This window comes from Procambarus clarkii, chromosome 81 (genome assembly GCF_040958095.1).
Source record: "Procambarus clarkii isolate CNS0578487 chromosome 81, FALCON_Pclarkii_2.0, whole genome shotgun sequence".
NCBI lineage: Eukaryota > Metazoa > Arthropoda > Malacostraca > Decapoda > Cambaridae > Procambarus > Procambarus clarkii.
The window spans coordinates 14,365,111-14,437,199 of NC_091230.1; the positions used below are offsets into that span (position 1 = coordinate 14,365,111).

The 72,089-nt window shown below is 46.2% G+C and overlaps 3 protein-coding genes across 3 annotated transcripts; 2 read left to right on the top strand and 1 right to left on the bottom strand.

Moving 5' to 3' along the window:
* Positions 1-15,452: 15,452 nt before the first annotated feature.
* LOC138358064 (putative proline-rich protein 21) lies at positions 15,453-16,706 on the bottom strand. The gene has a single exon (XM_069315533.1). It carries the CDS (start codon positions 16,704-16,706, stop codon positions 15,453-15,455), a length of 1,254 nt encoding a protein of 417 aa, XP_069171634.1.
* A 13,041-nt stretch (positions 16,707-29,747) lies between these two features.
* Positions 29,748-54,490, top strand: LOC123773117 (ATPase ASNA1 homolog). Its single transcript, XM_045766612.2, has 7 exons — positions 29,748-29,961; positions 34,101-34,248; positions 37,538-37,689; positions 42,956-43,106; positions 43,663-43,770; positions 51,806-52,006; positions 54,125-54,490. The coding sequence occupies exons 1-7, from the start codon at positions 29,825-29,827 to the stop codon at positions 54,242-54,244; spliced, it is 1,017 nt and encodes a 338-aa protein (XP_045622568.1). The 5' UTR covers positions 29,748-29,824; the 3' UTR covers positions 54,245-54,490.
* Positions 54,491-57,986: 3,496 nt separating this feature from the next.
* LOC138358066 (uncharacterized) lies at positions 57,987-58,580 on the top strand. The gene has a single exon (XM_069315534.1). The coding sequence runs from the start codon at positions 57,987-57,989 to the stop codon at positions 58,578-58,580; it is 594 nt and encodes a 197-aa protein (XP_069171635.1).
* Positions 58,581-72,089: the final 13,509 nt, after the last annotated feature.

The window sequence follows — 72,089 nt, forward strand, 5'->3', positions numbered from 1 at the left end:
ACCACCACCCTCCATCACTACACCACCACCACTCTCGATCACTACACCACCACCACCCTCCATCACTACACCACCACCACTCTCCATCACCACACCACCACCACCCTCCATCACTACACCACCACCACTCTCCATCACTACACCATCACCACCCTCCATCACTACACCACCACCACTCTCCATCACTACACCACCACCACTCTCCATCACTACACCACCACCACTCTCCATCACTACACCACCACTCTCCATCACTACACCACCACTCTCCATCACTACACCACCACTCTCCATCACTACACCACCACTCTCCATCACTACACCACCACTCTCCATCACTACACCACCACTCTCCATCACTACACTACCATCCTACAGGTAATTTCACAGAAATCATAAAAATGACACAAACGTATTCGCAACATTCCCATAAAGAGACAGAAGCTATATCAGATTTCGGACCAGTTTAATGCCAAGAATTCCATAAAATGTTCGAGAAAGTAATCAGGTTCGGAATTTTGGAGCACCTGGAGAGGTAAGTAACATAACACGAGAAATTACTAAGCGATTGCGACTACTTACGCACTTGGAAGGGATATGGGGATAAGGATTCAGGATAGGACGCAGGAAAGGAATGGTGTCTTATCACTTGGACGGTCGGGGAGTGAACGTGGACCTGTAAGAAACGAGACCGTCGCTCTACCATCCAGTTTCTGAGGGACAAAACCTTTGTAACGGAAAGACAGCCTTGATTTAGAAGAGGAAAGTCATGCCCGACAAACGTCGGGCATGGAGATATATATATATATATATATATATATATATATATATATATATTATATATATTATATATATATATATATATATATATATATATATATTATTAAATATGACCGAAAAAGTAAGATTAATAATTCTAACACGAATTTTCTCGATCTTTCTTACGTTTCTTTTCACTGTTGATGGTAATTCAAAAATCAATTCTCCAAAATTCATTTTTATTTCTAGTCTGACGCGACACGAGCGCGTTTCGTAAAACTTATTACATTTTCAAAGACTTTAGTTTACACACACACACACAACTTTAACTGAATAGAGCTTAAACATCTTCGAGTTCTTATACCTACATTTGGGTGAGGTGACATGTTACAATAGTTTTGGATGAGGTGAAAATAAACTTTTAACACAAGACTGGACACGAAACAATGGGTATTAAAGGCAGGTAACTGCAGAAGGCCTATTTTTATTGGCCCATATTTCTTGATGCTTCTATATTGGAGCGGAGTCTTGAAGTGGGTAGAATATAGTTGTGCATTAATTGGCTGTTGATTGCTGGTGTTGACTTCTTGATGTGTAGTGCCTCGCAGACGTCAAGCCGCCTGCTATCGCTGTATCTATCGATGATTTCTGTGTTGTTTGCTAAGATTTCTCTGGTGATGGTTTGGTTGTGGGAAGAGACTATATGTTCCTTAATGGAGCCCTGTTGCTTATGCATCGTTAAACGCCTGGAAAGAGATGTTGTTGTCTTGCCTATATACTGAGTTTTTTGAGGCTTACAGTCCCCAAGAGGGCATTTGAAGGCATAGACGACGTTGGTCTCTTTTAAAGCGTTCTGTTTTGTGTCTGGAGAGTTTCTTATGAGTAGGCTGGCCGTTTTTTTGGTTTTATAGTAAATTGTCAGTTGTATCTTCTGATTTTTGTCTGTAGGGATAACGTTTCTACTAACAATATCTTTCAGGACCCTTTCCTCCGTTTTATGGGCTGTGGAAAAGAAGTTCCTGTAAAATAGTCTAATAGGGGGTATAGGTGTTGTGTTAGTTGTCTCTTCAGAGGTTGCATGGCGTTTCACTTTCCTTCTTATGATGTCTTCCACGAAACCATTGGAGAAGCCGTTGTTGACTAGGACCTGCCTTACCCTACAGAGTTCTTCGTCGACTTGCTTCCATTCTGAGCTGTGGCTGAGAGCACGGTCGACATAAGCGTTAACAACACTCCTCTTGTACCTGTCTGGGCAGTCACTGTTGGCATTCAGGCACATTCCTATGTTTGTTTCCTTAGTGTAGACTGCAGTGTGGAAAACTCCGCTCCTTTCCATGACTGTTTCATCTAGAAAGGGCAGCTTCCCATCCTTCTCCATCTCGTAAGTGAAACGCAACACAGAATTCTGCTCAAATGCCTCCTTCAGCTCCTGCAGATGTCTGACATCAGGTACCTGTGTAAAAATGTCGTCAACATACCTGCAGTATATGGCCGGTTTCAAGTTCATGTCGACTAAGACTTTTTGCTCGATGGTACCCATGTAGAAGTTTGCAAACAGGACACCTAGGGAAGAACCCATGGCGACCCCATCTACTTGCTTATACATGTGCCCATCCGGGCTAAAAAAGGGTGCCTCTTTAGTACAAGCTTGGAGTAGTTTCCTTAGAATGTTTTCTGGTATGTCAAGAGGAGTACAGGCCGGATCACGATACACTCTGTCGGCTATCATCCCGATTGTATCATCCACAGGTACGTTGGTAAACAGTGATTCTACGTCCAACGACCAAACCATCACCAGAGAAATCTTAGCAAACAACACAGAAATCATCGATAGATACAGCGATAGCAGGCGGCTTGACGTCTGCGAGGCACTACACATCAAGAAGTCAACACCAGCAATCAACAGCCAATTAATGCACAACTATATTCTACCCACTTCAAGACTCCGCTCCAATATAGAAGCATCAAGAAATATGGGCCAATAAAAATAGGCCTTCTGCAGTTACCTACCTTTAATACCCATTGTTTCGTGTCCAGTCTTGTGTTAAAAGTTTATTTTCACCTCATCCAAAACTATTGTAACATGTCACCTCACCCAAATGTAGGTACAAGAACTCGAACATGTTTAAGCTCTATTCAGTTAAAGTTGTGTGTGTGTGTGTAAACTAAAGTCTTTGAAAATGTAATAAGTTTTACGAAACGCGCTCAAGTGTCGCGTCAGACTAGAAATAAAAATGAATTTTGGAGAATTGATTTTTGAATTACCATCAACAGTGAAAAGAAACGAAAGAAAGATCGAGAAAATTCGTGTTAGAATTATTAATCTTACTTTTTCGGTCATATTTAATAATATATATATATATATATATATATATATATATATATATATATATATATATATATATATATATATATATATATATATATATATATATTTTAATGTGACACACTAGTTATGGCGACTCCCCCGCGTGTGGACATAAGGTGTACAGAATTAACAGCGGCTCACCTTGAGTCTGCAGTCTTTCGAGGTAGAGGTAGAAGCGAGTCTGGGCTTAGGAGGCGAGGAATGAGAAGAGGAAGGCAAACCCTCCATTTACTGCCAACAAGTAGATACACGCCCAGATATTTAGCGGCGAAGTGCAGGTGGTGACGTCAGCACGATGTTGTGGGCTCTGTGGGAGGCGTCGTGGTGCTGCTGGTGGTAGTGGTGGTGGTGGTGGTAGTGGTGGTGCTGGTGGTAGTGGTGGTGCTGGTGGTGGTGGTGGTGGTGGTGCTGGTGGTGGTGCTGCTCACGCCGGTGGCCAATTTAAACGTCGTCCCTATAAAGTAAGGGGTATGTTAGAGATAGCAACCCTTGACTATTTTTACAATAGACAGCTGGATATATGTGAACTTGGTAAACTATAGCTGGCTGGTATTTATTAAAATAAAGTAATTATGTTCATTTATACGAAGTAATTACTTAACGTTATTTAATTATAACAAAGTACAATATAATTTTGAAGAAACTGGGGTAGTTTTCTGTGTTTAATTTTTATATCCTATTAACAAGTAACATTTGCATTTTTTTCACTTTTCTTTCTATTTCTCGGTTCAATTCTGCCCTTTATAAATCACATAATCACAGGTAATTTAAGGAAATAGTTCCTGCCCTGGTAACAGTCTTCAAGTCTAAGAACTGCTCCTCGGTCGTGGTTCCTTCTTCGACGTGGAACAAGACCTTCAACACCACTCCCACTCCCCACACCCCAAGGGGAGAGCAAGTGGGTCTATATCTTCCAGTAGCAGACCTACTGCTGCTTCCTCTTTCTTCTTGTGCTCTCGTTCCTGAATTGAATCCCTGGTGACCCGACGTGTATCCTAAAGGGTCCAAGACCAAGGACATCTCATCATCTACCTTCGCATGAGAACTTAATCACTTACTGTGGTCCTTCCGATAGTAATTACATCTCCCACAGGGCAGCTCTTGTAACCGAACTCCTCCCTCAAAATGAGAGAGTAGAAGGAAAATACACCCTCACATCTCTGTTCTAAAATCTTATTTTCCCCTGAAGGTTGGTTATTTTCCATATACAACCATAGACTCAAAATGCCCAGCAGTAATCCATCTCTCTGGGACATTAGTTCCATAACCATTCAAATACCCAGTTATGAGTCTCCCTGATGACAAGTTGTGTTATCCTGTCCTGTAGGTCCGCTATCCCCCATTGTAAATATCACTCAGTCTATGTATGTACCTTAAGTTGTATTGTCTAATACTTAAATATATATTTCTAAAAAATGTAGGAGTGGCCAGTGATAAGTGAGTACATGAAAAAAAAAAATGTTAATTAAGTTTACTGAATGAGGGATTACTGTAAGACAAAATGATATCCTTCGTTTGTGAATTATTTCCTGGAGTGTGTGTGTGTGTGTGTGTGTGTGTGTGTGTGTGTGTGTGTGTGTGTGTGTGTGTGTGTGTGTGTGTGTGTGTGTGTGTGGACATTAGCAGAGGAGGGAGAGTGCAATGAGTGCGAGACTGGACACTCAAGATACATCTAGAACATGTCCTCCATTCACTATTAAGCTTGCCAAGGTCATCGTTTTGTAGGTCCCATAGTTCACGTCCACAGAACCTTAGACATCAACTGATAAATAAAATAAATACGTAGTCATAAAAAAGTAACTACTTCCGACCAGGTATCAAGATAACCAAAATTTGCTAATGATGACCTACTCACCACTTTCCTACTCTACCCAACTACCCTCAATCTTTTACTTATATTGCCATATTGGCTTAGTGTTTTCTCCCCTTAAAAACCTTAACGTTCATCCCACCTTTCCTACTTATTCCGGCCAGGAAACAAGGCATTAGGGAGCCTGAAAGTGAGAAGCACATTAAGAAGTGAGGATTAGAGTCATGTTCACCATTATACGCACGGCAAAGTGTTCCCTCACACTCCCTCACATTCCTCCTCCCCTCGTACTTCCCCTCCTCCTTCCCATTCTTCCCCCCACCAAAAAAAAATCCGTTCGTCTCTCTACTTGTGATTTACGTCGAGTCCCGCCTTTGTTTAACCTCCTCGTATATCACTTTTTTTTAACCCGAAAGGAAAGTGGTTGATACAGATGAACCCATTGAATCCCTTCCCTTGATCATCACCCTTCTTGCCACTGACAGACATGCCCCGGGGATGACGTGGTGCGCGGGATACTATTTTATTATTATTATTTTCTACCACAGACGTGGCCACACATTTACAGTGCTAATCAGAATATATACATTTTCTTCTGTCCTCCATGGACAGAGTTAGAGATCTGTTAAACATATAGTTCAGGGATTCATTGATCAACCACAGGAGATTGTAGTGCTTTTAAAATGTTAATCTAACCTACATAACACGGAAATCACAATAGCCTGATGCATCAAACCGGATGTTCGAACCGGACGTAGGTTCGAACCCTCGTTCCGGCCCTTGTGAAGTAAATGAACAACAAACCACTATTAAGTTTATATTCTTAGTTCATGGATTGTTAGGAGTGAATATTAATCTGAAACAGTACTTTAAGTATGACATATCTGATAGGGTGAACGTGGAGATGTGCTATTGCAGAAATTAAGGAAATAGATTACTGGTATTTTGTGTGGTTTGTTAATGGGTTTTAACGCTTGCATCATCTAACCAAACTCCCACATTCACCACACACCTGGCACTCCCACACCCGCCCCACACACCTGACATTCCAACACCCCTCCTCCCCACACACACACACACACACACACACACACACACACACACACACACACCCACACACACATGCCTCATAGACCCACCTTAACCCTTCGCCACAGATATATAAAAGAGGATCTTCAGATGCCAGAAATGGTGTCAACATCACAAGAGTTATTTCCCCACACAAAAACGTTGGTGGATCCGGACTACGAGAACCAAATGGCGTAGAGGGAAGACTGGGAGGGAGAGGGGGGAGTTGGGTGGGGGAGAAGGAGGTTTCAGAGATGGAGGGTTAGAAGATTGAAGAGAGGGGGGGGGTACCAGGGTTGGAAAGGGAGAGAGGGTGGAAGGGAGAGTAAGTGTGAGGTTAAGAGAGAGAGAGAGAGAGGGGGGGGAACAGGAAAGATGGAAGGCGGGAGGAAGGTCGTGAGATTAATGTCTTCAGTGGACCCTGCGACGCCTGTTGAAGACTGAGTGCAGTAATAAGTCGTCGAGGAAGATACCTCGTGTAGAGGCCTCCAGTGTGGCAAGTGTTCCTTGTGTAGAGGCCTCCACTGTTGCAAGTGCACCTTGTGTAAAGCCCCCCAGATGCAACAAAAGGTGGCTGGTATAGAGACCTTCAGTGATGAAAGTATACCACTGTAGCCTTGGTTCACTAGAGTTGTTGGTCGTGTGTCGTGTACAACATTGTGTGGTCTGGTGTACGATAATGTACATCATGATGTTAAGGTTCCCTGATATATGACAGTTATTATTTATTGATGACACACACGCCCACTAACGAGTCGGACATAAGGGAACTCAAAACAGAACCCCTCCCTCCATAAGAATAAGTAACCACAGTGATCGATTGTAAAGAGATGTTGTTGTCTTGCCTATATACTGAGTTCTTTGGGGCTTACTGTCCCCAAGTGGGCATTTGAAGACATACACGACGTTGGTCTCCTTTAAGGCGTTCGCTTTATGTCTAAAGAGTTTTTCCATGAGTAGGTTGGCCGTTTTTTTGGTTTTATAGTAAATCGTCAATTGTATCTTCTGATTTTTGTCTGTAGGGATAACTTAGGGACAACCTACTCATGAAAAACTCTCCAGACATATATATATATATATATATATATATATATATATATATATATATATATATATATATATATATATATATTACATATATTATATATATTATATATATTATATATATATATATACTTAATATTTATATACTTAAAAGAACTGTTCGTCAAATATCATTATAATATGATGAATGCTATTTTGTGGTATTTGTTTTAAAACGCACTGGACATATTACATGCATACCATAATAAAATAAAAATAAAGAATTGGATGAAATGAATATTAATTTTTATTTTTGTTGGAACAGCATATGCTAACTAAATTAATTTACTTCACAAATTAAAAGAAGTAGCCTCTTTACCATTTATAATTCGTTTTAGACAGGTTTAAAAAGAAGGGCAAAATAACGTCCTTTAAGAGGTGCCACAGGACAGAGGCAATTATGAGGCAAAAGCGCCAAGCCATTATGACTATATAGCACTTTGAAGAGATCAGAATTTGGGATGGGACGGGGGGAAGAAATGGTGTCCAACGCTTAATTGAATTGGGATTGAACGCCGCCCTGCATGAAACGAGACCGTCGCTCTACCGTCCAGCCCAAGTGGTTGGGACAGCGATCTTCAGCAGGACGTCACTTTTGGGAACTTAAGAGATATGGCTGCGCTTTGGCAGTGAAGCCAAAGGTAGTGAAGACCCGGCCAGCGTGGCGAGGAAGGAGGTGGGGAAGAGCGCATCAGTCAGCGCGAGCGAGGTGGTCCTCCCGCCCCGGTGGGTGGCGACACGCGGGCACCGGCGCCACCATGGATGCCTCCGCCTCTTTCACCTTGTGGGCGTCGACTCAGCTCAGTTGTCAGGGCCAGTTGTAAGGCAGCGCGGAGGAAGATGCTGTATGATGAGAGAGATAACTCCTCACACTTGAAGGATTCGAACCCAGACAGCCAAGGCTCCATGAACCTCAGCGTATCCAGTACTAGACCAAGCCGACTACAAAAAAGGTTAGAAGTCGTGAGACTCTTAATCCAACCTCCCGACAGCACTCGATTGTCAATTTTAGTTGGTATAGTACTGGATACGCTGAGGTTCATGGACGCCTGCCTGTCTGGGTTCGAATCCTTAAAGTGTGAGAAGTTTTCGGTTGCATATTGGCTTGGTACCCATTCAAGCTTCTTCGTACTGACCGGCCGGCCAGACCACCGTCAACATACTGACCGGCCGGCCAGTACAACATACTGACCGGCCGGCCAATACACCGTCAACATACTGACCGGCCGGCCAGTACAACATACTGACCGGCCGGCCAATACACCGTCAACATACTGACCGGCCGGCCAGTACAACATACTGACCGGCCGGCCAGTACAACATACTGACCGGCCGGCCAATACACCGTCAACATACTGACCGACCGGCACTCAAGAGTATTGGCCCAGGGAAAATATAGCCTCACCCCAGTAACAACAGAGTCATAAATATTCCTAAGGAGCACATACATAACAGCCTGACAGGTACACACAAATTACGCCAAGGTACGCTGCAGGTATGTTACATGTATGCTTCAGGTACGCTGCAGGTATGTTACATGTATGCTTCAGGTACTCTGGATACGCTACAAGTATGCTCCCGTTATGATCCAGGTCTACTGCGTGTACCCTACATGAATGCTCCAGCTACGGTTCAGGTACGCTACATGTCAACACAGGTACACTTCATGTTTAATGCAGGTACGCTACAGGTACGATCCATTTGCACATTTAGGCTGTACAGACGGAGAGATAATTAAGGGAGGCACTTCTTCATCCCCGGCGCCCAAGCTCATAAAATATTACCAGAGCGGTTTATCGACTTGAGAATGGTCCAGGACGGACCGAAACGTCGTCGTCCCTTCACTTTCTAGTGTGTGGTCTGGTCACCATATTTCAGCCACGTTATTGTGACTCCTCGCTTGCAACAGAGGTTTACTTTGAAGTGCAAAGAGTGCATCCTGAGTGCTGACAATGTATAACATAAATATTGCCTACTTTATATTACATAAGCAAATATTATCTTTTATATTAAGCAATTGTGGATAAATTAAAGAGAATGAAGGAGCCGGAGTTAAACATTATACAAACATTAATGAAGAAAAGATGGATTACATTATTTAGAAGCACCGCCAAGACGGACTACTGGGACGCACCACTGGGTGCAGTTACTGGGACGCACCACTGGGTGCAGTTACTGGGACGCACCACTGGGTGCAGTTACTGGGACGCACCACTGGGTGCAGTTACTGGGACGCACCACTGGGTGCAGTTACTGGGACGCACCACTGGGTGCAGTTACTGGGACGCACCACTGGGTGCAGTTACTGGGACGCACCACTGGGTGCAGTTACTGGGACGCACCACTGGGTGCAGTTACTGGGACGCACCACTGGGTGCAGTTACTGGGACGCACCACTGGGTGCAGTTACTGGGACGCACCACTGGGTGCAGTTACTGGGACGCACCACTGGGTGCAGTTACTGCGACACACCACTGACGCACCGCTGAAACACACTATTGGGACGCATCTTTGGAACACACCACTGAGGCACACGTCTAGTACTCACCACTGGGTAACACCACTGGGACGCTCCACAGACACACCAGTGGGAGACGTCGCTACGTCACACCAGTAGGATATACCACTGGGAGTTACCACAGAGACGCACCACTGGGACACCCCCTAAATTATGTGTCAACAGAGAGAGGGAGCTGGCAAGGAGTCAACGGTCTCTTACGCCACTATCGGCTCACCCATGTTAACAGTCAAGAGTCTTTCACATCTCTTCCTTGCTCCCTCCCCCTCGTTTGCTTTCTCTCTCTCTCTCTCTCTCTAGAGAGAGAAAGAGAGAGAGAGAGAGAGAGAGAGAGAGAGAGAGAGAGAGAGAGAGAGAGAGAGAGAGAGAGAGAGAAACATGATAACATTTACAGTTCCAATTGTAACTTCAAAAATACACAAAGAAGCATCATTCAAGGCTAGGAACAGCAGCATGAGAAGCCGTCGATGGAAATTAAACACAAATAACAAACGGAGACATTACAAACAAAAGGTTCAGTGTTATATACCTGTATTGAGTTAACTGATAATAAGCAAACTCAACACACGAGTTCAAGAGTAAACATAAAAAGAATGAGGAAAATGAGTCACTGCCTAAGCCGGAAGGCAGAGCCGGGAGCCGGGAGCTTGACCCTGCGGGCACATGTACTGGAGAACATACACGGACTCTCGAAAATTAGTCAACCACATAATGAACTCGTTAAGGCGAAACAATTTTTATAGTAAGGGTGTGGTAGGGCGGAGGAGGGCGGAGTGTCTGGAGGGACAGTGGGGGAGGAATCAATGTAATTACTGTACATGCCGTAAATTGCTCAGGCTAATTCGCTCATTCATCTTGTGGTGCGTAACGAGGGAAGCTTAACTAGCGCCGAGGGGAGAGGTAAGGTGTCGTCGGAAATTAGTGTTAAAGAGAGGGGAGACTGGAGAGGAATTGGTCAGGAATTCGAGAGAGGGGAGCAGCGAGACGTACGGTCAGTGGTTAGATTGCTCGATTGTAGAGGGAGTTGTTGGTGATTAAAAGGAGAGGAGATGGCAGGTGTTTAGAGCGAAAGGTTGAGTTAGGAGCTAGGACGAGGGGGGGAAGGTAGGTGGGATGAAAACGAGGGCAAGCTGGGGAATAGTTCCCGGGTTACATCAACCTTAGCTAATGGGGGCAGGTTTTAAGATCAGGAGACGGTGGTTAGCCTGAGGGGAGATGGTCGTTTGGGTTTAGTAAAGGATAGAGGGGTTGTTGTTGTTATAGATTCAGTTACTCGGAACAAGTTCCAAGTAGCACGGGCTATGGTGAGCCCGTAGTGGACTTACCTAGCACAGGAGCGGTGCTGTGGATAGAGGGGTGAGGAGAGCTGGTTAAGAGGGACAATGATATGGGGGTTAAATACGCATAAAAAGGTGGGAGAGGGAATGTGGATGTTTGAAAAGAGGGAAGCAGAGAAGGGGAAACAGAGGGAAAGAAGACAGGAGAAGTGGGAGAGGGGGAAAGAAGTGAATGGGTAGACTGGAGCCGAGAGGTGTGAGAGGGGGAGATGGGGGATGTTTAGGGAGCTTGGTGGGGGAAGGTTGGAGGGGGATGGATGAGAAGAGTACCCTGGCCCAGCCGGGTACCCGCTAATATGTAATAAATGTCATATTTTAACACCTCTAACATTCAATGTTAACAAACAACATGAAACACGTCTGCATGAATACTCCAATACTCAATGTAACTATTATACATAGCCAGAGCACCGTATACATAGCCAGAGCACCGTATACATAGCCAGAGCACCCTCCACAGGATGTACAACAGACTATCCTACAGTGTTGCCACCGCTGGAAGCAACAAAGAAGGGCTCTCTAGGGATTAAAGAAAGCTGGGGGTGGAAGGCTCTGGTGATAAAGGTAAGAAACATATTGAAGGTAAATAATGGGGTAATGCTGAGGGGGAGGAAATGGGAAGATAAATGGGTAATGAAAGATAATGGATGCCGGACAATGCTGCTCTTTATTTTTCATTAGCTCGTGTTCTAAATTGTTCGGGACTGTTTAATGAATAAAAGAAATGGCAGATCAGCCCTGCAACACGTGGTGCAATGTGGTATTGGCACTGAGCCCTGCAACACGTGGTGCAATGTGGTATTGGCACTGAGCCCTGCAACACGTGGTGCAATGTGGTATTGGCACTGAGCCGTGCAACACGTGGTGCAATGTGGTATTGGCACTGAGCCGTGCAACACGTGGTGCAATGTGGTATTGGCACTGAGCCCTGCAACACGTGGTGCAATGTAGTATTGGCACTGAGCCCTGCAACACGTGGTGCAATGTGGTATTGGCACTGAGCCCTGCAACACGTGGTGCAATGTGGTATTGGCACTGAGCCCTGCAACACGTGGTGCAATGTGGTATTGGCACTGAGCCCTGCAACACGTGGTGCAATGTGGTATTGGCACTGCAATAACCCGCAGGAGGACACGAACTAACAACGTTAGGATTGGTGGGAGAAGTGGACACGGGAGTTCAGCACTAAAAAATGCAATGTGATGAGAACTGCAGAAACGAAAGAAATGAGGCGGATGGTGTCACAACAATATCGGGAAACAGCTCACAGCCTAGTAAAAATGGAACAATGAACTAGTGGTAAGTTTCAGGAGAGAGAGAGAGAGAGAGAGAGAGAGAGAGAGAGAGAGAGAGAGAGAGAGAGAGAGAGAGAGAGAGAGAGAGAGAGAGAGAGAGAGAGAGAGGGAGAAATAAGAGAAAGAGAAATAGGAGACAGAAAAAGAGAGAAAGATAGAGAAACTTAACCTCCTACATTGATACATGGAAGATCAGGTCAACTGATCACATGAAGGCTCCGGCACACAGCTCCAGGCTCCTCATGTTTCTTATATGACTGTTAATGTTATTAATAAAGTTTATTCCTCTTGATGCATATAACAGACTCGTGAAACAAATGTCTCTAGAAGTAGATTTCAACGGAGCTGAGGTAGAATTACAACTCTTGCTTGCAATTTCACCAGTTTCCTTATGATAGTTCCTTTATATTTATTTCAGAAGAATTTACTTCTGAACGTCAACACATTTCAACATTAGACAACCAATAGTGACAATGGCGGGACCCCGGAGCTAAGACGTGATCCTGCAGGCACACATCAATGAAAACAAACAGGGTGAACGCACACAAGCAGTAAGGAGCACAATAACAGTTCGTAAAGTCAGACCCTAAACAATTTACTTCCGTACCGTACCTGAAGACTTCGTGCGTGGTGGGGCGACGTACCTGGAGGCCCCGTGCGTGGTGGGGCGGCGTACCTGGAGGCTTCGTGCGTGGTGGGGCGGCGTACCTGGAGGCCCCGTGCGTGGTGGGGCGGCGTACCTGGAGGCCCCGTGCGTGGTGGGGCGGCGTACCTGGAGGCCCCGTGCGTGGTGGGGCGACGTACCTGGAGGCCCCGTGCGTGGTGGGGCGGCGTACCTGGAGGCTTCGTGCGTGGTGGGGCGGCGTACCTGGAGGCCCCGTGCGTGGTGGGGCGGCGTACCTGGAGGCCCCGTGCGTGGTGGGGCGGCGTACCTGAAGGCTCCGTGCGTGGTGGGGCGGCGTACCTGGAGGCCCCGTGCGTGGTGGGGCGGCGTACCTGGAGGCTCCGTGCGTGCAGGAGCGCCGTACCTGGAGGGCCCCGTGCGTGCCAGGGCCGTACCTGGGGGCCCCATGCGTGCAGGAACGCCGTACCTGGAGGCCCCGTGCGTAGCGGAGCGCCGTACCTGGAGGCCCCGTGCGTGCAGGAACGCCGTACCTGGAGGCCCCGTGCGTGGTGGAGCGCCGTACCTGGAGTCCCCGTGCGTGCCAGGGCCGTACCTGGAGGCCCCGTGCGTGCCAGGGCCGTACCTGGAGGCCCCGTGCGTGCAGGAACGCCGTACCTGGAGGCCCCGTGCGTGCCAGGGCCGTACCTGGAGGCCCCGTACGTGCAGGAACGCCGTACCTGGAGGCCCCGTGCGTGCCAGGGCCGTACCTGGAGGCCCCGTGCGTGCCAGGGCCGTACCTGGAGGCCCCGTGCGTGCAGGAACGCCGTACCTGGAGGCCCCGTGCGTGCAGGAGCGCCGTACCTGGAGGCCCCGAGCGTGCAGGAACGCCGTACCTGGAGGCCCCGTGCGTGCAGGAGCACCGGACCTGGAGGCCCCGTGCGTGCAGGAGCGCCGTACCTGGAGGCCCCGTGCGTGCAGGAGAGCCGTACCTGGAGGCCCCGTGCGTGCAGGAACGCCGTACCTGGAGGCCCCGTGCGTGCAGGAACGCCGTACCTGGAGGCCCCGTGGGGGCAGGAACGCCGTACCTGGTGGCCCCGTGCGTGCAGGAACGCCGTACCTGGAGGCCCCGTGCGTGCAGGAACGCCGTACCTGGAGGCCCCGTGCGTGCAGGAACGCCGTACCTGGAGGCCCCGTGCGTGCAGGAACGCCGTACCTGGAGGCCCCGTGCGTGCAGGAACGCCGTATCTGGAGGCCCCGTGCGTGCAGGAACGCCGTACCTGGTGGCCCCGTGCGTGCAGGAACGCCGTACCTGGAGGCCCTGTGCGTGCAGGAACGCCGTACCTGGAGGCCCCGTGCGTGCAGGAACGCCGTACCTGGAGGCCCCGTGCGTGCAGGGGCGGCGTACCTGGAGGCCCCGTGCGTGCAGGAGCGCCGTACATGGAGGCCCCGTGCGTGCAGGAACGCCGTACCTGGAGGCCCCGTGCGTGCAGGAACGCCGTACCTGGAGGCCCCGTGCGTGCAGGAGCGCCGTACCTGGAGGCCCCGAGCGTGCAGGAACGCCGTACCTGGAGGCCCCGTGCGTGCAGGAGCACCGGACCTGGAGGCCACGTGCGTGCAGGAGCGCCGTACCTGGAGGCCCCGTGCGTGCAGGAGAGCCGTACCTGGAGGCCCCGTGCGTGCAGGAACGCCGTACCTGGAGGCCCCGTGCGTGCAGGAACGCCGTACCTGGAGGCCCCGTGGGGGCAGGAACGCCGTACCTGGTGGCCCCGTGCGTGCAGGAACGCCGTACCTGGAGGCCCCGTGCGTGCAGGAACGCCGTACCTGGAGGCCCCGTGCGTGCAGGAACGCCGTACCTGGAGGCCCCGTGCGTGCAGGAACGCCGTACCTGGAGGCCCCGTGCGTGCAGGAACGCCGTATCTGGAGGCCCCGTGCGTGCAGGAACGCCGTACCTGGTGGCCCCGTGCGTGCAGGAACGCCGTACCTGGAGGCCCTGTGCGTGCAGGAACGCCGTACCTGGAGGCCCCGTGCGTGCAGGAACGCCGTACCTGGAGGCCCCGTGCGTGCAGGGGCGGCGTACCTGGAGGCCCCGTGCGTGCAGGAGCGCCGTACATGGAGGCCCCGTGCGTGCAGGAACGCCGTACCTGGAGGCCCCGTGCGTGCAGGAACGCCGTACCTGGAGGCCCCGTGCGTGCAGGGGCGGCGTACCTGGTGGCCCCGTGCGTGCAGGAACGCCGTACCTGGTGGCCCCGTGCGTGGTGAGGCGGCGTACCTGGTGGCCCCGTGCGTGCAGGAACGCCGTACCTGGTGGCCCCGTGCGTGCAGGAACGCCGTACCTGGTGGCCCCGTGCGTGGTGGGGCGGCGTACCTGGTGGTCCCGTGCGTGCAGGAACGCCGTACCTGGAGGCCCCGTGCGTGCAGGAACGCCGTACCTGGAGGCCCCGTGCGTGCAGGGGCGGCGTACCTGGTGGCCCCGTGCGTGCAGGAACGCCGTACCTGGTGGCCCCGTGCGTGGTGGGGCGGCGTACCTGGTGGCCCCGTGCGTGCAGGAACGCCGTACCTGGAGGCCCCGTGCGTGCCGGCGCGCCGTAAAAGCACTCACCATACAAATTCCTAATGACGTAATTTCCACTCATAAAGAGACAAGTGTACACAAGGGAGTACTTCGCACCCACGTGATTGGCCCTCGTCCTGGCCCTGTGTTGCTGCTCCATGGCTTGTAGTGTTGCTGCTCCATGGCTGAGGGTGTAGTGTTGCTGCTCCATGGCTGTGTTGTGTTGCTGCTCCATGGCTGAGGGTGTTGTGTTGCTGCTCCATGGCTTGTAGTGTTGCTGCTCCATGGCTGAGGGTGTTGTGTTGCTGCTCCATGGCTTGTAGTGTTGCTGCTCCATGGCTGAGGGTGTAGTGTTGCTGCTCCATAGCTGTGTTGTGTTGCTGCTCCATGGCTGAGGGTGTTGTGTTGCTGCTCCATGGCTGTGTTGTGTTGCTGCTCCATGGCTGAGGGTGCAGTGTTGCTGCTCCATGGCTGTTTTGTGTTGCTGCTCCATGGCTGTTTTGTGTTGCTGCTCCATGGCTGAGGGTGTAGTGTTGCTGCTCCATGGCTGTGTTGTGTTGCTGCTCCATGGCTGAGGGTGCAGTGTTGCTGCTCCATGGCTGTGTTGTGTTGCTGCTCCATGGCTGAGGGTGTTGTGTTGCTGCTCCATGGCTGAGGGTGTTGTGTTGCTGCTCCATGGCTGAGGGTGTTGTGTTGCTGCTCCATGGCTGTGTTGTGTTGCTGCTCCATGGCTGAGGGTGCAGTGTTGCTGCTCCATGGCTGAGGGTGCAGTGTTGCTGCTCCATGGCTGTGTTGTGTTGCTGCTCCATGGCTGAGGGTGTTGTGTTGCTGCTCCATGGCTGAGGGTGCAGTGTTGCTGCTCCATGGCTGTTTTGTGTTGCTGCTCCATGGCTGAGGGTGTAGTGTTGCTGCTCCATGGCTGTGTTGTGTTGCTGCTCCATGGCTGAGGGTGTAGTGTTGCTGCTCCATGGCTGTGTTGTGTTGCTGCTCCATGGCTGAGGGTGTTGTGTTGCTGCTCCATGGCTGTGTTGTGTTGCTGCTCCATGGCTGAGGGTGTAGTGTTGCTGCTCCATGGCTGTGTAGTGTTGCTGCTCCATGGCTGTGTAGTGTTGCTGCTCCATGGCTGTGTATTGTTGCTGCTCCATGGCTGAGGGTGCAGTGTTGCTTCTCCATGGCTGAGGGTGCAGTGTTGCTGCTCCATGGCTGAGGGTGTAGTGTTGCTGCTCCATGGCTGAGGGTGCAGTGTTGCTGCTCCATGGCTGAGGGTGCAGTGTTGCTGCTCCATGGCTGAGGGTGTAGTGTTGCTGCTCCATGGCTGAGGGTGCAGTGTTGCTGCTCCCTGGCTGAGGGCGTAGTGTTGCTGCTCCACGGAGGTGTGGTAATTGGTGTGGTGGAAGTGGTGGTAGTGGTGATTTTCATGTAGTATATATCCATAGTAGTGATTTTATGTAGTACTACATATAATTATCCATATAGCATCTTTAAATTTGATAAACATTTTTGGTAGATTTATTAATAAAGATATATTTTTAATATTAAACAATACAGTATAACGATACGAGGTATGAGAATTCTGGCGAGACAGTGTAGGCTTGGTCAGGTCTACACCTTCACGTGGAGCAAGTCATACACAGTATAAAAGGCCAAGAGGTGCATTGGTACCCCTAAGCCTGTGGACGTGAACACTTGGTACCCCCCGTGAACACTTGGTACCCCCGTGAACAATTGGTACCCCCGTGAACACTTGGTACCCCCCCCCGTGAACACTTGGTACCCCCCGTGAACACTTGGTACCCCCCGTGAACACTTGGTACCCCCGTGAACACTTGGTACCCCCCCCCGTGAACACTTGGTACCCCCCGTGAACACTTGGTACCCCCCGTGAACACTTGGTACCCCCCGTGAACACTTGGTACCCCCCGTGAACACTTGGTACCCCCGTGAACACTTGGTACCCCCCCCCCCGTGAACACTTGGTACCCCCCCGTGAACACTTGGTACCCCCCGTGAACACTTGGTACCCCCCGTGAACACTTGGTACCCCCCGTGAACACTTGGTACCCCCCGTGAACACTTGGTACCCCCGTGAACACTTGGTACCCCCGTGAACACTTGGTACCCCCGTGAACACTTGGTACCCCCCGTGAACACTTGGTACCCCCCGTGAACATTTGGTACCCCCCGTGAACACTTGGTACCCCCGTGAACACTTGGTACCCCCCCCCCGTGAACACTTGGTACCCCCCGTGAACACTTGGTACCCCCCGTGAACACTTGGTACCCCCCCGTGAACACTTGGTACCCCGTGAACACTTGGTACCCCCGTGAACGCTTGGTACCCCCCGTGAACACTTGGTACCCCCCCCGTGAACACTTGGTACCCCCCGTGAACACTTGGTACCCCCCGTGAACACTTGGTACCCCCCGTGAACACTTGGTACCCCCCGTGAACACTTGGTACCCCCGTGAACACTTGGTACCCCCGTGAACGCTTGGTACCCCCGTGAACACTTGGTACCCCCGTGAACACTTGGTACCCCCGTGAACACTTGGTACCCCCCCGTGAACACTTGGTACCCCCGTGAACACTTGGTACCCCCGTGAACACTTGGTACCCCCCGTGAACACTTGGTACCCCCCCCCGTGAACACTTGGTACCCCCGTGAACACTTGGTACCCCCCGTGAACACTTGGTACCCCCCGTGAACACTTGGTACCCCCCGTGAACACTTGGTACCCCCGTGAACACTTGGTACCCCCGTGAACGCTTGGTACCCCCGTGAACACTTGGTACCCCCCGTGAACACTTGGTACCCCCGTGAACACTTGGTACCCCCCTGTGAACACTTGGTACCCCGTGAACACTTGGTACCCCCGTGAACACTTGGTACCCCCGTGAACACTTGGTACCCCCCGTGAACACTTGGTACCCCCCGTGAACACTTGGTACCCCCCGTGAACACTTGGTACCCCCGTGAACACTTGGTACCCCCGTGAACACTTGGTACCCCCCCGTGAACACTTGGTACCCCCCGTGAACACTTGGTACCCCCCGTGAACACTTGGTACCCCCGTGAACACTTGGTACCCCCGTGAACACTTGGTACCCCCCGTGAACACTTGGTACCCCCCGTGAACACTTGGTACCCCCCGTGAACACTTGGTACCCCCCGTGAACACTTGGTACCCCCCGTGAACACTTGGTACCCCCCGTGAACACTTGGTACCCCCCCGTGAACACTTGGTACCCCCCGTGAACACTTGGTACCCCCCGTGAACACTTGGTACCCCCCGTGAACACTTGGTACCCCCCGTGAACACTTGGTACCCCCCGTGAACACTTGGTACCCCCCCGTGAACACTTGGTACCCCCCGTGAACACTTGGTACCCCCGTGAACACTTGGTACCCCCCGTGAACACTTGGTACCCCCCGTGAACACTTGGTACCCCCCCGTGAACACTTGGTACCCCCCGTGAACACTTGGTACCCCCCGTGAACACTTGGTACCCCCCGTGAACACTTGGTACCCCCCGTGAACACTTGGTACCCCCGTGAACACTTGGTACCCCCCGTGAACACTTGGTACCCCCCGTGAACACTTGGTACCCCCCGTGAACACTTGGTACCCCCCCCGTGAACACTTGGTACCCCCCGTGAACACTTGGTACCCCCCGTGAACACTTGGTACCCCCGTGAACACTTGGTACCCCCCGTGAACACTTGGTACCCCCCGTGAACACTTGGTACCCCCGTGAACACTTGGTACCCCCCGTGAACACTTGGTACCCCCCGTGAACACTTGGTACCCCCCGTGAACACTTGGTACCCCCCGTGAACACTTGGTACCCCCCGTGAACACTTGGTACCCCCCGTGAACACTTGGTACCCCCCGTGAACACTTGGTACCCCCCGTGAACACTTGGTACCCCCCGTGAACACTTGGTACCCCCCGTGAACACTTGGTACCCCCCGTGAACACTTGGTACCCCCCGTGAACACTTGGTACCCCCCGTGAACACTTGGTACCCCCCGTGAACACTTGGTACCCCCCGTGAACACTTGGTACCCCCCGTGAACACTTGGTACCCCCCGTGAACACTTGGTACCCCCCGTGAACACTTGGTACCCCCGTGAACACTTGGTACCCCCCGTGAACACTTGGTACCCCCCGTGAACACTTGGTACCCCCCGTGAACACTTGGTACCCCCCGTGAACACTTGGTACCCCCCGTGAACACTTGGTACCCCCCGTGAACACTTGGTACCCCCCGTGAACACTTGGTACCCCCCGTGAACACTTGGTACCCCCCGTGAACACTTGGTACCCCCCGTGAACACTTGGTACCCCCCGTGAACACTTGGTACCCCCCGTGAACACTTGGTACCCCCCGTGAACACTTGGTACCCCCCGTGAACACTTGGTACCCCCCGTGAACACTTGGTACCCCCGTGAACACTTGGTACCCCCCGTGAACACTTGGTACCCCCCGTGAACACTTGGTACCCCCCGTGAACACTTGGTACCCCCCGTGAACACTTGGTACCCCCCGTGAACACTTGGTACCCCCCGTGAACACTTGGTACCCCCCGTGAACACTTGGTACCCCCCGTGAACACTTGGTACCCCCCGTGAACACTTGGTACCCCCCGTGAACACTTGGTACCCCCCGTGAACACTTGGTACCCCCCGTGAACACTTGGTACCCCCCGTGAACACTTGGTACCCCCCGTGAACACTTGGTACCCCCCGTGAACACTTGGTACCCCCCGTGAACACTTGGTACCCCCCGTGAACACTTGGTACCCCCCGTGAACACTTGGTACCCCCCGTGAACACTTGGTACCCCCCGTGAACACTTGGTACCCCCCGTGAACACTTGGTACCCCCCGTGAACACTTGGTACCCCCGTGAACACTTGGTACCCCCCGTGAACACTTGGTACCCCCCGTGAACACTTGGTACCCCCCGTGAACACTTGGTACCCCCCGTGAACACTTGGTACCCCCCGTGAACACTTGGTACCCCCGTGAACACTTGGTACCCCCCGTGAACACTTGGTACCCCCCGTGAACACTTGGTACCCCCCGTGAACACTTGGTACCCCCCGTGAACACTTGGTACCCCCCGTGAACACTTGGTACCCCCCGTGAACACTTGGTACCCCCCGTGAACACTTGGTACCCCCCGTGAACACTTGGTACCCCCCGTGAACACTTGGTACCCCCCGTGAACACTTGGTACCCCCCGTGAACACTTGGTACCCCCCCGTGAACACTTGGTACCCCCCGTGAACACTTGGTACCCCCCGTGAACACTTGGTACCCCCCGTGAACACTTGGTACCCCCCGTGAACACTTGGTACCCCCCGTGAACACTTGGTACCCCCCGTGAACACTTGGTACCCCCCGTGAACACTTGGTACCCCCCGTGAACACTTGGTACCCCCCGTGAACACTTGGTACCCCCCGTGAACACTTGGTACCCCCCGTGAACACTTGGTACCCCCCGTGAACACTTGGTACCCCCCGTGAACACTTGGTACCCCCCGTGAACACTTGGTACCCCCCGTGAACACTTGGTACCCCCCGTGAACACTTGGTACCCCCCGTGAACACTTGGTACCCCCCGTGAACACTTGGTACCCCCCGTGAACACTTGGTACCCCCCGTGAACACTTGGTACCCCCCGTGAACACTTGGTACCCCCCGTGAACACTTGGTACCCCCCGTGAACACTTGGTACCCCCCGTGAACACTTGGTACCCCCCGTGAACACTTGGTACCCCCCGTGAACACTTGGTACCCCCCGTGAACACTTGGTACCCCCCGTGAACACTTGGTACCCCCCGTGAACACTTGGTACCCCCCGTGAACACTTGGTACCCCCGTGAACACTTGGTACCCCCCGTGAACACTTGGTACCCCCCGTGAACACTTGGTACCCCCCGTGAACACTTGGTACCCCCCGTGAACACTTGGTACCCCCCCGTGAACACTTGGTACCCCCCCGTGAACACTTGGTACCCCCCGTGAACACTTGGTACCCCCCGTGAACACTTGGTACCCCCCGTGAACACTTGGTACCCCCCGTGAACACTTGGTACCCCCCCCGTGAACACTTGGTACCCCCCCCGTGAACACTTGGTACCCCCCGTGAACACTTGGTACCCCCCGTGAACACTTGGTACCCCCCGTGAACACTTGGTACCCCCCGTGAACACTTGGTACCCCCCGTGAACACTTGGTACCCCCCGTGAACACTTGGTACCCCCCGTGAACACTTGGTACCCCCCGTGAACACTTGGTACCCCCCGTGAACACTTGGTACCCCCCGTGAACACTTGGTACCCCCCCGTGAACACTTGGTACCCCCCGTGAACACTTGGTACCCCCCGTGAACACTTGGTACCCCCCGTGAACACTTGGTACCCCCCGTGAACACTTGGTACCCCCGTGAACACTTTGTACCCCCCCCGTGAACACTTGGTACCCCCCGTGAACACTTGGTACCCCCCGTGAACACTTGGTACCCCCGTGAACACTTGGTACCCCCGTGAACATTGGTACCCCCCGTGAACACTTGGTACCCCCCCCCCGTGAACACTTGGTACCCCCCCCCCCCGTGAACACTTGGTACCCCCCGTGAACACTTGGTACCCCCGTGAACATTGGTACCCCCGTGAACACTTGGTACCCCCCGTGAACACTTGGTACCCCCCGTGAACACTTGGTACCCCCCGTGAACACTTGGTACCCCCCGTGAACACTTGGTACCCCCCGTGAACACTTGGTACCCCCGTGAACATTGGTACCCCCGTGAACACTTGGTACCCCCCGTGAACACTTGGTACCCCCCGTGAACACTTGGTACCCCCCGTGAACACTTGGTACCCCCCGTGAACACTTGGTACCCCCGTGAACACTTGGTACGCAGCAACATATTTTCAAGAATGTGTCGAGGAAGCTTTGGTATGATCATGAAGGAATATAAAACATTAAACTCCGTATGTTTGGAAACAGTGTACAGAACGTCCTCCCTAATGCACTACCATGAAACTGTTCATAAATGGCTTTGTCATAAAAGTGAACAACAACAAAAGGAACACATTCCTTAAGAAATCTGCAATAACAAAAAATAGTTAAATGTTTTATGAGATTTGCTTCTTCAGGTAGTTCTAACCTAGTTACTGTTGGGTTTGATTCAGGTAGTTCAACAGTTGTGTGGGGGATTTGCCTCGACTGGGTATAAGATCTTGCTCCAATGAGCATACATATACATATAAATATCCCAATAGTAATGTTACCTCAGAAAACCTCAACTACACAATATATCATATAATATCAAATATTTATATCCGCAACTGGCACATTTATATACGACAATCAACAAAATTATCATGGTAAATGTTCATCCCTAAAATCTTGGATGCCTTGCCACTTTACTCAGCGGTCTCAATATGTTTACTCTAGTGCCTCTGGCCACCCCGGTGCCTCTTGGGGATAATTAGTGCATGGAGCTAATGGAAATCACATGAGAAAACAACATAAGAACTCGCCTTCCAGTGCGTCACTCCGGAGCCTCGTCTGGATTCTGACCACCAACGTCGTTCAAATACGCCGTGATACTTCTTTTTTCAGCTCGTCGTCCGAAAATGATGCCTCCCAAACAGGCACACACGATCCTGCAATCACCAACAAAGAAATAATATCCTCCCATACCAAAGAAAAAGTAAATATGTATATATTACTGCACGCGTGAGGCCCCACAAAAATATTCTGGTTACAAGTATACTGATCTGCCCGAAATGCTGCGCGTACTAGTGGCTTTACAAGATTGTAAATACTATGCTATGTATTCTCTCTAATCCAATGTACCTTCTTGTATATAAATAAATAAATAAATAACAAGTAACATCCATAGAGTCCCCGCTGGCGACATACGGCAGCTCTGGCCGTGCCTATATATACCGCCAGCACCGTCCGCCGCCCCGCACTCTCACACACCTGTCGACGGGTGCACGCTGCTCTCCTCCTCTGGTCATGACAGCCTCGTGACCATCATATACGCGGTATATTCCTGCCTAATCTGACAATCCCTGTACAGGTCATCTCCACGAGACTAATAATCATCACTAAACATTGTCACTTATGAATAATGGGTCAAATTTGGTCAACTCTTACCTATACAGATGCGAGGCTTGGCGGGCTGAAGAAATATTTCTCTCAACCAGTGGTAATGATCTACTCTTATGGTCGTCTTCATTACAATGAGCCGTGACTCCTGGTGGTGGGCGTGATATACACGGCCGCACTGCCACAGGGACACATTAAGCTGTCTGCTTCAACAAGAAACTCTTCACACTGGGTCCAACATGGCTACTCCCAGTGGCGCTCCACGACGTCCATCGTAAACTTCTAGACCTACTTGCACGTCGCCTCGGAGTGCCCGACGGTACAGCGGCCGTCCCTCCTCTGCCGGCCTTCCTTGTCAATCTTTCACTGCTTAGCCAGCCGACTAGCACTCGTTTTCAGTCCAATTAAGCACATTAAAGTTCCAGACACTTGAAAGTGAGCCGGCCAGACCCGTTGGCGCCATCCGTGTGACTCTTAGACCAATCACAGAGCCTCATCTCTGCCTACGTCACAGCCCAGCCTCTCCTGATTGGCTACTTGTGACGTCACCTCCCCCCCCCACCCTGTCTTCCTCAGCAGTCCCTCTCATCGCCATTTTCTTTAATTGAATATAAATGAGGTATTACAGTGCATTAAACATGCATTTTCTCCAAAATAAAACTTCTATGGTTAAGAAACTTCTGAAACTACTGGGTTTGTTGCTGGTGGTTCCCACTTAGTTGTTGTTGGTGGTTCCCACTTCGTTGTTGTTGGGTTTGTTGCTGGTGGTTCCCACTTAGTTGTTGCTGGTGGTTCCCACTTAGTTGTTGTTGGGTTTGTTGCTGGTGGTTCCCACTTAGTTGTTGCTGGTGGTTCCCACTTAGTTGTTGTTGGTGGTTCCCACTTAGTTGTTGTTGGGTTTGTTGCTGGTGGTTCCCACTTAGTTGTTGCTGGTGGTTCCCACTTAGTTGTTGCTGGTGGTTCCCACTTAGTTGTTGTTGGTGGTTCCCACTTAGTTGTTGTTGGGTTTGTTGCTGGTGGTTCCCACTTAGTTGTTGCTGGTGGTTCCCACTTAGTTGTTGCTGGTGGTTCCCACTTAGTTGTTGTTGGTAGTTCCCACTTAGTTGTTGTTGGTGGTTCCCACTTAGTTGTTGTTAGTAGTTCCCACTTAGTTGTTGTTGGTAGTTCCCACATAGTTGTTGTTGGTGGTTCCCACTTAGTTGTTGCTGGTGGTTCCCACTTAGTTGTTGTTGGTGGTTCCCACTTAGTTGTTGTTGGGTTTGTTGCTGGTGGTTCCCACTTAGTTGTTGCTGGTGGTTCCCACTTAGTTGTTGCTGGTGGTTCCCACTTAGTTGTTGTTGGTAGTTCCCACTTAGTTGTTGTTGGTGGTTCCCACTTAGTTGTTGTTAGTAGTTCCCACTTAGTTGTTGTTGGTAGTTCCCACTTAGTTGTTGCTGGTGGTTCCCACTTAGTTGTTGCTGGTGGTTCCCACTTAGTTGTTGCTGGTGGTTCCCACTTAGTTGTTGTTGGTAGTTCCCACATAGTTGTTGTTGGTGGTTCCCACATAGTTGTTGTTGGTGGTTCCCACTTAGTTGCTGTTGGTAGTTCCCACTTAGTTGTTGTTGGTGGTTCCCACTTAGTTGTTGTTGGTGGTTCCCACTTAGTTGTTGTTGGTGATTCCCACTTAGTTGTTGTTGGTGGTTCCCACTTAGTTGTTGCTGGTGGTTCCCACTTAGTTGTTGCTGGTGGTTCCCACTTAGTTGTTGTTGGTAGTTCCCACATAGTTGTTGTTGGTGGTTCCCACATAGTTGTTGTTGGTGGTTCCCACTTAGTTGTTGTTGGTGGTTCCCACTTAGTTGTTGCTGGTGGTTCCCACTTAGTTGTTGTTGGTAGTTCCCACATAGTTGTTGTTGGTGGTTCCCACTTAGTTGTTGCTGGTGGTTCCCACTTAGTTGTTGTTGGTGGTTCCCACTTAGTTGTTGTTGGTGGTTCCCACTTAGTTGTTGCTGGTGGTTCCCACTTAGTTGTTGCTGGTGGTTCCCACTTAGTTGTTGTTGGTAGTTCCCACTTAGTTGTTGTTGGTGGTTCCCACTTAGTTGTTACTGGTGGTTCCCACTCAGTTGTTGCTGGTGGTTCCCACTTAGTTGTTGCAGGTGGTTCCCACTTAGTTGTTGCTGGTGGTTCCCACTTAGTTGTTGCAGGTGGTTCCCACTTAGTTGTTGCTGGTGGTTCCCACTTAGTTGTTGTTGGGTTTGTTGCAGGTACTTTCTACCTAGTTGCTGCAAAATAATTGCTCAACATGGAAACCCACTCAGTGTTGGAGAATACATTAAAGAATCAGGGCAAGAATGCTGCTCTCCTTTTCATTTTGAGGAGTTTTTTTCAGAAAAGGAAAATATTCAGTGCACAAAGAATTTGCCAATGAGTGGAAACACAGTAAAAGATAGAATATTAAAGTTGGTGACAAAGAAGCCACAACACCTAACAGAAGATGCTGATACATGTAAATCACTTTCCATTTGTCGTGATGAGAGCACTGATGGTACATCATCAGCTAGGCTATCTATTGCTCGGTTTGGTAGGGGAGATGAAGTAAGAAAAGCACTAGTTGGTAACGTTGCCCAAAAATACCATAGGGGCTGAAATATGCATGAAAGTAATAAACGAATTGTCTAAACAATAGTTATTGTGACAACTGAAGGTGCGCCCAGCATGATTGGTTAAGGTGGTTTTGTTAATGTGTTTGAAAAATATGTTCGAGATTCACTGTTAGGCTTTAATTTTATTGTTCACGAGAGGGTTTTCAGAGCAAAAAAAAATAGCTTTAAGGAACGTAAAGAAGTGATGAAAATTGTAACCAAGATAATTCGCTATGCATGATTTGGAAAAATGAAAATCTTAGAGCTTACTGAACGAGGTGAATTCGGTGTACACAGGACTTCTTATGTACAAAACAATTCGTTGGCTCAGCTCAGGTTCACTCCTGAAACAATTTGTTGAGCGTGTCTCTCTCTGTCATGTCATAGACTTTTATACAGTACTTTATATTTTATCACTTTTGTTGTGTCACTGTGATCTTTGGAGTTTCATACAACAATTTTTTAGATTTATAATCAAGTTATCTATTAACCGGAAGCTAGATGCTGCTTTGTGTATTTAAGATGATGCAGCAAAGCATGTCATTTACATGCTTTTGCCTTCAAAATTTCCAGTTCTGTTTTCTATCTAAAATTCTGGGACGACATTAATGTACTGCATACCAGGAAAGTTAGTCGTGAACCAATACCTGGTTGATAAGGTTCTGGGAGTTCTACTCCCCAAGCCCGGCTTTGACTTGTGAGAGTTTGGTGCACTAGGCTATTGCTTGGAGCGGCCCGCAGGCCCACATACCAACCACAGCCCGGTTGGTCCGGCACTCCTTGGAGGAAACAATCTAGTTTCCTCTTGAAGATGTCCACCTCTTCCAATACGTCCTCTATTCTGCCTTTCCCCTATGTACTGCCTCGAACACTGTAGACAAAGGTGAATCATTAGCGTAGGAGACTGCCTTCACTCTCTGGGCTCACTGATCCCCAGTTAGCAGGAGGGATCGGGGCGGCTCGTTCAGAGAAACTCCGCCAATCCCGCCACACAATGGGAACACAGGAGCTGTCGTGCTGCCCCGGGCTTTGTTCGCCCCGGAGACCTTCCTGTAGTACAGGAACCGTGTGGTGAACCAGCACTCCCGGGAGATGAACCGTGTAGTGAGCCAGCACTCACGGGGGATGAACCGTGTAGTGAACCAGCACTCCCGGGGGATGAACCGTGTGGTGAACCAGCACTCACGGGGGATGAACCGTGTAGTGAACCAGCACTCACGGGGGATGAACCGTGTAGTGAACCAGCACTCCCGGGGGGGGGATGAACCGTGAGTGCTGGCATTTTGGTCTTTCCAAAAGACATATTTGTGACATTATCGTATGACTGATCACGGCAGTTTGATAGTGGAATTAATAATTTATTGTGTTGAGGGACAGGCAGCCAGTATATATATATATATATATATATATATATATATATATATATATATATATATATATATATATATATATATATATATATATACAATACATGTTAGGCTTATATCGAGCCCCTTTCCCCCACGATTTAAGCGATTCCATTTTGTTCTTAATGAGAACAAAATGGAATTTTGTTCTCATTAAGAAAAATCCAGGACAGTGTCTGTTAGATCCTTTGGTCCATGAGAGAAGGTGGGATGAACGTCAAGAAACGTTCCACAGGGTCACAGTCGTTCATATATCGGACAGTAAATGTCAGTTGATCTGTGTGTGAGATCTCCGCAGTGGCATCTACACTTATTGAATAATACTTTGACTCTCACTTCTTCAAGAATAGTACAAAGAACCTGTTGTCCCATTAATTCAATATATTACAAACAATATTTGCAGATAAATATGACGCATTCCCTTCACTAGGATTTCTATACATTTTAATTGTTCTTCCAAGAACGGGCCAAATTCGCCTCTCAGACAACACTCAGCCCCCCTGTTTAAATCTCTATACATGCTAAACATAACCTCACTACACACATTCTATTGTGTCAATTACATTTACAAAACCCAGTTCTGAAATTCTTCTTGGACAGATGTAATAGAACACAATCACCACACCAGAAATAAATATATCTTTGATATCCCCAGAGTCAAACTTAATCTGTGTAAACATTTTACGCAAATAAAGGGATCTGGTCTATGGAACTCACTCCCTAACGAATTGAAAAGCTGACAAACTTTTGCCTTATTCAAAAATAAAACCAAAACGTACCTAATTTCATCCTCATAGTTTCCTACCTGGTGCTTTAAACTCACACTGTATCTAGTGCTACCCACTCCCCCAATATATGAGCATATGCCATACAACTTTACCATTGTAATCACTGCTATCATCTTATATCATGGTTGTTATATTGAACGCATATGTTACTCTATTATTCCTTGAAATAATGCTCAAATTATGCAACAATGTACCTGTTGTTAACCCTCAAATTTTACTTTAATGTACGTACTAATCATTGTCAAATTTTCTTACAAAGTACCTGTTAACATTTTTTCAATTTTGCTAGAAATTACCTACTTAAAATTATCTATTAGATTAAGGACCTGCCCGAAACGCTTTGCGTGTTAGTGGCTTTACAAGAATGTAAAATCATCAATGCTATGTACTCTCATAAACCCAATGTACCTTCTTGTATATATATATATATATATATATATATATATATATATATATATATATATATATATATATATATATATATATATATATATATATATATATATATATATATATATATATATATGTATATAAAATATCCTCCATTCCTGGGCGGGCGAAGAGTTAGTCCTAAGAGGTACAGCAGTGCCACCCCGGTGCCAACTACACCAACGGCCCCTTTGTTTATCCACAGGTTTTGTAATTAAAGTTTCTAACCGCCCTCAATCGTCAGAGCACTACTATACATCAACTAATGCAAAGGGAAGTAGAAATAGCCTAAGCTACTCTATCCCTTTGAGATGTATTTTTTTCTTGTCTTAATGAACATACTTGAACTTGAACTAATGTACAAGTGGGTGAGTTAACGCATGACTCAATGTATCTATACTGAACTGAGGCTGCACTGTGTTATGGTCATATTAGGGAAGAGGTATGAGTTTTATCATTAGTGGATTAAGTAGACTTAACAAACTCATATCATTAAGCTAATGAGAGTTTGGAGCAAGTATATTATTGACATAATATAATCGCTACAAACCTAACGTGTATGAATGCACTCTGGCTCCCTGTCCCCCGACACAATGAATTATTAAAATTATAAAGCCATGGAACTGCTTACCCGCCTAAGCCGTAAATGCCAAAATACAGCTGAATTTCAAAATCCAGTTCGATAAAATCATCAGGACAAATGAGTGAATCTTTGACAAGCTGTCAGCTTCCTGCCATGGTCGAGACCACTATAGAGATAGTGGCCCTCAGGTAAATTCAGGTAAAATTTGACAACTGAGAATAAACACGTCCGTATCCCTTGATGATAGTGCAATTTGTTTTCATTATTCGATTTCACTAAATGTTAATAATATTTTATTAGGTTTTATATTATTATCACTTTGTATTGCTATTATGTGTCTGGTGTTCTGGTCAGTAAATTCTAACTTATTGAAAATGTAAATATGGTTAGGTTCGTTGTGTTGCTATTGTGGTGGTGGAGCTGGCGGTGGGTGTCGTGTTGCCTCCTTGTCTCGCACCTGCTAGTCTCAGTTATGGCGGAAGAGGCAGCTGATGTGGACATTTCTGACCTGGAGCCATTAGAGCCTTCCCTCAAAAACATAGTCGAACAGAATACGTTGAAATGGGTATTCGTTGGAGGCAAAGGTGGAGTGGGGAAAACCACAACGAGGTGAGACTGGCGGCCATTCATGTGCTAATAATATTTATTGTTTATAAACAATGTTAGGTTCACACCCTATATTCTATATGAGGGATTACAGAGCATAGATCAAGAGCTAGACAAAATTTATCCAATGTCCCCATCTTACAAGATGGTTAGTCATACATGGAATTAAGGGAAGAACACGAGATGGGAGCCTAGTCTACTAGCCTGCACTGGTAAACTTTGGGTAGAACATGAGTATGTCTTCCAATATCCATGAAATTAATAAAATAATTACAAAGCTCATAGTATCAAATCATTGTGAATCGATGCTGAAGGGTGTGTCCTGGCATTTGTTCATATAGTTTACAAATGGAGTAATCACTGTTGAAGGATTCATTACCTGCAGCCACCTTCCACATGTATCGATATTTCAGCCTAATTCTAGCAACTACAAATGCCGCACTTCTATATTGTATGTTTTGTTATGTCTGCATATATAGGTCTCTGTTCTAAATTTAATCTAGTTCCTTAAACTATTGCTTTCTGTCTTTTTAGTGTCGGCAATATCTTTCCTGTTAGCCATAGTTTCTCAAAATAGTGTCGGTCTCTTTCAATTTCAGGTTTATTAAAACAGTAAGCATGTTATTTTATTTATAAGATGTTCAAAGCATCACATTACAGGGTTGTTTGTAAAAACAAAAACAAAGTGTACTTATGGAGTTTCCAAAGTGAATGAAATAGTTGCCATGTGTATCAAACTTTTGTTTCAAATAAACTTATAAAATTTGAATTGCAATGAGCATAGGAGATGATGGTATCACATAATACCCAATGGGCTTGCAGACAACTAATCTTTGAGTATCAAATGATTGAAGATCATTTGACGCTCAAGGATGAGTTGTATCCTTAAAGAGCTAAGGATACAACTTTGTACGAATTGTATCCTTAACACTTTCGCACATTGGTGACAACATATTCGTCACCAATATTCTTACTGACTACGCTGGCGTGCCGCGCTCGGGAGTCACGAGAAAAAATATTTGTAAAAAATCCATTTATTATCCGATCAACTTGGGAATAGTTTACAAATGTTTGCCATGAAATTTTCGTTTTCTCTAATAGCCGAACAGCTTATTAAAGAGAACGGTGTGGCAGTGAATCATCGTGGTAAAACAATTGTATTATTGACATGACGAGTATAAGCGACGTAGTTTTTATATATGTTGCCGGTCGAACGCATCCTTATGTGACCTTTAATACTTATGTTCTTATAGAACATTCTATTGCGAACACATTGGAACAAAAATGAAATACATACATCGAAAAATAATGTTAGGACAGTGAATTGAATATACACTTTTCAAAGCGAGTTTCGCCGATATGCCGCCGCGGGTAACACTTCGGCCACTTCCCACACTGTTTTGGGTGGGCTACGACATTGAATCTATATTTATATGCATATGTCCGTGTAGAGAATTTTATTGCGATTTCAGTGATACCAAAATTAACGCTGTAGCACAACTGTGGGCTTCACAACCATTAAGAGAGTGGAAACATTTTGTTGTTGTTTGGCGCTCTCGGCAAGTGATCTGAATAGTTTTTTATTTGGTGTTGATGTGCTTTATGCTTTGGCGGCATTTTATAGGTATGTTCTTATAGATAATTCTATTGCGAACACAGTGATACCAAATTTAAAAATTTAAATACGTACGCCTACAATTAGTGTCAGGACAGTCAAAAGAGTATACACTTTTCGGTCTTACCGCTTAGGCGCGCGAAACGCCGATATAACATAGGGTATGATTTTTTTCAGAACGCCGATAGCGCGAAAGTGTTAACTCTTAAATCCAATATCCTTAAAGAGTTAGTAGCTTTTAACTCTTGAAGCCATTAACACTGGTTAGTGGCCTCAATTACTGAATCTTGGGTTAATGTAGCTAATTCCCATTCTGAAATGAGGAGAAGAGCTTAGAAAATAATTAGTGCATATGAATGTACTTCAAGCCAACATCTTTTATGATCCTCGTCCTCATCCCAGCAGGCAGCCAATGCTATTTTTTAACATTTACTCTTTAACCTTACCTTGAAGTGTTTCCGGGGCTTAGCGTCCCCGCGGTCCGGTCATCGACCAGGCCTCCTCGTTGCTGGACTGGTCAACCAGGCTGTTTGGTTTGGCTGCCCGCAACCTGACATATGAATCACAGCCTGGTTGATCAGGTATCCTTTGGAGGTGATTATTCAGTTCTCTCTTGAACACTGTGAGCAGTCGGCTAGTTATACCCCTTATGTGTAGTGGAAGCGTGTTGAACAGTCTCAGGCCTCTGATGTTGATAGAGTTCTCTCTCAGAGTATCTGTTGCACCTCTGCTTTTAACTGTAACACCCAATATCATTCTTGCTTACCATGTAGGGGTATAATTTTGTTTATTTAATTGAGACTTAGTTTATCCAAAATATTTAGTGAATATCTTTGTATATTAAAAATAGACATTGGAAAAATCACTGAAGAATGTAAGTGAAGATTAATGCTTGATTTTAGTTCTAATTTATTAATTAGTAATTCAAATAAACATCCTATTCTAAATATAAACCTAAAGGCAATCGAGAAAAGCTCTGATCAAATGATGTGTGCCTTTATTATTGTTGGGACTTTGGCAGTCACCTCCTATACCAGGTCACTCAGAAAATCACAGACAACCACCCACTCCTCTCTTTCTCCTCACAGACCCTTATTTTATTCTATCCCCTTGTCCCTTCATTCTGCCCATATACTGTATGGTCAGGAACATCACCGTTTCCTCTCTTCCTTTCCCCGCCCCTACCCAATATGAGGTCACCATCACTGAGCGGTGGACTACTAACACCTTCAAATGATCTCCATCATTGTGTTTGGCCTTCATGGTATTCATCAAAGCTGTTATAGCATGGGGCTGTTGGAGGACAAATAGTGTAAGGGGGAGTATCGTCTATAAAGGTTAGGCTAGGCCAAGCCCCCCAACAAACTTGTTACCTGGAATAACGTTTAAGAATTCTGATAAGATAGTCTGCAGTCTAGAGCAGAATTGCCTAACCCTAGTCAAGGAGCAGAGATGATAAAACTCCTGTTGATAACTTGCACTACAGCATTTATTAAATGAACTCCCAATTTACAATCGCAGTACTGTACCACATCTACTTTGTTACCTCTCTGACTGCACATATGCAGGAGACGAAATTCACATACTGTACCAGCAAACTAATGGTAAAGTCTACGATTCCTTAAGGGACTATACTTCACGTAAAAGATTATTGTATATGTATACCAAACACGTGCTCTTTGGCCAGTACCTAGATCTAGTTGCATGGATCTCCAGGTTATGACCAGGGGTAACACAGACAAGATTACACTCAGAACAGAAGTATAGCACTTTACAGGGGTGGTACTTAACATAGTAATAACCTAGAGTACTTTAGAGTAGGAGAGAAGGAAATAGGGTGCCACACCAGCATGTCCAGACCGCCAGAGGTTCAGCCAGCAAGAGGGGATAGATTGCCGTCACCATGCAACTGGTTGCCTGGCTTGATCAGCTGATCATACAGTAACCGCAGTAACTCTCTAATACAATATTTAATTTTCACCATTGGATTCTAAGTATAAATGTAACATCCAAGCTTTACTATACACTATACAAATATCATCACAGTGTAACTAACTAGCTAGGAGCATCAAGTGCTCTTACGCCTCCACAGCCTGCCATTTACAAGTTAAGAAGCTAGCCTGTGTATAATTCTACCGAACAATTAACATTATTTCTTAACCAAGCCCATCTAAAAAACTATAATTTAAACAACAATTCTCCTAACATATATTCTCACAACATTTAGGGCCTATCACAATAATAATTAACCTAACAAGGGTCCATCATATTATATAAATAAATGCCATACTTTCCTGGGTCCCATCTGCAACAATGGGGCCAGGGTCATAACTGAAGCCCACTATGCCTTACTGTTCACAAGTGTTCAGAGAGTTCAAAGTTCTCAATTGTTCACTTCTCATCTTGTTAGGTGTTTACAAGTGTTCACATTGGTGTTCTTTGTTTAACTCATTACAATACCGAACTATAAAATATTTTTAAAATATACATTTTTATGATTTTTAATAGCATTCTTCAACATTTGCAGCTGTAGTTTGGCAGTACAACTCTCGAAAGTCCGAGATTCTGTCCTCATCATATCTACAGATCCTGCACACAATATCTCTGATGCCTTTGACCAAAAGTTCTCAAAGGTTCCAACTAAAGTTAAAGGATTTGAAAATTTATATGCAATGGTAAGTTTTTTTTTTTGTCATTTGAAAACAAAGTAATTTGAAATTATATTGAATAATTTTTCTTAGTTATTAGGCACTTGGATATAGGCACTTTGTGATATGAATCTTTTAGTAAGAAAAAATATTTTGTTCTGATGAATCTTTCGGCATAATTTATTGTTTATTGATAAATACTGTATCATCGTTTCTCAGAATACTGTACAGTACTGTATTTCTGTAAGGACTTCATCAGTGGTTCCCTGTTGGTAGCTGCTCTGGAGAGCTACATATATATCAAATTGCATCAGGCCCTTGTGAGTCATTAAAATCCTACTAGAGACCAGACACAAACTTGGTCTCTTCACCAAGATGAAGGGAGCAGAGGATACTAGATCACTGAGAAAAATTGCTACTTGAAAAGTATTATGTGAGTTTACCCGAGGGCATTTGTCTTTCTAGTGGTGCTGATGAGGACAAGGAGCTGGTGGTTTGTCAAGGTTTCCCCATTTTTCCTGATGGTTTTATTGAGCTTGATCTTGAATTGCAACAGTGTTTTGGCATTTATGACTTTAGTGGGATGGCAGTTCCATGGATTTACAGTATAATCCTATGGGTGAAAAAATATCACTTGTTTTCTGTCCTACATTGTGGCTTGAGCTTAAAACCATTATTCCTTGTTTATGTTGCATCTGACCTTTTAACCACTGGACTGCGCCGGCCGAGAAAACTCGGTTTGTTGGAAATAGTGCGAACCGAGAAAACGCCTTTATAATGTTGACCAAACCACACACACACTAGAAAGAGAAGGGACGACGACGTTTCGGTCTGTCCTGGACTATTCTCAAGTCAATTGTCAATCAACTTGATTGGTCCAGGATGGACCGAAACATCGTCATCCCTTCACTTTCTAGTGTGTGGTTTGGTCAACGTATTTCAGTCACATTATTGTTACTTCTGGTCTGCACCTTTTTAATAATTCGTATAATTCAAAATACGCATGCAGTTGGTTGGGTATTAAGTTAACTCTTGGGACCTCCAGCGAGAGGCAGCAATCTTGGAAAAAATTCCCAGAATGCCCTGGGGCTGCTGGCTGGCTTAGTTCCAAGTGAGCAACCGTGGGTGGCACACGTGCCTCTGGCTCCCAAACACCTGTCTGACGCAGTGTTGAAAGATTGCTCTCTGTCAGTGAAATTCAGACCTTATTATTTGAAGAACATAAGGGTTATGATATTGATGAAGCTATGCACAATAAGGTCCTAACACAAGGGTCGGATACAAGTGATACAGCATGTATGAGGACGATACTGTGAGCGTATCCAGTAATAGCCGAGTGCCACCCGTGTCATCTCCAGTTTTTATAGATGATACTACAGATGAATTGTTTTCTGGATTGTGATGATACAAGTGGCACAGATGAACAGCGGCTTCCATGGTGGTGGTTATTACCAGTGATGGTGGTGGCAATAGGAGTATGGGTGAATTTGCGAGGGATGACTGTGATAATTTTGTAACACAAACCACAATTTGATGATTCTGATGTTCGTGTTACATCCACTTTCCCATATATAGGTGAAGATATGGAAAAAAATGCAGTGCAGTGAAAAGCTCCTTAAGCAGTGGAAAAAATGCTCAATGAGCCAAGTAAGAACAAAACAGTTGGCCCAGATGTCCCAGAAATGCCCAGGAACTTTCAGAATTTTCACCATGGGTTCTAAGAGAAGGTGCACCTGAGCTCAGCATTCCACTTCAACTCATTTTTCAGGCATCCCTGTATACAGAGTCCTAACAGATGTGTGGAAAAAGGCTTACATAGTTCCAATCTACAAAAGTGGCAGCAGGGAAGACCCCCTCAATTATAGACCTGTATCATTGACAAGTGTAATAGTCAAAATATTGGACAAAATAATTAAAACTAAATGGATAAGACAACTGGAGAAAAATAGCATAATAACAGACAGTATGGTTTTCGATCTGGAAGATCCTGTGTGACGAATTTACTTAGTTTCTATGATCGAGCTACAGAGATTTTACAGGAAAGAGATGGTTGGGTGTACTGCATCTATCTGGACCTGAAAAAGGCTTTCGACAAGGTCCACATAAAAGGTTGTTCTGGAAACTGGAACATATTGGAGGAGTGACAGGTAAGCTTCTAACATGGATGAAAAATTTTCTAGCTGACAGTGAAATGTTATTTTCTGTGGCCCATTGAAAGACTTGATTAACTTCAGATTGGAGGTTTGCTGTATCGTTTATATTTCTTAGTGTCATCTGCAAAGGATGATACAGTACTATAGTTTGTATCCATAACTATATCTGATATAAAGATGAGAGAAGTACCAAGAGCAAGCACAGTATCTTGGGAGACGGCTTTTCACAGTGGATGATCCAGATTTTACCATGTTGATTACTGTATCATACTGTGGGGTTCTGTTTGTTAAGAAGTTAAAGATCCATCTCCCTACTCTGCCAGTAATTCCTCGTGTGCATTTTGTGTGCAATAACGTCATACCTTGTGATTATCTTGTGATGTTTTCGGGACTTAGCGTTCTCGCGGCCCGGTCATCGCCCAGGCCTAAAGAATGAATCTTATTCATTCCCAGTTTGCCCACCTCTGCTGCTTGATAACTGGCAGAAGTTGCAGTTAGCTCCTCCTTGGGTTCTGACTTGGTTAGAACTAGACTGGGATATCAGGATGGCCTTCATCTCTCTGGGAAGTGCTGGGAATATCTTGGCTTTCTCATCAGAACTTGGGAGTGCCTTTAGGGTAGTTTGAACTTCACATGGTTTACCTGTGGGTTGTGTGTGACTAAAAGTGTTTACTGTTTTCCTGGTAGGAATCCTTTTGCTACTGCCTGGATTGAGCAGTGCAATCTTCAAATCCACCCAAATCAAATCCTTTGAATCCACCCCGTTTCACCTGGGGTGGATTCTGCATGGTCATTTTGCTTTCTGGGTTTTTCTGGATTTAGTCTCCTTCATGCCCTCTTGCTCTACCTGTTCCTGGCCTTGTCAGACTTTGGTGAGGGCTTTTTTTCCAAGGCCAACCACAATGGTTCATCTGTTGATCATTCTGGGCTCGACAGAATATTTACCAGTAAGTTATTTTGATCCTATAGGGGCAGCTTGGAATCTCTGCGGCACCAGTGCCAATATATCATCCTTCCTGACTTTAATGAATCTTTCCTCAAGACAGAATGAATTTGATTTAGGGAGCAGCTGAATTATCTGGCAAGAAAAGCACTATCCGTATACTAGTAGTTCAAAGCCTTACTTGTATCTTAGTTGTTATTGATATTTCTGTTTATTTCAGGAAATAGACCCAAATATAGGGTATGGAGAACTTCCTGATGAATATTTTGAAGGTGCAACAGATGCCATGCGCATGGGTCGGGATATTATGCAAGAAGTGCTGGGAGCCTTTCCTGGTATTGATGAAGCTATGAGTTATGCAGAAGTTATGAAGTATGTTTGCCTGGTCTTTAGTTAAATATGACTCACTTGATAATTATAAGCTCATTTATTTTATTTTTCTCTGGAATATAGTAAAGGTCTAATTTTATGGTAATTTTATGCATATATTTACCTTTATCATCTTAATCTTGTTAGAAAAATGTATGAATTCTCACTTAGTTACATTGTGGTAACTATAAAAAAATTTTGCTTATTTATTTTTTAAGCATTGTAAGGATAGTGTGACATCAAAACTTGACTGTTATTCCAGATCCCTTCTTTGACTGAAAAATTTATAACTTTGAGAAGCTTCATTATTATTATTTTTCCATTTCCATTTACTGTAGAAGTTCGCTAATCCAGACTATATGGGAAGGACCCCTTGCCAGTTTTCCGGATCAAAGGACATTTTACCACGGAAGTCCAAAAGCGAACATTTCCAAAAATGTTTGTTCCACAAACAGCATACAACTGTTGACTGTTTGGAAGGGGAGTCCCCCCTTCCATTATAACATCAGGAAGTGATGACTTTTTTGGGGTACTCTCCTATGTTTTGCCTGCACACCGCTAGGACCTGCTTGTGACTCGCTGCTTGTTTTTCTCACTAAAAACCTGTCTAGCGACACTTGGTTTTTCCCTACGTTGTAACACTTGGCTGAAGTGAGACATCACATTGTCATTAAAAAATTTAACTCAACGGCCTGCTACAGCTTAATTTGGGTGAGCATTTTCAACAAAAGTTTGCATTTCTTCCCATATTGTACACCATTTCTTAATTGTCGAGGAAGGGAAATACTCTACTGCCTCATCCTTCCCTGAAGAAATTTTCTCTGCTGTCTCTTGTAGCTGCTCCTTGTGAAGGGCTAGGAGTTCTCCGATGGTCAGTTCTTCGTTGTGTTCCTCCACCAACTTCTCCACATCAGCACCATCCATCTCCAAGCCCAATTGCCGGCCCAGAGAAACAATTTCCTCAACCAGAGGCACTTCAGGTTCAGGCTCAAACCCCTCAAAGTCTCGTTCTGCAACACAGTCAGGCCACAATTTTCTCCAGCCAGAGATCATGGTTCTTAGAGTCACTTCTTGCCAGGCTTTGTCTATGAGTTTTAAAGAACTACAAATGTTAAAATGTTTTTTCCAGAACTCTTAGAGGGTGAGGTTTGTGGCATCGGTCACTTTGACACATTTCTGGAAAAGTGCTCTGCTGTAAAGTTTCTTAAAATTGGAAATGATTTTCTGGTCCATAGGCTGAATTAGAGAAGTGGTGTTGGGAGGAAGGAACTGTACTGTAACAAAACTAAATTCTTCCAACAATGAATCCTCCAAGCCTGGAGGATGAGCAGGAGCATTGTCGAGGAGAAGCAGGGCCTTGAGTGGCAAACTGTTCTCCTGCAGATATTTTTCGATGGAAGGGCAAACCACTTCATTCACCCACTCGGTAAAAAAATGCCTTGTCACCTATGTCTTACTATTAGCCCTCCACATCACACATTTTGTTTTTCTGCACATTATATTTTTTGAAGACCCTTGGATTTTCGGAATGATACACAAGCAAGGGTTTAATTTTCAAATCGCCACTTGCATTACCGCACAGCACAAGAGTTGGCCTATCTTTCATAGGCTTGGGTCTGGGCAGTGACTTCTCCTCCTTCATAATGTATATCCTCTTCTGCAATTTTTTCCAGAATAGCCCTGTTTCGTCACAATTAAACACTTGTTGTGGTAGGTATCCCTTACTTTCAACAAAATTCTTCAACAAATCTTTCAACTGCTGGTTTATATGAGCTGGCACCCTCCCTATGCCTCACAACACTATGAATGCCACTTCTTTTTTTTAAAGTTCTCAAACCATCCCCTGCTCGCCTTAAATTCTTTCCTATCTGCATCACTTGTTCCAGGAGGTTTTCTTTATCAGATCTTCATGCACCATCCTTGCTTTTCACAAATGATAGCCTCTGAAATGCTATCACTTGCTAACTGCTTGTTGTTTATCCAAATTAATAATAACTTTTCTACATCCTCAAGTGTTTGTGTCCTTTGTTTCGTGATTGTTGTTATGCCTTTTGCCACTTTAGCGCGCATAGTGTCTTTTTCTTAGCAATTACAGTGGATATCGTTAACATGGATTTGTTGTACTGCCTAGCTAATTCAACAACCCTCATACCATTTTCATGTTTATGAATGATCTCTTATTTTCCCTCTATGGTCATCCTCACAATTGTTTTCTTAGGTTGAACTTTACCTACTGACTGACTTGGGACCCCATGGCATGATATATATAAGAACTGTTATGTTTAAAAAGCAAAAAAGCAGGCAAACAATGAAAGTGTTCACAAAGAATTCAAGCGGGATGGACTTGTAAACAAACTGAGAGTGCCTCGCCTTGCACCCCGCGCCCCCAGCACCACGTGCTCGTTCGACCCATACGCGTATGAACAGACATCGTCTTCTAGGTTAACTGTCGTACACCAATTCAAATTTTACGATGAATTTGACGTCAACCAAAAAATTTGTACTCTAGGGCAGTCATCAACCGAGGTTCCACTGTATTCAGGTATCATATATTTTATTTAGTGAGGATTTATTACCTGTCTCATTGTGCATGTAAATTACCAACATTGTTCTACTGAGCAGTTTCTAGATAACAGATTGAAGTGTTATCTTGGTCGAGCAGGTTGGTATGGGGAGGTAGCCTAAATTATTGGGATCGTCTCAAAGCTCTCTAAATGTACTCACTAGAAAGGAGACGAGAGAGATATAAAATAATATACCCATGGAAAATACTGGAGGGCCAGGTTCCAAATCTGCACAGTATAAAATAACAACATACTAGATATGGAAGAAAATGCAAAATAGAACCAGTGAAGAGCAGGGGGTGCCATAGTGGTGCATTGGGTTGATGACAGTTTACTCGTTTCCATGTTTTTCTTTGGGGGAGGTTTTAGCCTCCGTTTTAGTCTCAGGTTGCAATTTTCAACCAGTTGAGGTCTGTTTTGGGGCGCCTACTTTCCTGGGTGCCAACCTCAGTCGATGGCAGATATGAATATACTCCCACAGAGTGGATTTTTCATAAGACATTGCTCCCTTTGCCTCTCTGAGGGAACCATGTTCTGGTTAGTGATTCCCCAGTAGGCATGACAACTCCATATGACTGAAGCCTCAAACTAATATAGTTAATATCAGTCAAATAGCTCCAGGGAGCCTCCAGGAATCTCCCAGAAAATGGCATTTCATTACCTTCAATGCTGGTTTTTTTTCATATCCTCCAAAATATTTAAACTTAACAAATGCTAATACTTCTCCTTCCATCCCAAGTGTTACCTAAAGGGCTTATTTCTGCTCAGATTTTAGTTTTAAGGGGCCCTACTTGTATTTACAGCCTCTCATATGCTTTGCTTTGTGGTGATGTTGCTGCATATATCTGCACCACACAATATCTTCCACCAGATATACTTTGCTAATTTATTTTTGTTTCAGTCACTTTCCTGCCAAAGACTTCAACCATAATGCTTGAAAAACTAATGCCACTGTTGTAGCCAATGCCACTGAAAAATGTAGCCAATGAAAAACAATGCCACATTGAAGGTTGTAGTTGTTAATATTCTATGGAGTTAGTATTTCAAGAACTTTTCTGTTGGGCAGTAGGGAATTTGTCTTGATTGCCCATTGCAGCACTTCAGCGAGGAAGTAAGTGGGTTCTCTTCCTGCATTCACAATTCTTTTCTTATGCAAACTGTACTGCAAGTGTAAAGAGTTTCATCCATTTTCTCTATATCTACGTTTGGATTTGATAAATAGTTTCATAATTTTGTTTTTCGGTTTTCCATTCTTATGCTTTTTCTTTGATATTTGTTGACTTTATTTTTCCAATGAGGGAGTAAATTGAAGTTGATAATTTTTGTAAGTTGCAACATTGTATTAGATGCAGGATATTCTTTAAAGTGGCTATACTGTAGTTAACACCCACAACCAGAGGTGGTGTACTACTGGCTCTGGGGGATAATTGAATGAAAGATTATTGCATATTAATGTTTAGTACTGTACTATATTATTATTATCTTTCACTTAATTTAATTTGGGTTAGTTCAGGTACAGCCAAGACATTGGATAAACTGTTGTATACACATAATTCAAACCTAATTTCAGTTGCATCTTTTGTATTGTGAAGTAGAAATCATTTTCCAAAGTGTAACCTTTATTTTTACTATATTTTAGAAAATTTCCCATGACTATTGTTTCCCTTTGCAGGTCCTATCCACAAATCATAATTAGTAGTTGATGAAGATATCCTGCATTTACAAATTTGACTAATAATACTAATATGAATATACTGGAGATAAATTCCTCTCTATTAATGCATAAACAATAATTATTGCCACTTAACAAAAGACTATTTTTAACCTCTGTGCTGTGCGGCTTTTATTGTGACATTCTGGTGGTGCGCGGAAATTGAAATGTTGCCAAAAACAATTTCTTTGTAAATTGTTAAAATCCCTTCCTTGAACATGTACATATTAAAAAAATAGAAAAAACTACTTACTTTGGCTGTGGAGAAGATGCGATGTGATGTCACCAATACGTACGTGTTCTCTCGTGCAGGAAGCTCCAAGCGGCGATTATACAAGCGATTCAAAACTAGCGAGTTGCCACAAATAGATTTTCATTAATTTTTTAAATGCATTTTCAGTGCTTTCTAATTACTTTTTTATTGTATCTGATGCACATTTGTCATCATCATCCATGCTGTATCACTTGTATCCTACACTTGTGTTAAGTCTTTATCGTGTCTTGCTTCATCAATATCACTACCCTTATCATCTTCAAACCATAAGGTCTGAATTTCATCATCAGAGAGCGATCTTTTGACAATGCATCTGACAGGGGATTGGGAGTCAGAGGCGCAAGCGCCAGCGATGGCTGCTCACTCAGAACTGAACCAATCTGCAGCCCTGGGGCATGCTGGGAATTTGTTTCAAAATGGCTGCCACTCACTGGATGTCTCGGTCATCCATCCCGTTCCCAACCTACCGACCGCGCATTTTGAATCTTACGATATCTTAACATCGCTCCTGAGTTGGGTAGCACACTGCCATACCTGGTGTTATGTTGGGTGGCACAGTGCAATTGGTAATAGTGAAATAAATTGTCATGAAAAGTCATTGCATGTTTGATGAGGCACGCTTGTGATAAGCATTGTTTCTTATGAATTTGCAAAATGTTTTCTTTGGTATTACTCATGTGTTATTGCATTATATGTTCAAAATTTATCCTTGATTTTCAGGTTAGTGCAGGGTATGAACTTCAGTGTTGTAGTATTTGACACCGCCCCAACTGGTCATACGTTACGTCTGCTCTCATTTCCTCAAGTTATTGAGAAGTCCTTGGGCAAGCTTTTAAGGCTAAAGAACCAGATCAGTCCTTTTGTAAACCAGGTAGGCCAATGAATACAGAACTATGATCTAAGATTTTCACATTCCCAGATGCAACTGCAAAATACTCTATGCTTTAAACCAAGATTGGAACTTGCAGAAGTCCTTACAATATTGTCCTTGTATATTGTCCTTGGGAACACTTATGGACTGGTATTGAGTTTCATGAACTATATTTTGTTAAAAAGAAAGAAGGAACATATTTTATCATAAAAAAAATCATTTTCATAATGCAGGTGCTTTTTTTTCCTTCCTTGAAATGTAATACTGTACAAAATAAAAGTTTCTGTAATTATTTAGGAATATTTTGACACATGATGGAAATTTGGACCAAAACAGAGGTGATGGAGCAAAAGGGTTAAGCAAGATTAATAACTGTAGCAAAAGGCTATTATCAATGATAAACTGGGAAATGTAACAGTGAAAATTGTATTTAGAAAGTTTTGGAATGCGATGTTGCATGAAATAGGCATGTGTTAAAACTCAAAATCTTGTCATCTAATGTTTAACATGAGATTTCAGATGCAGATTTTGAATTAATAGTAGAACAAATCTTCAGGTTGCTGGACTTCTTGGTATGCAAGAATTTAATGCTGATGAAGTGTCGGGGAAGCTAGAGAGCATCCTTCCAGTCATACAGAAAGTCAACGAGCAGTTCAAAAATCCAGTATGTAAACAAAATTGCATTCAGTTTTTAGTTCTCATTAAGATAAACATTCTCAAGGCAACAGATCTTATAAAATGGAAGATAAAAGATATATAGTATAATATAATAGCTTCTATGAAGGAGTTGCTCCTTTGTTTTATTATGTAAAAAAACATCCCAATCTTATAATCTAATGTGTGTTTGCTCTGAAAAATTCATAAAACGCCTTAAAAATGTTATAAATGATTACATATATGTTTAGAACATTATAATTGGCAGTATATTAAAATTTAAATTTGTAGTGAGGATAGGCTGTTTTTCTGGGGGGAGCCCCGTCGGCTCCCCGGAGCTATCCAGGCTGAATGGATATGTATAACTTTCTGGCATCAGTCAATGCATGGAGTTCTTGCCTACCGGGGACCACGAGCCAGAACCTGGCCCCCTCTAGAGAGGCACGAGTAGCAATGGCCTATAGAGACCCCCTTTATGATTGGGAGCATTCTATGTCTGCCATCGACCGGGACAGGCACCCAGAAAGGTAGGCGCCCCAGAACAAACCCCTATTCTGGTAAACTATTGTGACCGAAGACCGAACAGGTGGACAGAACTCCCCAAACGAAAATTAGCCCTCATGACATCATCATATAGCCGCGCCGCCGTCTGCGCAACCCCCCCCCCCTCCTCCCCGGGAGGGGGAAGGGAGGAGCCCTTGATCCCACCGTCGGCGACCCAACCATTAGTTCTCAGGCTGATGGGATCTGGTGCGGTCATGCCTCTGGCTCCTATTTGCAGTTGCAGTTCTGTTCCTGGTGGTCTGAGCTGTCCCTTTCGGTGGTGTGTGGGCCAGGAGTATTATTCCACGGTGCTCGGGCTGCATGCGCCTAGGGTTATCTTCCCTAGGTGCCCTGTAAGTACTGCCCTTGGGGCTTAGGGCTACCTTCCCTGGGTCGCCTTGGGGTCTACCTCCGCTGTGCCGTGTACTGCTCAGTACTTGGCCGCCCTTGGGGTCAGCTGGGGTTTATTCTTGCCTTTGTTTGTCTCTGGGTAGGGGGTAGTTTTCGTTACTGGCAGGGGCGCGGGGTACTGCACAGCTAGTTTTCACCTATAACAGCGGCCGGCTCTGTTCCGCCTGGGTACGTTGTCCTCTTGCGGGGTTTTTCTTTTGTTTTTGTTTTTGCCTGGTGGGGGGGTCTGCCTGTTTATTCCCCATCGCTGTTCTTGGGGTTTGTCTCCTGATTGTCTACTTGGTGGTCCTCCCCGCTTGGCCCCCGTGATTGTACATGTCCCGGGGGTTCAGCTATAGCAGTTTGTTGGTAGTTTTGGGTGCTGGTTCGCAGTACCCTGCCTGGGCTTCCCTTAGCGTGTTATCAAGGCTAAGGGCCCTGGAAAACCCCATGGGGGCTACTTGGTCCGATGGATGTGACCCCTGAGTCCGCCCTCGCGTCCTGCGAGTTTGACGGTTGCTCTGTCCCCTTGTCTCGGGGGGACACTCACCGGTTTTGCCTCCGCCATGCTGCCTGTTGGGTCGGTGATTGTTTTGACCAAGAGTCGTGCGACATGTGTTGTCTGTACGTACTCCAGTTCACCCAGGCTACTGCGCCTGATATGCGGGTGAGGGCAGCTGAGGCGTTGCATGCTCGGTTTAGGTTGCTGCAACGCGCTAGGTTGGTTGCTGCCCCGGATGCCCCTAGACTGCCCCGTTTTGGTTATAGGAACCCGGACTTGGGGGTCGCTTCGGCTCTGGTTCCGTCCGCCCCTCCAAGTCCTTCCCCTTCTGTTGCTCGTTCGGTCCTCCCCCCTTGCTGCCGGCTCCTAAACGTCTGAGGGTTTCGGAGCCGGGGCAGGGTTTAGTCGGTTGTGAGACTCGGGCGGTCTTGGGGGTGTCCCCTTCTGGGGCAGGGGCGGAGGCATTCGAGCCTGGTTCTTCTGCCGAAGCTTCTGGGTCTAGCCAGTGGGCCCCCTTTGTTCCTGCTTTGTCGGCTGCTCCCACCTTTTCTTTGGGGGTGGGGGCTCAGGAGGACAGCTCGGCCAAGGGCCCTCTGGGTGAGGTTCCTGGGGTTGGGGAGGGGTTGGCTTGGGGGCCTTGGGCCCCTTTGGACCCCGCCTGGTTTTTTTTTTGCCCTCCGAGCGGGGCTTGGTGTTACAAGGAGAGGGGTTCTCTTTCCCTCCCTCCGCATACGAATTGGATTTGGTGTCCACCCCTCCCCAAGTTCGGTTCCGTGATCCCGAGGGTTCTTCGGTTCCGTCTTTCTAGAGGTTTCCCGCTTCCCATGTTTCGGCTTCGGAGGTGCGGGAGGCCTTGACGGCTTACCTCTTGCGTGACCCGAATTATGCCTTCCTGATGGATCCTCGTTCCTTCGTGTACGGATCCCCAAGTTCATGCTGGTTTCGTTATGAGGTTCCGGAGTCGTCCTGGTTGGCAGACTGTCCTCTCTTTTCATTGGAGGCTTGGCACACGTTCTGTCGGTCCCGTGCGCTTGAGTGGCGAGAAGTTTCCTTGGCGTTGCAGGTTTTCCTGGGGGGCGCTTTCGAGCATCTGAATGCTTGTTTGTTCGCCCCTGCCCTTCCGCGGGATGTTGGTGTCATGCAGCTTCACGTGCAGGTTCCTTCCCTCTCGGCTGCCTTGATTGCGGAGGATTTGCGGAATCGTGGCCTGCTTGCTTCGGCTCTGCGTTTCTTTTCCCTCCTGGAGCTATCCTCGGATTGGCTTGAATTGGATGTGGGAGCACTTGGGGACGCTGCTGGGTCTGGTGCACTGTCCTCGGCTGTGTGGGCGTCGTCTGCTTTGTTGAAGCTCTTCGCGCCCATCCTGTGTGATGCGGTTTCGCGGTTCTATGCTTCTCGCCTCGCGTGTCGTCAGGCGGTGCTAGCTTCCTCCTTGGAGTCTGCCTGGGCCCTGGCTCTTCGTTTATCCTCGCCCTTTTGTCCGTTGCTGTTTGCGGAGTCTGCAGTGGGGCAGTATCTGCAGGCAGCCTCGGTTAGTTGTTGGCCTATGTCGGAGTTGTTGTTGCTCCGGGGGCTCGTGGGGGGCCTTCCCGGAAGGGTCGTGCCAGGGCTCGGGGGTCTTTTCGTCGGGGTAGGCCTTTGGTGCCAGATTCGGGGCTGGCGGCGCCTTCGGTTCTGGCTGTTGCTGGACAGAGTGGGCTCCGTCCTGTTCGCCGCCTTGGTTCTCGCAAGGTGCATCGGCCCTTTCGCGGTTCGCCCCATTGACGGGGCAATGGGGGCGCGGCTCACCCGGTTTGCCCACACCTGGTCCCACGATTCATGGGCTTTTCGGGTCGTTTCACGCGGCCTGTGGTGGCGTTGGGTGGCTCTTCCTCCCTCGGGGGGTTCGGGGCTTGCGGGGCAGGCCTCTTCTCCTGCGCTCTGTCAGGTCATCTCGGAGTGGGTTCGCTTGGGCGTAGTCGAAACGACGTCGTCCCTCAGGTGAGTTTCCCGCCTGTTTCCGGTTCTGAAACAGGACTGCGCGGACCTCCGGTTCATTCTGGACTTGTCCCGTCTGAACCCGTGGGTGTTGTGCCCCTCCTTTCGGATGACTACGCTGTCCCAGGTCTGTCTTCTCTTGGAGAGGGGCGCTTGGATGGTGTCCCTGGATCTCAAGGACGCGTATTGGCACGTCCCGGTTCATCCGGAGATCAGGGACTGGCTCGGTTTTGTTGTGGGGCGTCAAGGTTACCGCTTTGTTGTCTTCCCTTTGGGTTGAATCTGGCGCCACGCATTTTCACACGCCTCACTCGGGTCGTGGTGACCCGCCTGCGTCTGCTAGGTGTTCGGGTGCTGGCCTATCTCGACGACTGGCTGGTTTGGGCTCCCAGCCGGTCCGCGTGTCTGCTCGCCAGGGATTTGGTTCTTTCCCAGCTCGCCAGGTTCGGGTTCTTGGTGAACTGGCGGAAGTCCCATCTGGTTCCCTCTCAGGTTTGGTCTTGGCTGGGTCTGGTTTGGAACGCTCGGACTGCTTCCTTGTCTCTTCCTCCGGCGGCTCTCTTGCGCCTGCGGTCCCGCCTTCGCCCGTTTCTGAGGGGTTCCCGGGTCACAAGGTGGTTGCTCGAGAGTTTGTGCGGGAGCCTGAACTTTGCCATGATGGTCTACCCGCCGGGTCGGGTGTGGCTTCGTCGGCTGTTCTGGTTCCTTCGGGGCCGGCCCTTCCGCCTCTCTCGCGATCGTTGGGTTCGACCTCCAGGGGCTTTGCGTCGGTTGCTGCGTCGCTGGCTTCCTCTTCAGGTTTTTCGGGGTTCGGTGCCTTGGCGCCTTCCTGTGCCCTCGCTCGATGTGTACACGGACGCGTCGTCTCTTGGCTGGGGTTTTGTGACCAGTGCTCACCAGGCCGGCCAGGGACGGTGGGTTCCGTCTTTCCGTCGGGCTCACAGCACAGTGCGGGAATTCACGGCAGTGTGGATGTCGCTCAGGAGGATTCGAGTCGCTCGCGGATCGACGATCCGGCTCCATTCTGACTGCACTCCGGTGGTTCATTGTTTGAACCGAGGGGGTTCGATGCGATCCTTGGCTCTTTGGGGCTGGTCGCTTTGGGTTACTCGTCTGCTGAGTTCTCGGGGTTTGGCTCTCCTGGCGGTTCATGTCCGGGGGGTGTCCAACGTCCTGGCGGACGGCCTGTCCCAGTTTCGTCCCCTGTCCTCGGAGTGGACGATCAATGCCGACTCCTTCCGTTGGTTGTGCTGGATGTTCGGGACTCCGGACGTGGATCTCTTCGCGTCGGCGTGGTCAAGGCGTCTTCCCGTTTATGTGGCGCCCTTTCCCGACTGCGAAGCCGTCGGGATCGACGCCTTCCGGCTGGACTGGGCGAGGTGGGATTACCTGTACCTCTTTCCCCCGGTTCCGCTGTTGCTCCAGGTCCTGACTCGCTTGGAGACTTACCAGGGTCGTGTGGTCCTTCTGGCCCCTTGGTGGCCGGCCCAGCCTTGGTTTCAGGCACTGCTTGCTCGGTGTCCGTACCCGAGGGTCTTCCCGTGGCTCCTCTTTCAGCAGATCTGTCAGGCCCTGTACGAGGCTGGTTCCATCTTCTCCTCGAGTCTTCGTGTCTGGTGTTTTTGACTCGGGTTTATCATTCGTTGTATGGTGCGCAGGTGGCTTCGTTGTTGGTCTCCCACCTGGGTGCTTCTTCTCAGCGGCAGTATGAGGTTTCCTGGCGGTCCTTCTGGTTTTTCCTATCACTGTGTCGGTGTTCTTCGGTCTCTGATAGGGTTGTTCTGTCCTTTCTCTCTTGGCTGTTTCAGGACCGTCATCTTATGCCGAATACTGTTGCTTCGTATCGTGCGGCGTTGGCGGAGCCGCTTCAGCTTGCTTTCGGAGTTGATGTTACAGTACTTCTGCCCCGTTTCGCAAGTTATCCTGGGCGTGGTTTCACCTCCGGCCTGCTCATGCGCCGTCTGAGCCGTCTTGGTCTTTGGACTGTGTGCTCTCGTTTCTATCTCTGCCCCGGTTTGTGGTGGCCCCTTCCGTTCGGGATTGTTTTTCCAAGGCTCTTTTCCTGTTGGCATTAGCCTCGGGGGGTCGGGTTGGCGAGCTTCATGCTCTCCTCCGGCGCCGGGGTTTCTGCTCTTTCGGTCCTGGTGGTCGTTTTGTTCGTTTGCTGCCGTCTCCCTCTTTTCTGGCGAAGAATGAGTCGGCTGCGTTCCGGAGGGGGCCGTGGGTTGTTGATGCTTGGTTGGTCTGGCCGGGGGTGCATCATGTGTTGTGTCCGGTTGCGGCTCTCCGCCGTTATTTGCACGCCACGGCTTCTGTTGCTGGGGATGTGCTCTGGGTTGATCCGGTTTCCCCTCTTCCCTGTTCCCGGGCTCGGGTCTCTCAGGTTGTTCGCAGGGTTATTAAGTGTAGCCAGCCTGCGGTTTTTCCCCGGGCCCACGACATTCGTAAATTTGCTGCTTTGGCGGCTGTCTTTGGCAACATGTCTTGGGTGGACATTCGGGCCCGGGGTTTTTGGAGATCGAACAGGGTCCTGGCCGCTCGCTACCTGGTGAATGTTCCTGGGCCTCGTCAGGCCTGCGTTGCTTTGGGTCGACGGTTGCAGCCAGTTGTCTCGCCTTCGCGTTGAGGAGTGAGGACTGACCGCCGCCCGGGTAAGTCCCTGTTTTTTCCTTATCTTTGGGTAGTTAGCTCCGGAGAGCCGACGGGGCTCCCCCCAGAAATCCAGCATTGAATGTAATGAAACGGCATTTTCTGGGTGAGTCCCGGAGGCTCCCCGACATCCATCCCTCCCTCCGGTCGGCGGTGTTTTTCGCGTTTTTGACATCCAGCTTAAGAACTAATGGTTGGGTCGCCGACGGTGGGGTCTGGGGCTCCCCCCTTCCCCCTCCCAGGGAGGAGGGGGGTTGCGCAGAAGGCGGCGCGGCGATATGATGAAGTCATGAGGGCTAATTTTCGTTTGGGAAGTTCTGTCCACCTGTTCGGTCTTCGGTCGCAATAGTTTACCAGAATAGGGGTTTGTTTTAGGGCGCCTACCTTTCTGGGTGCCTGTCCCGATCAATGGCAGACATAGAATGCTCCCAATCATAAAGGGGGTCTCTATAGGCCATTGCTACTCGTGCCTCTCTAGAGGGGGCCAGGTTCTGGCTCGTGGTCTCCGGTAGGCAAGAACTCCATGCATTGACTGATGCCAGAAAGTTATACATATCCATTCAGCCTGGATAGCTCCGGGAAGCCTCCGGGACTCACCCAGAAAATGACGTTTCATTACATTCAACGCTGGATTTATTGACAGTTTGGTCAGTGTTTCTGTGGGAAGCCCTCCGGCTCCCTGGAGCTATCGGGCTAATATGCGATACAATAGACCAGGGCATTAGTCAATGGAGTTCAGCCTATTGGGGACCACGAGCCAGAACCTGGACCCCCTCGGAGAAGCACAGGGAGCAATGGCCCCTGGAAAACCTCCCTGTGTTTTTTTTTTTTATTATTATTATTGTCTGCCATTGACTAGGGTTAGGCACCCAGAAAGGTAGGCATAACAAAATAGACCCCACATGGTAAGAAAATTTCAACCAAAAACCAAAGAGGCAGAACTCCCTCAAATCCCAAGGAAACAAGTAACAAGCAAACATCACACCTCGCTGCTGCGCCACCCATCCACACAGCCCTCCCCGGGAGGGGGAGGGGGAAACCCTGGAACCCCCGCGCCGGCTATCCACCAACTCCAGTTCATTAGCTAATGCGATCCGGGGCAGTTGTCAACTCTGGGCCTCAGTTTCCTGGGAGTGTTGTGCCTTAGTGGTATCCTCTGCTGTTCGCGTTGTGCTGGCCAAGTGTACTTAAGTGTACCGGGGCTGCATGCTCTTAGGGCCTTCCTTAACTTCCCTGTGAGTACTACCCTTGAGTGTCGGGGTTCTCTTCCTGGATTCTTTTGGGACGCTATTTCCATAGGGGGTTTTTTGCTACTCGGCACACCCCGCCCTTAGGGCTAGATGGGGTTTCTTGGCCCTTATTTGGCCTTGGGTAGGAAATGGTATTGTTGCTGGTTGGGGCATCTAGGTATTATGCAGCCAGCTTACCTATGAAGCAGCTGGTTCCTGTTTCCTTTGGAAACATTGTACTTTTGTGGGGGTTTTCTTTTACTTTTTGTTTTGTTTGTCTGGTGGGGGTATGCCTTCAGTGTTACTATAGGACCACTTATATTATTTTGGTGGCCCTCCGCTAGGCCCCCATGCACGTGCGTGCAGGGGCCGGAGGGGAGGGGGCCTTCATGTCAAGATTTCTAAGTTGCCTGTAACTCTATTTTCTGTTGACCACAATGCTCAGGTCTACTTTGAGGAAGATCTCGGTTTGTATTCAACTCTGGAAATTTTTGCTATTCAATTACAGTAGGAGCTTGTTTCTTCTTTAAGAATTCCAATCTGTCATTGTTGGATGAGGCAACTACTCCCAATTATCTTCCCAAATTGACTACTCCAGATCTGCTGGATACAGTAGATCAAAATCATCTCGAGATAACTTCAAGATGTTCTGAAACTGATTATACTGAATCCATCTGCACTTTATACACACAGGTTTTGTGTTTTGCTTGTAATTTTTTTCTTTCAAAATTATTTATTTTATCTTCTTTTTTCAGGACCAGACAACATTTGTGTGTGTTTGCATTGCTGAGTTTTTATCTCTGTATGAAACAGAGCGGCTGGTTCAGGAACTAACCCGATATGGCATTGACACACACAATATAGTGGTCAACCAACTCCTGTTTCAAAAACCTGGTGAGCATTCCTGCTCCATGTGCTCTGCTCGATGCCGTATTCAAGCCAAATATCTAGACCAGGTGAGAGCTTATTAAGACGTGACAAAAAGATAGATTGTTCCATCATTAGAGGGCAAAATTGACATTTGTAGAATTTAAAAACGGCAATATTAAAAAAAATTACCCTGTGTGACTATTCATGAATATGTTTAGTATGGTAGGTAAGTGACCAATATAATAAAAATCAGGAAAATTCTCAAAGAATAAATGATACGAGGATAATGACTGTTAACCTGCTGGTGCTGCTGTAGCAAGGTATCTCGTGAAAGGCAAGCATGATAGTGTGTGTCAAACTTCTATCACATGAGTAAAAGTAAATAGATTACTGATGAGGGTCAGATATTTAAGAAATATAAAAAATAATTATGTATATATATAATATATAATTTTATGTTCATAGCCAGACAATATATGAATATGATTGACTGAACAAATCCACAAGGGGCCATGATGTTGATGAACCCTCATCACGGCCCTTGTGGATTTGTTCATTTGATGTATCACACTATTGTGATTTCTGTATGTAATGATTGACTCTCATTATGTATATATTATAGCTAGAATAGAGTTAAATCACTTAATTTTATAATTATCTAGTAATTATTTAAGTGTAGTTACAGGATGAGTGCTATGCTCGTGGTGTCCCATCTTCCCAGCACTCTTTGTCATATAACACTTTGAAAGTACTGACGGTTTTGGCCTCTACCACCTTCTCTCCTAATTATACTTGGGTGTGTATGTGTATAATACGTAGATTCAAGCTCAGGATATAAAGGTGCCAAAAAATATTAGAAAGTTTTCTTTTGCAAACAGAATGGTAGACGGTTGGGACAAGTTAAGTGAGAAGGTTTGTGGAGGCCAAAACCGTTAGTAGTTTCAAAGTGTTATGTAACAAAGAATACTGGAAAGACGGGTCTCCATGAGTGTAACTCTTATCCTGTAACTGCACTTGGGTAATTACACAGGCCTACTGTTCCCAACAGTGGGAATTATTATTGTTATTATTATTGATAAAATCAGCTGGAGCTCTTAGGTGATTCAAACCTGCAACCAATGGACAGCCTGCTGCCACCTCTACCACTGTACCATCCTTACCTGACCAAGTTATTCAACCGATTCTGCTGAATCGACAGGTCTGGAGGCTTCTCCTGAAGCGATTCTAGTTTTTGTATAACCCCCAGGCACCTGGATGTGGGTAAAGTAGGTCAACACTATGCACCAACATCATTTACACAGATAAATCACAGTAAAGTGATACAGATCAATGAGAAAATCAACTGGAGCTCTTAGGTGACTCGCACCTATGACCAACAGACAACCAGCCACCACCTCTACCATTGTATCACCCACCCTGATTTCTGTGTAATTGATGTTGGGTCATACTGTGTTGACCTACTATACCCACACCCGGGTGCCTGGGGGCTATGTGTAAAACTTGGAATGCCTTCAGGAGAGACCTCCAGACATCCTGTCGATTCAGTAGACTCTCAGGTTGTATAACTGAAGCAGGTCAGGATGGTACAGTGGTAGATGTGGTTGCTGGCAGTTCAATCCTTTGGTAGTGGGGTTCGAGTCGCCTATGAGCTCCAGTTGATTTTCTCACTGAGATAGATCACGATAGTGTGATTTCTGTGTAATTGTTATTATTATGATATGCAAAGCTGCAAACACTTTGTACAAGCTGGAAGATATTAATGAAGAAGAGGAATATATTGCAAGAACTTTGAGAGGAATCAATGCATCAGGTACCTGATAGCTAGGAATCAAGATCCAAGGGTGAAATTTTTCATGTCATAAGCACAGCTAGGTGAATACACACATGTGTACATACACTCACATGTACATACACATACACAAAGAAAGATGGGCGACCACCACATAGTTCTTGTGCTGTAACTACATTTAGTGAGGGATTAAATGTGGAAAACATGAGGACTGCTCATCATGACCAAACAAGTGAGAAAGTGCAAGAGAAATGCAACAAGGAATGTCTACATTACCTTCCCGATTGCGATATGTCTGTGACGAGCCTCTAAAGTTATCCAGCTTGCTGTTATGAGAAACTAGTTAATGTGAAAGTAAATGGTACTCTATTGCTAAATTTAGTTGAAAGCTTCATATGTGCAATTTTCATTCCAGATCGCTGATTTGTATGAGGATTTCCATGTGATAAAACTCCCACTCCTTGAACACGAAGTCCGTGGTGTGGATCAAGTAAAGGCTTTCTCAGAAACTCTAATAAAACCATACATACCATAAACATACCAGTTTGTGGAACATCAGAGTTACTGTTGCCTTGCTCAGGATCAAGGAGTTATTTTTATGATATAATTTGTGCAGAAGTGTTTATGTATGAAATTTGGAATTGATACAAAGCTATATCAAGGGATGGTGAATTTTTATATTTTGTTCAATGGAAGTCCTGTGTATTACACATATTACAATACTATTATAATGTATTATAATAGTAATGTATTATACATATAATATAATATTATTAACAAATACATTTGTTTCAATGGATCCACAAGATTATCAATGGATTTCATGTTTCAGTGTTGTATTCATTTTGTGTGTTTCATGCTAATATGGGGAGAACTGTTTTGGTGACGGATTAGAGTTACTGATTTACTACCCTATTGTTTAGTTTCTGGAGCGCCGCCCTGCTCCTTATTGTCCAAACTGCATTGTCCCTCTTACAGTTGTGCATATCCTTGTTGAATGTTCTGACTTCCAGGATGTGCGGTCGTCTTGCATCCCAACTGTCACCTGTCCCTCGATAGAATCCTTGGTGAATCGGATACCTTTGATGTTGTTCGCCTTATGTGCTTTTGTTCTCGTATTGGCATCCTTTTTTATATTTAGCTTCTTTTGATTATTCCCATAACATTTGATGGTGCTACATAGCCTCCTTGGCTTGGTGCCTTCTTTTGATAACTACTTACTAGGACTGATTATATTATAGTAAATTAACATTATTCAAATCTACTAATGATTATTAATTCAGTATTACTTAAAATATACTACAGTTTACACTACAGTGGAGTATCCTGGAGAGGACACTCCAGCCTCACCTCACAGCGTCGAACCAACACGGGAAGTGACAGTCTACCGGTTTTAAGTCTTCACCTCGATTGGCAAAGAGCATGACCCCAGGGGCTGCTGCCGATGGTGGGAGGGGGGCCATCGCACACTTCTGGGCAGCTACTGACCGTCTCATGCTGGGCAAACCCCAGACAATAAGGTGTTGCCTCGTCACGGTCCGTTAACCTCCCTGGGTGCGTGGGGTTTAGGGTGAAACCCGACAAGCGGACTGACAACTTTGCACCAAACAATACCAAATCCAGAAAGAAAATATAAACTTCCCTAAAGCTGGGTACATGGAACGTCAGGACACTGACACCAGGTTTCTCAGACAACCTGCAAGAAATCAATGATGCCTGAAAAACAGCAGTCATCGATAAGGAGCTGAGCAAACTGCAGATGAATATCGTTGCTCTCCAAGAGACCAGGCTCCCAGGATCAGAATCTGTGAGAGAGAGAGAGGGCCTTCTCCTGGCATGGAAAACCTCCAGATGAGACCAGGGAACACGGTGTGGGATTTGCCGTCAGGAATCCACTATTGGAACATGTTATACCACCGACAGGGAACACAAACAAATTTTGTGTCTCTAGCTGCACTACCAAACAGGACCAATCAGTGTAATAGTGCATGCACACCAACCCTTACATCTTCAGCAGAGGTGAAGGACAAATTGTATGATGACCAACAGTCATACCGAGAATCCCTATAAAGGAGCCACTGTTCATCCTCGGCGACTTCGGCGCCAAAGTGGGTAATGTAATGTAATTATCAAAAGAAGGCACCAAGCCGGGAAGGGTATGTAGCACCATCAAATGTGCAGGATAATCATAGGATGTTAAATGTCACTAAGGATGCTAATACTAAAACAGAAACGCATAAGGTGAAGGACATTAAATTATCTGATTCACCAAGAATTCTATCAAGAAACAAGTGACCGAGGAACAGTCTGCCAGAGTGGGTGCTGATCACAACTCTTGGCCCACATGCCTGGGCCAATTTTGCATAGGGAGGATGAATGAGAACAGGCAACGTCTGTTAGAACTCTGATGCCTTCGTGGTCTCTGTTTTCTCGAGATGATTTTGGGGCTTAGCGTCCCCGCGGCCCGGTCCTTGACCAGGCCTCTTTTTTGTTTCACATCCCCCAAGAAACAGCCTGTACCAGCTGTCTAACTCCCAGGTACCTATTTACTGCTAGGTAACAGGGGCATCAGGGTGAAATATATTTTTTACCCATTTGTCTCCGCCATCACCGTGGATCAAACCTGGAACCTCAGGACTACGAATCTGAAGCACTGTCCACTCAGCTGTCTGCGTCACCAACACGTTCTTCGGCACAAAGCCTCAACACCGAGCCTCTTGGAGACGCCTCCAGATTCAAGCACTGGCACCAGCTTGATCCGAATCTTACCAGGCGTACAAGTCTACCCAGCATCAAGATTACGCATAGCTATCAGATTGCTGTCTGTGATACTGACCACTCGTTGGTATGTAGCAAGGTCAAGATGCAAACAAAGAAGATCCACCAATAGATGGCGTTGTCCACGTAGCGTCCAATATCACGGGAGGGGGGGGGGCTGGAGTGCAGACCCATAGATGGCGCTAGAATTGCCACTCTACACTCCAACGACGGTGGCGATACCGTAACAGACGGTATCAAGCAGGCTCTTGGCCCAATCCAGAAGGAGACCGCGCTCCCCCCCATGAAATCTGCCACAGGCGAGGTGATTCAGGACCAGACACTGATGCTGAAGTGCTGGGTCGAGCGCTTCTCTGAGCTATACGCCAGGGAAAATGTGGTCACCGAAGACGCCCCGAGTGCCATTGAGTGTCTGCCTGTGTTCATGGTGCTCGACAGCGAACCGACCCTCGAAGAACTCAGCCAGGCCCTAGATTCCCTTGCTTCTGGTAAAGCTCCTGGAAAAGTCGGCATTCCTGCTAAGGCTTGAAGTGCTGCAAAGGAATCCTACTCATGGAGCTGCATGTAATTCTCTGTCTCTGCTGGAGAGAAGGAGAGGTGCCACAGAACATGAGGGATGCCAACATTGTCCCATTGTACAAGAACAATGGTGACGGGCGACTGCAACAATTACCACGGCATCTCCCTCCTCGTCATTGTGGGAAAGCTGTTTGCTCGAGTTACATTGAAGAGGCTCCAAGTACTCGCGGAGAGAATCTATTCAGAATTACAGTGCGGATTCCAAGCTAACAGGTCCACTATCGACATGGTCCTTTTCCTCAGACAACTGCAGGAGGAATGCAGGGAACAGATGCAGTCACTCTTTGCAGCCTTCATAGATCTGACAAAGGCCTTCCCTCGTCAGCCATCTCTTCCCTGACGAAGGCCATCCCTCATCAGCAGGGATGGCCTGTTCAAGATCCTCCCCCAAAATCGGATGCACACCCAGGCTCCTCAGCATCACCAGATTCTTCCACGAGAAAATGAAGAGCACCGCGGTCTTTAACGGTTTAAAACATCGGATGCCTTCGACATCCAAAGCAGAGTAAAGCAGGGCTGCGTCCTAGCTTCAACCCTATTCGGAATTTTCTTCGCAGTTATGCTGCAGCACGCCTTCGGATCTGCCACAGAAGGCATCTCCCTCCGGACCAGGTCGGACGGAAAGCTCTTCAACTCGCCAGGCTAAGAGGCGAGACAAAGATTCAGCTGAGGTGTCTGCGCGACTTCCTTTTTGCTGACGATGCAGCAGTCACCGCCCACTCAGCTGAAGACCTCCAACAGCTAATGATCCGCTTCCGCGAGGTCTGTCAGGCTCTCGGCTTTCATCAGCCTGAAGAAAACACAGGTCATGGAATTACAAACTGGAAGTCGTTCACGACATGTACCTAGGCTCCACAATCTCTGATTCCCTCTCTCTCGACACAGAGCTAAACAAATGCATCGGTAAGGCGTCTACAACCATGTCCAGACTGACAAAGAGAGTGTGGGCCAACAATAAGAGCCCCTTATTGACTGAGTATACAAAGATCCAAGTTTACAGAGCCTGCGTCCAGAGCACTCTCCTATATGGCAGTGAGTCTTTGGCTCTCCGTGCCCGTCAGGAGAGAAAGCTGAATGCCAACCACGTGTGCTGCCTTCGACACATCTTGGAACTCACCTGGCAGGACAAGGTGACAAACAACAGCGTCCTGGGGAGAGCTAGAATCACCAGCATATACACAATGCTGAAGCAGAGACGAATGCGCTGGCTCGGGCAGGTGATGCGAATGGGCAGGATCCACAAGGATCTTCCCAAGTACGGAGAGCTGATGCAAGGAAAACGTCCAATAGGTATAAAGCTACGGTATAAAGACGAATGCAAGAGGGACCTGAAAGCCATGGACGTCGATCTTGCCACATGGGAAACACTGGCCGCAGACCGATCAGCCTGGAGGCAGTATGTTCAGAAAGGTCTCTTCGAGTTCGAGGAGTCACTTGCCAAGCAATCGGAGGCAATGAGACAGAGAAGGAAAGCCAATAGCCAGGAAGACATACCAGAATCAGACTTCGTTTAATAATTTATTATTAATTATTATGTACTATTATTATTATTAGATATTATGTACCACGCCCTGCCCTGGTGACTCTCTATTACTCCCTTATCTATCCATATCTCAACTATGGTATTTGTGCTTGGGGCTCTACTACCCAAAATCATTTACGTCCTCTAATTACTCAACACAAAGCTGCTATTAGGACAATATCCAATTCTGGCCCCAGACATCACTCGGTACCCCTATTCAAATCCCTGAATATGTTAGACATTAAGTCACTGCACATTCTCTCATGTGTACTATACATATACAAAACGCTAAATTGTAATGCCAATCCTGATCTCAAAAGCTTCATAGAAGGTTGTAACAGAACCCATGAGCACCACACCAGAAATAAATACAGTTTTGATATTCCTAGAGTACGACTTAATCAAACCAGAAATGCTCTACAAATCAAGGGGCCCAGAATGTGGAATGACCTTCCCAACCATGTTAAAGACAGTACCTCTCTCAACCAGTTTAAGATAAAAACTAAACACTACCTAATAAATTCCCTGTAACCTACCTCACTCCTCTATTGTCAACCCATGTCCGTTATTTTCTTTTTTTTTAATCAACACTGTTTGTCAACCTATTGTATTTGTGCTGCTTTTTCAGTCATGTTCCCCCTTTTTTTTTTTTTTTATCTTTATTTGTATTTGTTCTCAACACTTTTTATTCTTTATGCTCAATTAGTATTAAGTTCTAGATATTAATGTTTTTCTTGCCCGAAACGCATTGCGTAATAGTGGCTTTAGGCATTGTATGTACTAGCTCTATCTATATATCAATCCATTAATGTAACATCACTTGTATGTATATACCTTACCTGAATAAACATCTGAATCTGAATCTGAATCTGAATTACAATTATTACTTAACCTATACCGTTGATAGGTTAAGTAATAATTGTAAATAAGAAGCAATAAGATGCTTATTTTAACATACTAAGAAGGTTAGGTGAGGTCGGTGTTTTCTATGGAGCTTTTCAAGGTAAACTAAAATAATCACAATCAATTAGTATGTCACATATGTACTTATTAAATATACCAATATTGACCATAAGCAAGTGCGAGAACGGGTTGCACAACGTACAGTCAGAGGCTCTGTACCACAACATACGGTCCTTCAGTATAGGGAAGGTGGGGAGGACAGTATAGGGAAGGTGCAGAGGACAGTATAGGGAAGCTGGGGAGGACAGTTATGTATAAAGATACGGGGGAGATGACATTAAGGGATGTGATAAAGGACATCAGCTGTGGAATGATGTACAGGATGTTAGAGCGGCGGAAAGGACACACATTTGTAGGATGGGGAGGGAGGACACATTTTTGGGGTGGGGAGGGAGGGAGGGCAAGCAGAGAGTGTGGAGGGAAGATTAAGTGGGGGAAAACGACAGTATGATTGGTACGTGCTGATAGGGGTAGCAGGGAGGATAGAATGACAACAACAGTGGGAGTGAGGAAAGACTGCTGGGCTGGTATGGGGATTGGATCGGTGGGAAGGGTTGTTGAATTAGCAGAGGGGCTGGGTAATTTGGCGGGGTAATGGTGGGGAGGCTGGCGATTCGGGGAGGGTGTTCAGAAGTCGTCATCACAAAAACTTGGAATTCGCCTTAAACTAAACAGGTTCTTCGATGGGCTGGGCTCCTACATGACTAGCAATGGCGTCTGGCATGTAGCCTGCCAGGCTACGTACCCCGCCAGACCCGGCAATACTCATCACATGTTTATATCACCCTTTACTACCTAAAGTTTAAACAATCTCATAAAAAACGAAAATACAATAAAAAAATTGCATTACTGAAGAAGTTCGATCTCTAATTATTTGATTGAATACGAAATTCACTGGGTTCGTATCCTGGTCAGGGAGGATTGTCTGGACGACAATCCTTAACTGTTGGATGTTAAATGATTTGGTGGGTCGTATTCCGGGGAAAAATTATGATTAAGGACCTGCCCGAAACGCTATGCGTGATAGTGGCTTTACAAGAATGTAAAAACTCTTGTGTGTGTGTGTATATATATATATATATATATATATATATATATATATATATATATATATATATATATATATATATATATATATATATATATATATATATATATATAATAAAATTGTAGCGTTTTGGTATTGAACCTCAAGGCGAGAACTGAAGTCAAATTTCAAATATGATTGACCGTTGAACGGTTGATCAGAGAGGCGCGACAATGCGGGCGCAGAGCAACTCAACATTTCCATAATATCACGGTTACCACCAATTTAAACATTTCGTCTATATAGGAACATGTATCACAATTTACAAATTATGAGAAATTCTCATCAGTTGGTCGGCGGTCAGTGGAGTCTTGCCATGCAAGAGGTTATTATTACATCATATATGATCATTAGAATTGTTCTAGTACCGACGCGGTGTACTCGGTAATACCGTGTTATAGCAAAATACCGCCTTTCTTACTCTGGTATTGTTGTATCCTAGCTATTAAGCGGGGTTCACTAGTCACATACCGTCTGCATCTTACTAGAGGATCAGTGTTCTCTAGTCAGGTACCGCCGCCTCCTAGTCATTGACTGACAGTCCATACTTCCCTTCTAGATATTGCTCTTCCAACCAATTTTCCGATTTTGCGATGGTTAACTATTTACGGCAGCCAGCTTGGTCTCGGGACACATCAGAGGGCAATAACTCGTTCAAAACTCTGAGCTTTAAGGTCATGTTTATTTAGTTTAAAAATGATAACAACAATATTTGGGCATTTTCCTTGAAGTTAAATTTTCTGAAAATACTAAAAAGTTGCAAATGTCACTCGGCTTGTTTCAACAATCATTTGCCGCTTTTAAGCAGTTATACAATAATAACTTTTGTTGCAGTTGTTAGCAACCATGGAAATAGATCAAATCGAGATCAGACAAATGTGTTTCTAAACATAAGTTACTGTGAAATCTTTTATGATATTTTTAGTATGTACGATGAAAACAGAGGCAGTTTTAGTATTTCATTTCGAGATTGTTATTACGATTCATCATTGAAGGTAAACAAATAGATGTATGGTGTTGAGGGCTGTGTAGCTAGTTAACGCTCAACTAGGCTATCTGGAAGCCATCAACGGGTAATCCAAAATGGGACCGCAACAGATTGCCCGAGTGTAACAAATATAGCGTGCTACGGGGTCAATCCTGGGACCGGTTCTGTTCCTGATTTGCATAATTTACATCAATAATGGGTCATGCTGCACAGTATAAAAATTTGGACGATAAGTAATGGGCAACATGCCAACACTACTCACTCGAGCACCGAGGACTGCACGCAGACGCGGGTGTTGTACACTGGCGTCGCCCTGATTCCAAACAACACATATAGGAAATGACAATTAAAAGGTAATGCATAAATAAATCACACTAACGTGATGCATCAATGAGAAAATCATGATAAGGATTCGAACCTGCTTGGGTTCGAATGTGTGCAGCTTCGAATCCTCATCATGGCATCTACTGATTTTCCACAAATAAAAAGCAGTATGAGAAGAGAGCCAAAGAGTCCGACTATACAGCACTTTGGAGGGTATATGAGGATAAGGAGTTAGGATAGTTAGACAACCCCTGAGTTGCCCATGTGTTTGTGGCTCCTTTTGGTGGGTGGAGGTGCAGGGCTGCGAAGTCCAGTTCCACTTTTTTCAAGTCTTCTACTTCTGAACGCAGCTCTCCTCCTCAGACTCCTGGGGTGAGTGACTAAGTCCCTGAGTCGGACTGTGATGGAAGATCGGGCTCTATAGCTCCGACTATGGTGGGTCCTGACCAGGCTTCAACTTTGGCTACCCCTTTCGATTCTCTCTCTTGGCTGAGTGGAACTTGTGGTGACTACTGTGTCACCTGTGGAGCTCAGTTTTTATGGTTACAACACTACGTTTTGTCCCCCTCCTTTCGGAAGGTCCAAGGCGACGTCCTGACAATCGTCGAGTGCACACATTTCCCACAATTGTTGCTGTCTACCATGATCTTTTTGGCCCCCACCACGTAGCCTAAATATTTTGAGTCTGCCATGATGACCATATACCCGCCTTGATGATTTGAACATACAGAGACACGTTGTAGAGACTGTTGATGTTCGCATTAAGTTTAGTCTAACCCGGACTGGCACCCGCGTCGTCGAGGCCTCTTTTTAAGGAGGCAGCCACTCACCTAGTTGCCCTATCTCACATTGGCGAGGCCCCTAGTTCGGGGTCTCCAAGAATGTCATTAAATGCCAGCATTAGCACAGTCCTCTCTCCTCATTCTGAGACTGGGGAAGAAGGAACTTACTGATTGCCATGAGGATGTGCAATATATATACTCGAGGCCCAGAGTTATCCTGTCCTCCAGGGTGACACGTTCACTAGGCACCCTCACAGTCATCATCTTCCCCTTTAGGTGATTTTGAAAATTTTGTATAGTGTCACTTTGTGACACTATACACTCATCTTTGATAAATCTTGTTGATGCCAGTTGCTCCATATAGGAACACGTCCCCTCTCCACGCTTCTGCAACAGGTGCTGGAAATTCGGGCATGGAGTCTCAAACTGTAGTAGAAGTGTGTCTTTTTGTCTCTTGTGTAACGAACGCCTCAGACCATTTTCAGTCAGGTATTTTCTGCTGCCTGTGCTCACTGTATTAACTGCGGTGATGCTCACCATGTTTTTTAACAAGAGGCAGACAGAGCAACTCAAAGAGACACAGACCCGGGCACTGCCGGATACTCCATCTAGCGGTGAAGGTAATGCAATTCATGTTACTATGTATCCGCTTTCTCTCTGCCTCTGTAGATATTGGAGAGCTTTCTAACCAAACTCGTCCTTCAGCGCCACGCGTCGGGGCATATAGAATTGTAAAATGTACTTTGGGGCGAGTTAAATTTTCAACTTCCCTCACAAGTGAAAAAAAAAACGATAAAAGGATGTTTGTATATACGGTGTTGGAGAAGCTTCAGGGTGAAACATTCTCCAAATAAAACCTTCGACCATAGCTGCTGTTATGAACAAACATAAATAATCATAGCTGAAGACAAGACCTGAAATTCCACATTGCTGCATATTAGGTTATGCCTTCCTTCCTGGGGTCAAATATTAGGTTATGCCTTCCTTCCTGGGGTCAAATATTAGGTTATGTCTTCCTTCCTGGGGTCAAATATTAGGTTATGCCTTCCTTCTTGGGGGTCAAATATCAGGTTATGCCTTCCTTCTTGGGGGTCAAATATCAGGTTATGCCTTCCTTCTTGGGGTCAAACATTAGGTTATGCCTTCCTTCCTGCGGTCAAATGGGGGAAGCCATGCCAAGTTGGACTGAATTCCGTTCATTGGTGTCCGAGTGCATAGCGGATAGACACAGACTTAAGCATTTATTAACACCAATATCAATACGGTATACATGCACGCATACAAACATTCATAGGTATGCATACAGTCATACACTGGAGAGTAAAGGAACGGTCACATTCCTGGGGTCTGGGGAGAGCTGAGCCTCCCAGCCACCACCACACCGACGGTCCAGTTTACTGCCATTCATCGATAGACAGTTTCCAGTGGTGGCGTCCACGGCAGAATTTAGGCATATGCTACAAGGAACATTATATAACCTCACGGTATAAAAGAGCCTCTCGATATCTCAGATTTGTTAGTCTTATTTTCTATCAAATACGATTACATTTTCTGCCAATTCTGAGAACGAATTTCCAGTTTTGTTTTCCAATTAATGTCTTGAAACTGAATAATTAAGAGCATGTTTTGAAAGTTCCAAACATGCCGCCTCATTCCTCGGCGTTGTCATGCTTCAAGGGGCATTCTTCTCTTGTGCTTGTGTTACACAGACTTATTCTCTGTTAACAGTTGCCAAATGTGGCCTCCACAGCTCCCCGTGACACGGACCTTACCATGTCTGAGTCCAGGGGTGGCAGGGGAGTCCAGGGGTGCTGGCGGGGGAGTTCAGGGGTGGTGGGAGAGTCCAGGGGTGGTGGGAGAGTCCAGGGATGGCGGGGAGAGTCCAGGGATGGCGGGGAGAGTTCAGGGATGGCGGGGGGAGTCCGCGGATGGCGGGGAGAGTCCAGGGATGGCGGGGAGAGTCCAGATGCCTACTGCGTCATAGAGAAAGAATTCCACGAGATGTCTGAACATGTAAATATTTAATATCTTTATCAATATCAAAACTGTCAGTACCTTAATAAACATTAGGTATAGAACAGACAACGAACAACAGAGTTGTTCGTGAATTCAGAAAAAACACGGAAGCGGAAAGAAAACAATTACAATAAAAAGGAAGAAATAAGAATTATAAGACTAAAAATGTGGAGCAGAAAAATTCGACACTTGTCGATCGTCAAACTGGGCGCCAATTTCTGGCGGGCTCGGTCGTTGACCCGCGGGAGCGCGGGAGGTGCGCGCGCACGCCCGCCTCCCAGTCTTCCGTGCCGTCACAACCCGCCCTTTATTGAATTTGTTTGATTATATGTTTGTGGTGGGAAAGGAAATATTGGTGGGTGTCGTCTTCGTCCCTTTACGCAGTACATTAATTGGTCCCTTTGCGGTACATTGGTCCCTCCGCGCGGTACATTGATCGCTCCTCTGCGCGGTACATAGATCTCTCAACGACACCTCTCGTCCTCCAGTTTCTGCAGCGCTTCTGTTAGTTTTTGTTTGTTTACCTGCTGCTGACTCTTGCCTGCTGCTGATGCTGGACACTGACTGTGGCGGTGCACAGGCGGGGAACGTCATTGACCGGTGGTGTTGGTGCCAGTGGTGGCGGTGGTGGTGCCAGTAGTGGTGCCAGTGGTAGTGGCCTGGTGGTGGAAATGAGGGCGGTAGTTGTGATAGTTTGGTGGGGTCAGTGGTGGTGGTTGTGGATATGGTGATGGCAATGATGGTGGCAATATGATGGCAGTAGGGATGTACTAGGGGAATGGTACTGGGGGATGATACTGGGGATGGTACTGGGTGGGGGGATTGCACTATGGTATGGTATTATGACTGGGAAATAGAGAAAGTCAAATAGAAAGCAGAATGATAGCGATCAACAGGGAGTTGGAGAAAGAAAGGAGGATTAAACAGGAAGAGGAAGAGGACTAAATAATATACAAGTACTCTACCTACTGAGTGACATCTATAACATGATAATTTATATAGGTTATAAATATATTAGCATTATCATTATTATTATTAATATGAGCCAAAATAATTACACGAACGTGAAAATCAATTGAAGCACCGAGAGCGCCTCGACCCTGAGTCACCTTTCTGCTCCAATTGATTTTCTCATCGATGTGAATCGCGTTAGTGTGATTTCTTTGTGTATCTGATGCCACTGAATCCATACTGATACAACCTGTGCATTCAGTGGAATCCCAGCTTGTATAACTTATACCATATGGTACATGGGGTACCAAGTGGTACAGGGGTACAATGTGGTACAGGGGTACAATGTGGTACAGGGGTATCCCCTGAGTTACGAGGGATAACATCCAGATGAAAACCTCCATTAATAACAACTCCAGTTATCATAATCATAAAAACTATAATTTTTATTCACAAGAATGTGTGTACAAAAAACATGAAAGTAATACACAATTGTAGGGACAAAAGTTACACATACTGACGAATGTGTAACTGCGTAATATATAGTGTAGTGTAGTGTAGTGTAGTGTAGTGTAGTGTAGTGTAGTGTAGTGTAGTGTAGTGTAGTGTAGTGTAGTGTAGTGTAGTGTAGTGAAGTGTGTAATGACATGTCACGCAAAGCGTTTCGGGCAAAAGTTCTCAGAATATGAGGATGACAGAGAGGACACCTGACCATAATTCCATACACGACATCCCCGCCGCGGGTACATCCCCAGCGGCACAGTTACAGCTCCGCTCCTGTGCCAGGTAAGTCCACAACGGGCTCACCATAGCCCGTGCTACTTGGAACTTATTGTTCCAAGTAGCGAATCTTAAACAACAACAAGATACATCGCCAGGCGGGAATATTGGTGACCAGGTCAAGAAGGATAAGGGAAGTTGGATCCTGCGAGGTCTACAAATACTAACATAGATTTCACAAATACATCATTGTGGGTTTTATCCTATGTTATTATGTTTGTGAGAAGACATTAACGTTACTTATTAATATTAGGACATTATTATTAATATTATAAATGGTATTATTACGGTATACTGGATGTGAGAAGTGAGGCGAGGCGAGAGCGCTTGAGAGAGCAGGCGGATGTTGGCGACACCATTCTAGGGAGATGGGAGTAGGTCACTGTACGCCTTCCCCCCCCCCCCCCTCCCGTGCTGCCATCCCCCACCCCCCAACTATGCACGCCTCTTTTCCCCCCTCTCTCTCTGCCATTCCCCCACTATGCACTATGTAAAACAAAGTGCTTTGTTTTACCCAGTTTGCTGTTTCAAACTCCTTCCATATCATTAACACCACACATGGATACATCAACACCACATATGGGTACATCAACGCCACACATGAATATATCAACACCATTCATGCATACATCAACACCACGCATAAATACATTAATACCACACAGGGATACCTTTAACACCACATATGGATACATCACCACTCATGAATACATCAAAACCACAAATGGATAATTTTTTGCAGATATATTCCTGTTCGGGCCCAAAGCCTCTGGCTGGCCCCACTAAGAGTTACTCATTTCTGTCTTACTTAGACGGTGGATAAGTATTTATGGCTATATTGGCTTGAGTAAGGTTAACTCCAGTGTGTTTAACAACGTCTTGTGCGCTGTTGAATCTCAGTGGAAATCTTATTTGGTCTGTAAGTCTGCAATGTGTTAGATAATGTTCCAGTGATCTGTTGAGCATTTCTCCACAATGCTCACATTTCCTCTCTTCTTCCAGTATCTGTAAACCTATTTCCCATGCACAGTGGAATCCAACCCTGATGAAGTGTAATTGAACTTTTCTTCTTCTATTGTACCCATTCATTTATGACTAGTTCATAGTGAGTTGAATTATTGTACCAACCTGAAGGTCCTGATGTTGTAGCTGCTGCATCATGGTCTCTGAACATATTCTGCGTTGCTCTAAGATAGAGACTCTACGATTGCTTCTATATTCATGAGTGCAATAATGTGTAGTAGAAGAGGTCTGATTAATCAGATGGTGTAATTTGATTAATTTGTCCTTATAGAGCGCCGTAATCATAAGTCTGCTGGCAACAATTCCAAAGTGGTTTGCAAAACGAAATCTCCTTTTATTTCGTAGACACCTTTCTCAGTTATTGTATTTGTGATTTGGAATGTATTGATGGTGTGTATTGGTCCACCTGTTGTTATTGAAGGCTCTTCTCTCCCGAGTTAGTGTTTTTTTATTATATCTTTGAGGTAAGATAATTATATATTTAAGTGATTTTTTTGTTGGTCAGACAAAATATTGGCCGGCTGGCATGCACCAAGCCCCTTCATCCTTGTCTCAACTCACGTTAATTTGGTTTCCAGTTTTAAGCTTAGTATTTTAGTCCATCTGGGAGCCCCCGTTATGACTCGCACTGCATCGTTTTGAATAACCTCAACCTTTGCCCACTGGCCAGGAGAAAGAGTAAGGCAGGCGCTGCATAATCAACTAGGGAACGAACGGCGTGTATGTAAATCATTCTTAACACTTTGTGTCCCGCTCCTAGACGGGGCCTTGTGATTCCTTTCATTATATTCAGTCGTGATTTTGCTTTCTTCTTCAGATATTGAATATGCGTGTTGAATGAAATGTTCGGCTTTATCTACACTCCAAGATATTAATATTGTGTAAGCCACTGAAGGTTAATGTCTTGAATGCGTAGGTGCCTGTCTGGAGTGTTGCCACCGTTTCTCATTGCCTTACATTTCTGTGTCGGTATTTTTAGCCCTTGGTTACTGCATCCAGATATAACTGTACCTAGTGCCCTCTGTGCTCTACTCAAAGCGAAGGACCTGCGAAGACTAATGCTAAATCATCAGTATAGGTTAGCAGTTGAACTCCTGGAAATGTTATGGTAACAAGATTTTCCATGAGGATATTAAGATGACTACGGTTGATAACTCGCCCTTGTGGAGTACCATACTCTACTACCCCCACTCTGACACTTGGCCTTGCTGGTTTACTGTGTTGATGTATCCATGAGTGGCATTGGTGTAACCATGTGTGGTGTTGATGTTTCCATGTGTGGTGTGACGTATCTATACATGGTGATGCCAGTGCATCAATGTGTGGTATGTGTGATGCGTCAACACACTTCACAGACGGAAAATGGCACACCCCCGTCACATCAACAGAGAGAAGAATCTGCAGCTGCAGTTAAGGCAAGACATTATATACTTGGAGACACAATGGGTGCCCAGCTTGACAGATGCATGGTAGCCATTCAAAGGCTTTGGGACTTGCTCTTGCTGAACAGCGACGACACGTTATCATATGTACAGATTACAGAATTGAAAATTAAGCTCTACAACAAGAACACGTATTTGACAACATCCATCTCATCACTTATCTTATAACATTAATGTAAACACTCAAACCTCAAGATCGTAAAATCCTTATCAATTGGGCGACAACCCACGTAGAAATACCAGGAAAATACTATTATAAGTTAGGTAATAATTGTAATTACGAAGCAATAAGATGCTTATCTTAAGATACTAACAAGGTTAGGTAAGGTCGGTGTTTTCTATGAATCTTTTTAAGGGTATCTATTATGTTAAATATGTCATCTATGCACATATTTAATAAGTCAATATTGACTTATTAAATTTGCGAGAACGGGGTGAGGGATGACATGGCAGAGGAAAGTACATAACTTCCAGCTAAGATGAGGAATGAAGACATGTACTTGCCACAGAATCTAGACAAATTAAGAAAATAAATAGAAATAGAGCAACGCAGAAGATGTTCAGAGACCATGATGCAGCAGCTACAACATCAGGACCTACAGGTTGGTACAATAATTCAACTAACTTTGAACTAGTCATAAATGAATGGGTACAATAAAAGAAGAGAAGTTCAATTACACTTCATCAGGGTTGGATTCCACTGTGCATGGGAAATAGGTTTACAGATACTGGAAGAAGAGAGGAAATGTGAGCATTGTGGAGAAATGCTTAACAGATCACTGGAACATTATTTAACACATTGCAGACTTACAGACCAAATAAGATTTCCACTGAGATTCAACAGCGCACAAGACGTTGTTAAACACACTGGACTTAACCTTACTCAAGCCAATATAGTCATAAATACTCATCCACCGTCTAAGTAAGACAGAAATGAGTAACTCTTAGTGGGGCCAGCCAGAGGCTTTGGGCCCGAACAGGAATATATCTGCAAAGCACCACACATGGATACATAAACACCACATATGATACATCAACACTATATATAGATACATCACCACATGGATACATCAACAAGTCACGTGGATACATCAACACCACACATGGATACATCACCACCATATATAAATACATCACCACCACACATGGATAAATCATCACCACATATAAATACATCACCACCACACATGGATACATCACCACCACACATGGATACATCACCACCACACATGGATACATCACCACTACACATGGATACATCACCACTACACATGGATACATCAGCACCACACATGGATACATCACCACCACACATGGATACATCACCATCAACATGGATACATCAACACAACACATAGAGGCATCAACACTAGAGTGTTACTACTTATAGACACAACAGGGATCTTGTAGATAGGAAACACCAGGATGGAACGGTGAGCCACAAGCAGGAACTGGTTGATAAATTTAAATAAATTGGAAAAAGAAAGATAAGTTGGAAGTAAAGATGGTGCGACATTATAGAAAGAATGGGAGAGAGAGAGAGAGAGAGAGAGAGAGAGAGAGAGAGAGAGAGAGAGAGAGAGAGAGAGAGAGAGAGAGAGAGAGAGAGAGAGAGAGAGCGCACGCGCGAGAGCATGGGCCAAGGGCAGTGGGTGACCTCAATGCGGACCGTGAAGTGATCTCAATACTGTTCAGCACGTAACCACTATCACCACCACCATTACCACCACCATTACCATCACCATTACCACCACCATTACCATCACTACCATCACCATCATCACCATTACTTTTTTGGTCATTTTCATCTCATCTTTCCCTCTGGCTCAGGGTTTCCGTCTCCATCTGGTGTGAGTGATGGACTACACGACTTCCTTGGTCCTTGTAGACTGTACAACAACTACTGGGATATTTATGCCTCGGGAATGTTAAACACCTTTCCAAGATTTATTCTGCCTGCACATACTGACGTTATCTTCTCTATTGTTTTCACTCCTACTCTCTGAGTAAAACTGTTTGAGAGACTTTAGGTGACGCAAAAGTCTTCTCGCTTTTCCTTTTTCCAAATTTCACTCCTTTTGTTTGCGTTTTCTGTGTACTTTTTGCTACTTCCTCCCAGCCATACTTCTTTTTGTTTAAATTTCGTGATTTTTGTATTATTATTATTATTATTATTATTATCATCATCTTCTTGCTGTTCTTCTCATTTATTTTCCCCCAACTACCGTATTATCTTGCGCTCACTTATGTGCATCACCCTAGTGGTCTGTCTTTGCTCTGTCCCCTGTATCTAAGGTCTTGTATCACCTCTGACCTTCTTTCTGTCACTTTCTTCACATCTTTGTTATATTCTGCTGCCTCTACTGGGCCCAAACTGTTGATGGTCGAGCTTTTCTTCTCTTCTTCCTGTATAGTTGCAATAGCTCAGCGCTTTCTCCTGATAATAACCTTAACCTCACTTAGGTGCTCTTTGTATTTAGGAAGATTTTTCCCATTGAGTCTTCTTGGCCAGTCACATCCGGACTGTTGTCAGCGAGGAGTCCTACCTGTCCGGAGCGGGTGTTTCATTCCTCTCACGACCAACGCTTCCTGTGTACTCAAGACCCTGCCTCCTCGCCTAGCCGGCCTGGTGTTGGAAAGCCTCAAATACGCCGTGCAGCTGGGTTTAGCCCTGGCTCTGTCTCTCCAACTTCGGCGTTTCCTTTCACCGACTATTCTTCAGCTATACCCACTTCAAAGCTCACCTGAAGGGTACCTTGTCCTATATTTAATTCATTCAATTCATTCCTGTGTCCTCTCTAATGTACCTTTTATGCTTCACACTTCCTTGCCTCAGCTTGTTCATTTTATGCTTTCACACGGAATAGTTTGAACTTGTTTACGTTAGTAACCTTCGTGTACTTGTTAATGCTCGTTAAATGTAGCTCTACATTGGGCACTGCAAGTGGACTTGGTTAATGCATGTGTTTTATATGTAATGTTTCCCACATACCAAACAACAAGGACTTACAAGGTAAGAGTTGCTATTAAACGTTCGTGTATTAGCAGGAATTTACTAATTTCTTGAATGATTTTATAACATATTAGGTAAACATAGCCATGAAATATATTAAAAAACAATAGGGATTTGAATATCTGGGTTTAA

What these genes read in the sequence shown, in the direction of transcription:
- LOC123773117 (XM_045766612.2), top strand. Translation starts at nt 29,825, where the DNA reads ATGGCGGAAGAGGCAGCTGATGTGGACATTTCTGACCTGGAGCCATTA. An exon ending in TTGAAAATTTATATGCAATG is followed by an intron (nt 34,249 to 37,537) that starts GTAAGTTTTTTT and finishes TGTTTATTTCAG; the next exon opens with GAAATAGACCCAAATATAGG. An exon ending in AAGCCAAATATCTAGACCAG is followed by an intron (nt 52,007 to 54,124) that starts GTGAGAGCTTAT and finishes TTTTCATTCCAG; the next exon opens with ATCGCTGATTTGTATGAGGA.
- LOC138358066 (XM_069315534.1), top strand. Translation starts at nt 57,987, where the DNA reads ATGTCCAGACTGACAAAGAGAGTGTGGGCCAACAATAAGAGCCCCTTA.
- LOC138358064 (XM_069315533.1), bottom strand. Translation starts at nt 16,706, where the DNA reads ATGGAGCAGCAACACTACACCCTCAGCCATGGAGCAGCAACACTGCAC.